Source organism: Anabrus simplex, chromosome 13 (assembly GCF_040414725.1).
Source record: "Anabrus simplex isolate iqAnaSimp1 chromosome 13, ASM4041472v1, whole genome shotgun sequence".
Classification (NCBI taxonomy): Eukaryota; Metazoa; Arthropoda; class Insecta; order Orthoptera; family Tettigoniidae; genus Anabrus; species Anabrus simplex.
Window position 1 is genome coordinate 7,991,021 of NC_090277.1, and position 72,089 is coordinate 8,063,109.

General features: G+C 39.5%; 1 protein-coding gene across 1 annotated transcript; it reads left to right on the forward strand.

Moving 5' to 3' along the window:
- The first annotated feature begins 17,026 nt into the window (after positions 1 to 17,026).
- Positions 17,027 to 49,928, forward strand: LOC136884828 (zinc finger protein ZFP2-like). The gene is made up of 3 exons (XM_068230161.1): positions 17,027 to 17,080; positions 21,956 to 22,038; positions 48,836 to 49,928. The coding sequence occupies exons 1-3, from the start codon at positions 17,027 to 17,029 to the stop codon at positions 49,926 to 49,928; spliced, it is 1,230 nt and encodes a 409-aa protein (XP_068086262.1).
- Positions 49,929 to 72,089: the final 22,161 nt, after the last annotated feature.

Genomic DNA, 72,089 nt, shown 5'->3' on the forward strand with positions numbered 1-72,089 from the left:
GAAGTAGTCAATGCACAGACACAGGGTCGTTACAATTTTATTATACAGATAGATAGATAAGGAATTTGCTCCACATATAACAAAATTTGGGCTATGTCGCCTGGAACTAGCCTGCAGAATCACTTATTAATCCTCCTGTCAAAGAATGCCCATGTGAAAAAAAGTTTTATAAATGGATTTCCATCAAGTTTTATCAATTTCCAGTCAGGCTGGTTTTGTATATGTTGTGGGAGAATAAAATCACCATTTTGGTTCCCTATAAACCCTCAGTCCAATCTGGGAATTTTAAATGGTATGGACCTTGAAACCAACCTTTGGACAGGTGGAAGCTAAATAAAAAATTTGGTTGAAATATCTTCATTAGTTTTAAAGTTATAAGAAATACGCTGTACACGCACCCACTTTTGAGGTAAGTCCAGTGGGATTTGCACCAAAAAACAGTTCGTTAACAATATCTCCTTTATTAATCCTCGTATTGAAATGATGCACATGAGAAAAAATATAGGTTTACAAATTGTTTTCCATTGAAGCAGGTTTATTTCCATTAAGTTTCGCTGAGTATATTTTGCGAGAGTGCAAAATCATGGTTTTGGTTTCGTATAAACCCCCAGTCAGTTTAGGAATTTAGAAACAATATTGGCCCTAAAACCTACCCAAGGACAGGCGAATTCTAAATATGATGTGTCATGTAAATATGTCCAGTAGTTCTCAAGTTATAGTCAAACAGACACCAAACCTAAAAGATATGCAGATGGTCATGTTTACACCTGAAACACATAACTGTAGGGAAATTTTGCCAAGATGGTCAATGTAGTGGCACACGGTCGTTACAATAGATGACAGGTGAGCACGGGCAAGTTTGTATATGCAGCCCTTCATTTAGTGATTTACTGCTCCTGAACAGTTGATGATATCAACAAACGGTTTGCACCATCAAACTCCCCGTTTACTGGTCTACGTGTTTTGTCTGAAAACACTTTCTCGTATCTGCCTTATTTATGGGTTCGATGGAGTTGTGTTGTTCGAATGCGGTGAATTTGGGTGCATTTTTAACATTTTATATTATTTTTCACATACTTGTGTGGAAGCTAGGATCATGAAATTTTGTTCACATACAGCTGTTGGTCGTGTCCATATGTGCGCCAAATTCAGTGACTCTATCTTTCTTCTGAGTGTGTCAAACTATGTAATATAGTGTAAAATGCACAAAACTTACTAACAGTCGAGAAATGCAGCCAAATCCAACATATAAGGGAGAGAGAGATTTGACAAAATGTCATAGGCCCAAAGTTGTAGATCACTCCAAATTGAACCAAGATTGTGCCATCCCTTTTGTGATAGGACTTTCCACTTAGCTGTGAAATACTCGAAACGAAGGTCTGCTCCGTCATTTAAATTGCCTGTATATTTCGACGTTCTTCAGGGATAACAAGTGAAAAATTTAAAGATCTTGGAAGTTTTCCGTCGGTTACCAGCTAAAACTTATAATTTCAAGTTTTCTACTCGTAAGGCAGATGTTGCCGGAACCTTGAATTTGGGTGAAGGGGGAAACTTAGGACTTTCAGGAAACTAAAGCTAAATATTGTGCAGATGGTCATTAGTACCTGTTAAACGGATAGGTGTGTGAAAATTTAGCAAAAATAATCAATGCCCAGACGCACGGTCGTTATGATTTTATTTCTATAGATAGATAAGGATCTGCTCCTTGTACAACACATTTTGAGCTATGACCATTCTCTTGTTGAAAAAATGCCCATGAGGAAAAAAGTTTTAGAAATGGATTTCCATCAAGTTTATTCAATTTCCAGTGAGGTTGGTCTTGTATCTATTGTAGGAGAGTAAAATCTCTACTATGGATCAGACCAAAATATCAGTCTCTTGGGGGCTAGGGGTCTCCAACCTCTAAATACTTTTTTCCAGACAATAAGTCCAATTTTGGTTGAGACTTATGCTGGAACATACATACATACATCCATTATCTCGGTCATTTTGGAAATTTTTCTTTTCACTTTTTCTCACCCCTGTGCGTAAGGAGGCTGAACTTGGACTTAAAAAAATTCTAGACCATCACTATTCATCTCAGGGACCTCCAAAAGAATGGATTTGACTCTATTTTCACTTATATCTACATCTCACCTCCTGGTAGGGGTCCTATGCTCGTCATACCTCCACGAATTTGTCACCTGATAGTAAGTCATAAGTGTACCAAGTTTGGTTGATCTCTCTCCTGTAGTCCCGAAAATTATGGATTCAATGCTAGTATACAGTAGCTCGCTTTTAGTTATAACTAGCAAATGTACCCGTGCTTCGCTACGGTATTCTATGTTGTATATGGATATCGAAGTAAATTGCATGTCTCTTGGCGTTATCCAAGAAAAAGCACAGGGAGATCCGCAGAAATTTTGCCAATGTAAGGTGCCAGTTGCAGAGTTGTCATGATAACGACAGGTCCACTTGTCTACCGCAATTCACTATGCGTAATGTAAGTCGCATTTTGATGGGTAAATTTTTTTATAGTCGGGGGCACCCTTGCAAGGGGGCAGCTATACCTAATGATAAAGATAATCAGGTAAAAAGAGTTTTGAATGAAATGCACGCCCCCTTGCCTTCTGCTAGTCAAATCGGGAAGGGAATTATTCATAACAATGGTACACAGGCGTTGGAGGAGGACCCCGTTCCTACTGCCAGTTAAAGTCGATGTGGGGAGTACTGATTACAACAGCAGACGCGCTCCTGCTGACAGTCACTATTGATTTGTAAAGTATTCTTTACAATGTCAGACACACCCTTTCTAGATCGACTTAAATGAATAAATGTAGATCGACATACGGAAGTATATGCATGTTCACCTGTATTTACAGAATAACCGCTTCTAAACGGTGCCTCATATCGAAAAACGGATTGTACGATAAGACGCTTCTGGCCTCATTTATGGATCGAAATGGCTGACCCTATGATATTTCATCGTATCTCATTTATTTAAAGGTAAGATTGTTTTCGAAACTTTGAATGGGGGGAAATTTGTGTGAGGTTTACACACAGTGAATTATTTTCAGACACTTATGCGACAGGTTCAAACATAGAATTTGGCTCACATATGGCTACTGAGTAGGCCAATATTCATGTAGAATTTGATGATCCTATCTTTCCAATAGGTGAATCAAACCATTAATTATATGTGTACAAAGTGTAAAATTTAGGAGGATCCAGAAATAGAGCCAAATTTAACGCATAAGGGATAGAATTACGACAATAAGTCATAGGACCAAAGTAGATCACTCCAAATTGAACTGAGATTGTGCCATCCGGTTTGTTATACGACTTACCGTTTAGCCGTGAAATGTCTCGAAACGATTGTCTACTCTGTTCTTAAAATTGCCTCCATATTTTGATATTCTTTGCTAATAAAAAGTCAAAAATTTAAAGATCTTGGAAGTTTTCCATCAGTTACAGGCTGAAATGTTTAATTGTTCCCATTTTCAGTTTTCTAGCTCGTCTAGCAGATTGTGCCACAGTCTTGATTGTGACTTATAATCTCATATTTTATCCCGTATTGGCTCAACACAACTAAGGTTAAGTTATAAGTAGGTTCCCACCTTCCAATACTTATCAATTCTATATAATAGTTTTATTAATTACATGATATAAACCAGCTTAATTTCTAGGACATATTTTGTTCCGATTATGGAACATCTTCAGCTGAAAGATTTGACAAAATGGCAAGACATTTAAAACACATGTGATAGTTATGATGATACAATAGCTAAGACATTTTACAAAATGGCATGAAAATTAAAACACATTTGATAGTTATGATGATAAAATAAAATGTTCATTCATGTTGGTTAAAATTTCAACAAGTCAGTGTGCAAGTGACGAAGTAAAATCCGCGATAAGGTTCTTATTTTATGTTGGAGACGTGTATATTTGTTAGTCTTGAAGATAAAATTAGAGATATACAAGATTTTTTTAACGTATAGTTATTGGGGAACTCTTGATAAAACAACTGTAGTTGAAGTTGAGTTGCTGTTGGAGTATTAAAATGAGTCTAAGACGAGAAGGGAATGAGTGAAAAGGAGGGTATTTTAAAGGAGAAAACGTTGCAAAAATGTATGTTCATGGGAATAAAAGGATAATGGAGTTGATTACCTTATAGTCGATCGTGTTGTATTTGACATCCTCCCTTAAACCGTGTCGTTAACTGACTGAGTTCTGTGTACGTGTGTGAGCACTTGCGGTGGGCGGGGAATATCGGAAGGAGAGGTAGGTGAAGTGAGGAAAGCGGGTGAAGTATTGTGTAGGGTGGAACTAACTGAGGAGTGGTGCTGTGATAGGCTAGGGGAAACGGAAGGGAAAGTAGGGGGAATGTTGTTTTTCTAGATGAGTCTAATTTGGTAGCCTCTTTAAATAATATATTGATATTTTCCAGGATTTCATTTCTGATCAATCTCAATATTGATATTTTCAAGTATATTCATTAATTTGCCTTTGTGTAATATTCATAGAATGGTCAATTGCCTTTCTGTTGATGTAAACTGTGTTTATATTCGGTCATATGAAGACTCATGGCCATGTTTTTCATCATGCTGCATTGCCATTTGTTTAGATTAACAAAGTTCAAAGTATTTCTTAATAGGGAGTTCTACAGTGTATCTGCCTGACGTGTCTGTCATCATGTGTTGCTGGAAGTCTGCTTCACACTATTTTTACGTTGGTGTTGTCCTCCTCTTTTATTGTCCAAAATAGTTCAATTTCGTTATATAGGTGGCGTGAGAATAGAAATTGATAAGCCTTAGTTTTTATCTTCCTTTCTTGCTAGTAGGTAGCTACAACTGACTACTTTTTAACATTGTGAATGCACCTTCACCGCATTCATCATTTACTGCTGCATTCTTCTCCGCATTTGATATGCGCATACTGCCACAGTTATGGGACTACAGTCAGCTGATTATCTGCGTCAAACATGGATGACATCATTGGTTTTAGATTGTACACTCTTCATGGATGCTCTCAGCAGTTCTAGTGCCATGTGTCATGTCTTCTCCTGTACCTCCCCCTCTTCAGCTGGTCTATATAATTACAGTAAAACCTCGTAAATTCAAAGTTGTTGAGACACAAATATCTGTCTTCAAATTACGTGATTTTGAATTTACCGTCAACTCATAAATCAGAAATGCCAACACTTGACGCGTCAAAAAATATTCTAAGACCCGTTACTGCATGGAATTAACCATGATTCACAGTTTAAACCTTTTAGATGCCATCGATTAAAAGCTATTCCAAAAATGTATTCAAGGTGCATTAGTAGTATTCAAATAATGCACTTGCATAACTCATTGACAAATAAACTCCCGCAATGAAAAAAAAAAAAGCATGATCCAATGACGAAGAGAAATCTATGTTGGCTTCCTTGAACAAGCCCTTTATTCACTGGATTAGTGTATTGTTCCATTTTATATGCCCTGTACTTGCACGGAAAATAAATAATCCCCTTCAAAATTTCGTGGCTTATCAAACTTTCCTATGACGTCGAGAGAAAGCCTCTTGCTTCTGTTTACATTACAACACCGTACAGTGACTATCCTTGTACAATTTCCCACCATGGCACTTCTCTCATAATTCAGAAATGCCAACCCGTGCCCGTCACGTGGTATTCTAAGAGCCATTTATCCATGAGTTTAAAGGAGAGTTCAAACCTTTCAAATGTCATAGAAAAAACTATTTCCGAAATGTATCCAACAAGGTGCTATTATTATTTATAAGTTTCATATTCCGTATTGATTGGATTCAATGTAATAGATAAGAAAAATGTTCCACCGATCAATACATTTATTATGGATGAATTATTACGCTAGTACCGGTTTCGACCTATTTTGGCCATCATCAGCTAGCACACAAATTTACAGTTATGGGTTAAATTACAAAGGAGTTACTTAAGAGCATCCGGATGTCTGATAAAGAATATAAGTAAATTGCAGTATGTTGCGTTAAAATAACTCTGATTAAAAGTGAACTCAAATTTTAATAGACGTTTTTAAAATACACCATGTTTTAATGTGTTTAATGTGCTGTATATTTTTAATGTCTTATGATGTGGCATATATATTTTAATGTGTTTATGTACTCATGTCCATGCTCAATCAATAGGTTTTAGTTTATTCTAACCATCACTACTTTTAATCAGAGCTATTTTAACGCAACATACTGCAATTTACTTATATTCTTTATCAGACATCCGGATGCTCTTAAGTAACTCCTTTGTAATTTAACCCATAACTGTAAATTTGTGTGCTAGCTGATGATGGCCAAAATAGGTCGAAACCGGTACTAGCGTAATAATTCATCCATAATAAATGTATTGATCGGTGGAACATTTTTCTTATCTATTACATTGAATCCAATCAATACGGAATATGAAACTTATAAATAATAATACGGAAGCCAACCAGGCAAAACGTAATGCATACAAATACCAAAACCTAAAAATCAAGCTAATGAACGCAACCAAAAGCATTGCCTTCTTGAAGGAATGCCTTTCAAACAACTTAACACCGAAATTTCTCCAGAAATACAATAACAAACATAGACGAACTGCTCAGACACGCAAAACACTAAACAAGACTAATGAAATTTGGTTAAAAGAAGAAATAAAATTCCAATATCGTAAGAAACAACATCTCAATAATGAACTTTATTCAACACATCTCAAAGTATCCCATGAACTCCCACATAGCTATTGGAACTACTTCCAACAAATTACCAGAAATAAAATAGAAGATTTAGCCATAAAGAAACAAAACACATTAAACAAAAAACTGGAAACACTGAAACAACAAAGCAAATCGAAACCACTAACCATAACTGAAAATAAAGATCCTTCCCAACATAAATTCCATCCACCCGTAAAAAATCTCACACTAACCGTATTTGACGATCTAGAGACGGCCATGTTGAGCAAGGGACCCAAACATAACTGGGGTAATGCATCATCCTATCAGAATATAATAAATGCCGTTACTGAAACAGAACTCGCTTTACAGAAAATTCCGTACGATATACGAGACGAAGTTAGACACGAAATCAGTAGAAAGATCCCGCAATATATCAATAATGTTCACAATAATAACCTAAACATGAATACCGCCAATAAATCGAACCTAAACAAACTCAAAAACAAAATAAAACAGAACAATCTACTAATAACAAAAGCCGACAAAGGCAACACTACGGTCATTATGGATAAGAATGAATACATAACTAAGACTAAAGAATGTTTCCAGGACAACACTTTTACAATTAAACGCCGAGATCCTACTAATAATATACAAAGAAATTTAAAAAATCTACTCAAGAACACACACTTTATTCTCACCGAAACAGAATCTGCTAAACTTATAACTATGAACCCCCAATTACCAACCGCAAAGGCCTACCCTAAAATACACAAAGAAAATGTACCCATGAGACCGATTATAAATTATAAAGCCAGTCCAACCTATAAGTTATCACAATTCATTCAGAAAATTTTTGAAAAAGCATTATTCATTTTTAGCAAACAAAACAATACAAAACTCAATAGATTTTTGCAATAGAACCAAAGAACTAAAGATTGAAAAACATCATACCCTTACTTCATTTGATATAACAAACATGTACCCTAACATTCCTATTAAACAAACAGTCAAAATAATTGAATCTAACCTAAAAAACCATAGCAACTTGAGCACCTTAGAAATAGAAGAGTTTGTGATTCTGCTTAAATTCGCCTTAAACAATAACTACTTCAAATTTCATGATACCATATATCAGCAACAAGGATTACCTATGGGATCTCCTGCTTCTGGAATATTAGCAGAAATATATATCGACTACCTAGAACACACGTCAATTAGTAAAAGAGATAATATATATTTTTGGTGTAGATTTGTCGACGATATCTTCGTAATTATAGATAATAGATTCACTGATGCAGATACTATACTAGACAAACTTAACAATTTAGACCCCCAAATTAAATTCACTAAAGAAACAGAAAATAACCGTACCTTGAATTACTTGGACTTAACAATAACCAGACATGACACTCACTTATCTTACAAGATCTATAGGAAACCCACACACACTTTAAATACCATAAAGAATGACTCCGTTCATCCCAACACACATAAAAAAGCAGCCTATTATAGTATGATACATAGAGCCTTCAATATCCCAATGACAATAGAAGATCGAAATAATGAATTAAAAGTAATCCACGACATAGCCAAATACAATGGATACAGCAAAGAAATGGTCAACAAAATCATCCACAAAATAAAATCCCAACCTAAAACTAAATTAATCAAAACAGCCAAACCGAAAAAAGATTATGTTTTATTTACTTTCAACAACACCAACATATATACTATAACTAATATCTTTAAGAAGCACAACCTGAAAATAGCATTCAAAACCACACACAACAGCACCAACACTATATACAACACCAAAACAGTCAATAATAATAATAAATACAACCAATCAGGTGTCTACCGCATCAAGTGCAACAACTGTGACACAAGCTACATTGGACGTACAGGTAGAAACTTCACCATCCGTTATAATGAACATGTAAATGCAGTAAAGCACAACCATTTCTCATCAATAGGCCAACATGTAGAAGAATCTAAGCACAACTTCACAGACATCAATGACGACATGATGATATTAAACATAAACTCTAAGGGCCCCCTGCTCAACATAACCGAAGATTTCTATATTAATTTGGATCAATACGCTAACCCCAATCATAACATTAACGACATTACAGAGAAAACCAGTATCATTTTTGAGAAAGTCATTCCTGCAATAAAAAACGACTATCTCAAATTAGTAAACACACGTCATAACAAACCGACGAATCACAAACCGAACCCCGCCCCTACCTTCACAATAGCCACTCCTCCATCCCCTCCACCAACATCCATCCACACAGCTCACATGAGCCCCAGACGTACTCGCAGCACAGCACAACAAATATCCAAACAAGTCGGTACACAACCTCCACAGCAACAACAGTAAGTACCTTTTTTCACTTCACACATACACCAAGGCATTCCTTCATACATACGCTATACTCATATTAGCTTTTCTTTACAGATTACGACCATATAACGTGCATAGACTAGAGAAGTGTCACCACCAACTACTCTGATATTAAAACCTATCTAGCTACATCAAATTTTACTGACAAGAGTTCTGATAACATACTAATACATAGTATATCAACCATAGAACATTCTCGATATTCAACTATGAACACAAGAACTACAAGAGGATTGAAGAATGAATGCAACGCAACATGAACTCAAATTTTAATAGACGTTTTTAAAATACACCATGTTTTAATGTGTTTAATGTGCTGTATATTTTTAATGTCTTATGATGTGGCATATATATTTTAATGTGTTTATGTACTCATGTCCATGCTCAATCAATAGGTTTTAGTTTATTCTAACCATCACTACTTTTAATCAGAGCTATTTTAACGCAACATACTGCAATTTACTTATATTCTTTATCAGACATCCGGATGCTCTTAAGTAACTCCTTTGTAATTTAACCCATAACTGTAAATTTGTGTGCTAGCTGATGATGGCCAAAATAGGTCGAAACCGGTACTAGCGTAATAATTCATCCATAATAAATGTATTGATCGGTGGAACATTTTTCTTATCTATTACATTGAATCCAACAAGGTGCATTTACATTTTTCAAATAATGCACTTGAATAAATCACTGGCAAACAAAACCTCACGCAAAGGCAGAAAAAGCACTTTTCTGGATTACTCCGCTGTTTCCTTTTTTAGATGCTTTGTACGTGCACGGAAAGTGCCCGTCGCCCTTAAAACTTCTCGCCTTACTGAACTTTCCCATGAAGTCTCTCGCTTTCGTGTGCATTGCAACACATTACAGTGATTCCCACCTTTGTACAATTTCTCACCTGGCACCTCTCTCCTGTAAAACGGTAAGTCAGTTTGAGCTCTGCATAAAACATGCAGTTTCATTGGCATTGACAATTTTGTTCGCTGTGTACAAATTGATTATATGAACCACGCTTTTTCGCCAATTGTGGGCATCGCCAGTGTTTGCGGATCCTGCTTCTCCGCACAATGCCTGATAGGTAGTGATGTGACGTTCTTTAAAGCGCTGAATACAAAATAATTATGATTTCACGCGATGTTAGCAAATATGGAGCACACTGTGCTTCGTTACGGTATTCTACATTGTATGTGGATATTGAAGTAAATACTGTATGTGCAGTAAACAAGATTTTTTTAAATTGCATGTCGCTTAGCGTTATCCAAGAAATAGCATGGGGAGGTCCCCATTTGTTGTTTCCAATGTAAAGTGTGAGTTGCAGAGTTCTGGTGATAACGGCAGGCTCTCTTGCCTACTGCCATTCGCATTCAAGTTGGGAAGTTTATATTATAATTGCAGGCTCCATTGCCTACTGCGCGGTCACAACCTATTTGGGGAGTTTTTGTTACGATGCCTGGCGCCCTTTCCTACTTCCAGACATTCTACAGTTGAGGAGTTACTATTATAATCGCAGGCAACTTTCCTATTACCAGTCAAAATTGAGTTGTGCAGTTATCATTATAATGACAAGCCCTTTTTCCTGCCGATGCCAGCTTACTGCCCGTCATACACAGTTGGTGAGTTTCCAGCAAAATAGTAGGCCACTATGCCTAATGCTAGTCACACTTTAGATGGCTACCTTATTTTATAATGGAGGGCACTCTGGCCTACAGCCAAACACCATCAGATACGGGAGTTCTGAACAAAATTGTATGCTCCCTTGCCTTCTGCAAGTCAACTCGAGAAGTGAATTATTCATTACAATGGTAGGCCCTCCTTACTAATGCCAGTTCCACAGGAATTGTAGAAGGACACCATGCCTACTGCCAGTCAGATTTGGTGTGGGCAGTACTGATTACAATAGCTGACGCACACTTTCTCGATTGCTACAAATCGACATCAATGAATATGTATAGATCGACATACGAAAGTATATGCATGGTTGCAATATTGCAGACCTTCATTATCAGATTAACTGCTGCTAAACGGTACGTTATATGGTCAAAGGATTGTAACATAACCGCAGTATTTTGTGGCCTAATGGCTGGTCCTATGATATTTTCTCGCATCTCATCTATTCATGGGTCAGACTGAGTTAGAAACATTGAATAGGGTGAAATTTGTGTAAGATTACCTCGTATCTTACATTGTGTTGCTTTTCGTATAATTATGTGACATAGCATTTGACTCGCATATGGATACTAGGTGGGCCAATATTCATGTAGAGTTTAATGTTTCTATCTTTCCAGTAAGTGATTGAAAGTATGAATTATGCATGTAAAAGTCCAAATTTAATTAAAATCGAGAAATAGAGACAAATCTAACATATAAGGGGTACAGATACGACAAAAAATCATAAGACCAAGGTTGAAGATCACTCCAAATTGACAGGAGAAGGTGCCATCCATTATGTGATAGGACTTCCCGTTTATCCCACGAAATACCTCAAAACGAAGGTCTGCACCATCATTAAAATTGCCTCCATGTAACGATATTATTCGGGGATAAAAAGTGAAAAATTTAAAGATCTTGGAAGTTTTCCATCCGTTACAGGCTAAAACATATAATTTTGCCAAATTTAATTTTCTTGCTCGTCTGGCAGATTATGCCGCAATCTGGATTTTGGGTGAGGGGGTTAAAAATGAGGAATTTCAGGAAACTACCCCCAAAAATATGCAGATGGTGATTATTACCCCTCAAACGGGTTGCTTTTCGTAAATTTCACCAAAATAGTCAATGTACAGACACACACAGTCATTACGGTTTTGTTTATTCGTATGTAGATAGATAAGAAATCTGCTGCACGTACAACACCTTTTGTGGTGCAATGTCCGCTGGTCTAAACCTGCAAAATTGACCGTTCATGGTATCTCACTTATTAATCCTCCTGTCGAAAATTGCACATGAGAAAACAGTTTTAGAAATGGATTTCCATTAATTTCGGATGTGCATATTCTGAGGGAGTTCAAAACCATGGTTTCGGTTTCGGATAGACCCCCTGTAAATTTTAGTATTCAGAAATAATATTGGCCCTAAAACCTACTCAAGGACAGGTGGATTCCAAATATCGGGGTTGGTAGAAATTTATTCAGTAGTTCTCAAGTTATAAGAACTCATACAATCAAACAGACGAAAAGCCACTCAGACATCAAAGCTAAGAAATATGCAGATGGTCATTATTACACCTGAAACAGATAACTGTACAGAAATTCTGCCAAAATAGTGAATGTACAGACACACGGTGGTTACGATTATATTTATATAGTTGACAGATAAGCATGGGCATATTTGTCAGTGCAAACCTTCATTTCGAGATTTACTGCTCCTAAACGGTAAAACATATCAACAGTTTACACCCTGAGACGTCCCTTTTGTTGCTCTACACGTTGGTATTAAAACCTTTTTCCATATTTCCCATATTTATGGGTTCGATTGAGTTACGATATTTGAATGGGTTGAAATTTGGGTACATTTTTAACATTTTACATTATTTTTCACATACTTATGTGGAAGATAGAAGCATGAAATTAGGTGCGCATATAGCCATTGGTCGTGTCAATGTGCGTGCCGAATTCGATAGCTTTATCGTTCCTATAAGTGTGTCACAGTATGTAACATACGTGTAAAACGCACAACATTTACGAACAATCGAATCATACAGACATATCTACCCTATAAGGGAGGGGGAGAGGGAGAGGAAGAGGGTGGGGGGGTGGGGAGAAAGATGGCAAAATATGACAGGACCAAAGTTGTAGATCACTCCAAATTGAACATAGGTTGTGCCATCCGTTTTGTGATAGGAATTACCGTTTAGCCGCTATATACCTCGAAATGAAGGTCTGCACTGTCTTTAAATTGCCTCCATATTTCGATATTCCTTGCCAGAAAAATGAAAAATTTAAAGATCTTGGAAGTTTTCCGTAGGTTACTGGCTAAAACGTATAAATTTGCTTAATTTCAATTTTTCAGCTGGTGTGGCAGATTGTGAGGCAATCTTGATTTTGGGCGAGGGGGATGAAAGTTAGGGCTTTCAGGAAACTGTAGCTAAAAAGTGTGTAGAAGGTCATTATTTCCCCTTAAACGGAAAGCTGTACGAAAATTTCGCCGAAATAGTCGGTGAACAGACACCCGGTCATTACGATTTGATTTTTATAGATAGATAAGGAATCTGTTCCATGTACAACTACATTTGGGCTATGTCCGCCGGACTTAGCCTGAGAAACCGATCTTTCATTATATCTCCTTTATTAATCCTTCTGTCGAAAAAATGCACAAGAGAAAATAAATTTTTGTAATGGATTTCCATCAATGTTGGTGTATTTTCAGTCAGGTTGGTCTTGTACTGTATATATTTTAGGAGAGTAAAATCACCATTTCAGTTCCCTATAAAACCCCAGTCCATTCCGGAAATTTGAAATGGTATTCACCTTAAACCTAACCGTGGACAGGTGGATGCTAAATATAAAATTTGGTTCAAATTTCTTCAGTAGTTTTCAAGTTGTAAGAAATACGCTTTCCAGGCACCCGCTCTTGCGTTAAGTCCGGTGGGACTTGCACTGAAACACGGTCCATTAATGATATCTCCCTTATTAATCCTTGTATCGAAATGATGCATATGAGAAAAAAGGTTAAGAATTAATTTCCGTGAAGGCAGGTAGATTTCCATTAAGTTTGGTTGTGTATATTTCGAGGGAGTGCAGAATCACGGTTCCGGTTTTGTATAACCCCCCAGTCAGGTCAGGGATTTTGAAACAATATTTAAACTAAAACCTACCCAAGGAGAGGTGGATTCTAAATATGAAGTTTGGTGGAAATATATCCAGTAGTTTTCAAGTTATAGTTGATAGTGTTGTGACTTTGTGCATGACAGAGTGTGAAACTGACCTCCAATATTCATAAACATTGTACATGTTTTTACGGCTGATGATGATCTGGACTAAGGTCGAAACCGGTCCCATTTAAATAAGAATGTAATTACTACATTTCTTTCTTTTAAGTATTGAATAGGTTGAACCTCCTTTTCAATTATTTAATTTTTAACATCAATAATTTCAATACGGAACAATGAAATTTTTATCTTTAAATTTTTATCTTTAAATAAACACAAGCAAACTATCGGATAAACAAACAAACAGACACCAAAGCTAAAATATATGCAGATGGTCATTATTACACCTGAAACGGATAACTGTATCAAAATTTCGCCAAAATAGTCAATGTACAGACACACTGTCGTTAAGATTTTATTTATATACATGAACTTTCTGTGTGTCCTTTCTCTCAAAAACTTCTTTACATTCCTGAACTGTGTATTAGTCTTACCTACGGTATGCCAAGATTTTGTAATTGAAAATGATCATTAATTCCTTCTCCTACTCTTTGTTTTCTACGATATTGCACGTCTGTTCTCTTTCATTAATCCAGTTTTAAATATTAGTGTCACTCTCACTGATCTCTGTAATATTTTCTTTGTGATTTGTTGTGATATATGTTTTGATATTTTTTGTGCTGTACTCTTTGTAACTTGTTGTATCTTGTCTTTCAATAAGTAGCCAATTCTTGTTCATCCACTAGTGTCCTTGTATCTTCCTGACTTCTTGTATATTATTTATTTCTTCTGCCTGTGTACCATCCATGGTATATCCCTTATCGGCCAGCACTTGCATATGTCTCTTCGACGGTCACCTTTTATCTATCGTTTCTAATTATACTAACCTATCTATCACAGAGTCATCTCAATTTTATGTTTTGGACAACTGGTTAGTTTTCCTGAGTTTTCCAAACCATTATTTAATGCTGCCTTAAAAGATGAGTCCCTGGGAATTGGTCTGATTGAGGAGTGTGGAAAATGGGATCAGCAAGTCTCTAGGGATGTTCCATTAGGAAAGATAACGATCAGTTATTTTAGAAAGAACAATGCAGTAATAGTTAAAACTGGTTCTTTTTCAGAAGCTCGCTAGCCAGGGTGAAGTCGGTGAAGAAATTGTCTGTAGTGACGTTTCTCCCTGTTCCCTCAGTATGCTTGACAAGTCTCAATAAAACATTCGTTCCTGGGTTCACTTCTCTCAGGTTACTGGTTTACCATTGTAAACTTCAGCGGCGCATACATAAGCGTGTCCAAATCCGAGAGTAACCATACTTTTCTCTTCATTTGGTAGATAAATACTGCCTAAGGGCATTCTCCCCTAAAGCAAACTTTCTGTTCATCCACAGTAGTATTTTCGTTTGGATTAAACACTTCAGCTGGTTGTGAAATGAACATGTCAAAGACATTCCTTGTTGCTGCTAACTTGTTATTACTTCTTAGGGCTGGTCTGTCTTACATATTACAAACCTCAAAACTGGGTTATTTGCAACTCTTGAAGAGATACTGTAGCTCGAAGGATAGGACGACCATCTGCTTCATTCCATAATTCTCAAACAGAAACTGCTGCTGTTAGAAAATTGCGTAAATCGTACATACCATACCTGAAAATGCTTCAAGCTCTATTGGAGAAATGGGCTTGTGGGTTTTCTCTTTATGTACAAAAACCGTCTCCATTTCACAATTTGGTTCCTATAAAGTGGTTTCCAGCACTTGATCAGTGACGAATAACTTCCTTGTCAACATCTGCAAATCACCTGTCCTCTGAAGAGCATCTCGTGTGTCCATGTGCAATTCTCATTGCGTTACCCAATCTGGAATACACATAATTGAAATTTACATTTTGCTGAAGTATTATAAATATAACGTTCTGACATCTTGAAGAGCTTATTGGCCTATTGATATAGGTTGTTCCTGATGTAAGGGAAGCAATAACATAGTTCATATTACAGTACCACCCCGATTTTGCGTGACCCCGATTTAGCATAAACACGCATGTAACAGAAGAAATTTCCAGTCCCGAAAATTATTCGATAAGAGCAATGCATTTGTATATTTGATTTCACATAATTCAAAATAGGGCAAAATTCGCATTTAGCGTTAAGGAAATATTAAAATTCTCAAATATTTATTTCTATTCATTTTGGTTATGGGACACTAAGTACCTGTGCATAAGACTTAACTAAAGTTGGCGTCTGACAGGTAAGGTTGGAGGGAGGAGCACTGCACGTGTTGCCACATTCCAGCATTCCTTTCTACATGCTCTTACTCGTCACTTCCGGCTCACTTGTTCCCTCCTTCTTTCTGACCGCTGTGATCTGTTGTAGACTACCTGGCCAGGCGGTGTCGTCCCATTTGCGATCACTCTCATACAAACAATCAGGTTCTTATCAGTGACAGTGACAGGTTTGGCAACTCCCAGCAAGACGAGCTGCCCTTAAGTTTTATCTCCATGGCAACCATAGTCGCCCCACCCTCGTTTCCATGGCAACCACACAGCCACTCCCTTTATCCCTCCTCGGCAGGCAGTGAACGGACCTCCCTCTAAGAAATGTAATGCGCCAACTCTTATTGTTAGCAGTATAGCTAAGGACGATTCAAAGCAGAAGACGAATTTGAAACTAGAAATGCTGCTGCGATTGGTAAAATTTCTGGGGATATACTAAAGTTTGTTGGTTGAGATATAGAACCAAATCTGTAGTGCTTAATTGACTAGTGTTTGTATGTTTATGTATTGATTAGTGTAGTGTATGTATGAAGCAGCTATACGAAATGAATGAAGAATTGGTGTAGTAGACCCTGTGTATAAAGAAATGTGATTAGCATAATGCCTATAATTACACACTTCATCTCGGCTGGTGTTATATGGAAGCTCTCGGAATTCATTCTTTCTGATTATATTATACGCATATTACAAAAATTAATAACTAGTTCGATAGAAGGTCGTTTAGTTTTAGAAAACATTATTCCACTGAAGCTCATCTTGTAGATTCCTGCAAGATATAGCTGATATTTTAGATTCAGGAGGTCAAGTGTGTCATGATGGACTTATCTAAGGCTTTTGATACGATAGATCTTGGGAGACTACTGGCAAATGTAAGTGCAATTGGTCAAGGTAAAATAGTGACTGTATGGGTGGCTATCATTTTAGAAAATACAACTCAGAGCATTAGAGTATGTGAAGCTTTATTTGATCCTATAAAAACTATGGGATTGGGTCCCATAGGGTAGTATGATGGGACGTTTATTTTCATATGTACACAATATGAATAATTAACTGGAATCAGAGATATGGATTGTGAGTGACTGCAGAAAGACCTTGACAATATTGTGAGGTTGTGTGTTTCACAAATAGAGTCTTCTCTGTTTTATTATTCTGTTGAAGGGGTGAAAGTTCCTCATGAGGTTCTCTGTAAGTACCTAGGCATTCATAATAAGGATAGATCTTCATTGTGGTAGTCAGATAAAAAGGATTGAAAATAAAATTTACATATCTCTTAATATGATTTTGAGGTTATTGAGGGGTTGTAGAGGAGAGGGCACGTAAATCTCCAGCAAGGCCACAATTAAAGTATGGGAACGTCATCAAGATTACTTGATTAGAGAACAGGAAATAATCTACAGAAACAGCTCCATTTCTTGTGGGTGATTTCTGACAAAAGAGTTGTGTTACAGAGATGTTGCAAAGTTTGGGCTGGAAAGGCTTGGAGAAATGAGACAAGCTGTTTGACTAAGCAGTATATTCTGAAATGTCATCGAGGGATGGCTTGGAATGACATTAGTTGATGAATAAATTTAAGTCATCTTTATATGTAGGAAAGGTCACAACATGAAGATAAGTTGGAATTCAAGGGGACAAATTTTGGCTAATGTTTACTTACAAGAAGACATAATTTACGAAGTGAGTTGTTTCATAAATTTCCACCATCTTTTTCTACATAAACCTCTGATAAACAATCAAAGTGCTCACCAGTGTGTGTTGATGCGTTTTATGGTTGATTGATTGAAACATTGAGTGAATTTTTGGTCTTAATGTGATGTACAGAGAAGGATGATGGATATTTCTGTAGTTATGATTTAAGTATTGTCCAATTGTTGGTAAAAAGGTACGAATAATGTAGGATTACTTGATATTACAGTGAAGTGTTTTGGGAATGAAGGTATATAGTGCCCCCTATTTCCCGGATAGGCTAAGCTGGTGAACGAGATTCCCAGAGGTGGCCCGTTCGTTAACTGGCGTCGCTGATTTTTGGGGGCGGTTAATAGGAAAAGGACTGACAAAACTGGAAAAAACAAACAATTTAAAAACATGGTTTGACATTTATTGGTAATAGCACTCTTTTAAACAAAAATTAAACATAATTTAACAACAAAATCTTGAGGTCGTTATGCCTCATAGGATAGTTTTATACAATTCTGACTCTCTGGTCCTTCCTCATCGAAGCCTGAATTACACTGAAATGTAAATAAAAATAAAAATTAGCCTCATCTGGCTTGAAGAAAACAAAATTGTTGAGGGTGAAAATCTTCTTAACTTCTTGGAACCATGAACTTAACAGAAACTGGCTATCGCGACAGCATGTTTTCAACTTAGAAAAAGAAGAAATTTTATATTAATAAAATAATAAATGATAATAGAGTCATGAAAATCTCAAAAATAACACTGAGAATTTTTACATCATAATTTTATCTTAATTATGGATAAACTCCACTGATATTGAAATAATTTCTGACCAAAACTAGAATAAATTGCATTCTCGAGAATTATTTTAAATAATATAATTTCAAATAATTATTTTGATTTAAGACTTCACAAGCATTATTATGACCTTAGAGAAGCATTCTTTTCCTGAAAATCCTTCAAAATGTGATTGAAATTAATTTATGACTTTTTACAATATCTAAAATTTTATAAACTTTGTTCGGGCGAGGTTAAAATAGTACGGGCCTATTCATTTTTAATGGCACGTCATTGTAGAACATTACTTAAATACATAATGAGATTCACTAAGCAATTATTTCAACAAGATAAATGAGCACAAACAACGCCGGAATTACCTGAGCCCACCGTGGTGAACACGCGGTCAGGTCAAAACCACATTTTAATAAATCACGAGAGAAATTATTCCTAACTAATTCATTCTCTCCACATTCACACATATGATACACAAATTTCATTTATATTATTTACAAACGAATTCTAGAATTTATTTTAGATTCTGATTATCATAATCCTATAAATAGAATAGTCAGACGACAGTTCCTGCTAAATCATTACGTCCGACAATCAGTGACACATGATTGAATATTGGTCATCATGTTTAAAGAGATAATAGCAGGATTAATACAACGTCGATCACAGATATTCAGCAAATTGTTAGTCAGAATAAAATGGACAACAATTATCACGCACATTATTAAGCTTAAACATCAATGTCACCGGACATGTGGTCAATGAGTCACGATAAATTATTATTAAAAATTCCCGACTCGTTGGCTGAATGGTCAGCGTACTGGCCTTCGGTTCAGAGGGTCCCGGGTTCGATTCCAGTCGGGTCGGGGATTTTAACCTTCATTGGTTAATTCCAATGGCCCGGGGACTGGGTGTTTGTGCTGTCCCCAACATCCCTGCAACTCACACACCGCATTTAACACTATCCTCCACCACAATAACACGCAGTTACCTACACATGGCAGATGCCGCCCACCCTCATCGGAGGGTCTGCCTCGCAAGGGTTGTACTCAGCTAGAAATAGCCACATGAAATTATTATATTATTAAAAACTTTGTTCGGGCGAGGTTAAAATAGTATGGGCCTATTCATTTTTTAATCCCATAAATATCACTTAACAAATGCTCAAAATTTGCAGAACGCATTGTAATGCAAGACACATACTTCTCCAAATAATCCACGAATTAATCCCACAGGATCGCCGTATTCCAGGCTCATAATTCATCAACAGGGCATATATCAAATATCTCACAAGACCAGCAAATATTTATCACTCATGACCATTAATCTTTATTTTAACCTGGCCTTAAAATTTATGACTATTATTATCATTAATATTATTAGTGGTGATTGTTAATTCTACATAATACTGAATTCGATGACACTATCCTGCACAAATACACAGAAATGCATAATATGAAATGCACAGTGAAATTTATCATATAAGGCACAACGAAAATTATTTCCACACAAGTTCATAAATCTGGAATTGTTTAATTAAATTATATTTTATCCGGGTGCTCCATTACTTTTAAATATTAAGTTTAAGCATTTGAAGGGAATTAGAAATAATCTCGGAAGACATTAAATGGCAACTACACTAATAGAATCCAAATAACATTCGCACTCACTCTACCAACACTACCATGACACCAGAAGAATGAAGTATGAAATTATTGCAAAATTGCACTGATCTAATAGAAATAGTAATGCAAATGAAGAGGCACATACTACTTCCACATAGATGGACAGTAACTATGTTACAAAAGTTTACTTAAATTTGCGATGAGACTCGATCCCTTCCCAGGTAGTTGAATCTGCTCACATGTCGCAGGTCGTCCTGGTCGTTTTCTCCCTCATGTTAGAATGTGCCTACATTTAGCATGGCATGATGACAGCGAAGTCCATTTCCATATGTGAATGATTAGCTCCTCTTGAGGATAGGCGAGGCATCCTGGTGTAGCTGGTTATTCTGAATAGTGAAGGTCCTCTTCTTTCTTGAAGTTCCGATGGTGGCTGAAACAGACACAGACAGCTTTAGAAAATTTATCAAGTATGATCACGTCGAATAAATAGCTCGATGATAAAACTTAACTGCGAAGCTCGCAAAAATCTGTGGCAATACAGAATCAGAGTTAAAGAGAGATTTTATTCGTTTTTCCAAGATTATATTCCCTCAGCTGTGGACGTGTGGCACTAGCGTTCCATGATGGGCTGTAATTCTTCTAGAAATTACTGGGCTCCTAGCGAGACATGACTACCATGTGTTTATCGATCGCCAGGCTGGAATAATCAATAGTCTGCATACTCCCCAAAACCGGTCAAAGCACTTTTTGACTGAGAACACAGCCATTCATGAATAAAACTTTAGACTGCTCTCCCAATGAAAGAATGTAATCAGCTGTTAAGAACACACAATAAAATGCATAGTATGGGCCAAATTTGAAGGGGACAATAGGAACATGGAATTTAACAAAGAGATAAGAAGTCAAGTGATGTATAGAAGGATGGGAACAGGGGATTGTGAAATAAAGAGGATAAGGAAAATAGCTAGTCAGTGTGGAAACAGGGATCAACAGATAGAGAAAGAGAAGTAAGGAATAGTATTGGGTGTGGATTTGGAGATAGTATTTGTCCTTTCATGTTCTTCCTTTTCTATCACTTCCTTGTCTACTGCCATCCTATGGTATGTACCTTTTCATGTTCTTGTCTCTCTTATCACTCTCTGGAAAGTGGTGCAAAAGGGCTCTGGTTAATATGCAGCATGTCATTATGCTTCTTAGGTTACAAAAAGGGTTAAAAAAAGAAAATAAATGCAATTTAAATGCAATGCTAAAATTTACATGCAATGTAAAGTTTAATCTTGTAGCACTTGCATGGAATTATTTAAAGTCATTCTACATACTGTATATGAGTTGATTATGTTTGTAAGTACACAAGATGTTATGAGTAGAATTTTGTAAATAATTTAAATTCATTAAGAATGGGCTGTGTGATTAAATTGTTAGTGTAAATTGTATAACACTCTATTTTAGGAAAATGTCTTCTCTTGTCAATTTAAAATTTAGTGCTTGATAATAATGTATTTTTGTGTACCATTTGCCACCGAGGTAGACACCTCTTTTGTAATTAAAGTGATTTTGAAATTCATTTTCTCAGCTGTTTCTTGTTTAGGTCAATATACTAATATTTTTATTCCTTTACTTCTCTATTCTACTTCTCTTATTTCTTGCTTACAGCCTTCCAAAGACAATAAGAAGGAAATATTCATAGAACAACATACTGATGATCAGCTGCTGGCGTACATCAAGGAAGAAACAAAGTATGTACACCGTGAAGCCTGTACAATATGGAATATTTTGTACCTGTATACAGTTGTATTCAGTAGTGGTTGTTTGACATCTGAAACTGACCATTTTTATTAGTTTAATTCTTTCTTTACAAGGTTACATTTAAACACTAATATTTTAAAATTCTATTGGTTAAAAATTGCATAAAATATTCACAAACTTTAACCCTTTTGCTCTCAGGCTATTTTCACCGGTCAAGCCCAAAACACTCAGGCCATTTTTCATGATTATGCATGTTAAAATGTAAAAAATTGCCGTATAAAGAAATCCCCAGTTACAAAATTGAAAAAAATTACAGTAGTACACTATTTAATATCGTTTTAGGAAAAAAATATCCCAAAATTGTTCATGGCATATTTTACTTCAAAATAAATTTTGAAATTTGAAAATATATTACCAAAAATAAAAATCTGTTTTTAAATACTAAAAAAGTAATATGTTCTTTAGTGATATTGTTGTTCAGTCATTCTGAAAATAAGAGCATTTAATTCTGTATAACATGATATAATTTTGTTTTTTGTATTCTTATTTAGTCATGAGTTATAGCACCTGACGTAAAGAACTGTACACGTACCTTCTGGAGTCAGCATTTGTGTTTTGGAAAACATTCTCCTATCATCAGTACCTGTAAAATCCGAATCACTTCTTCTTTATCTACAGCTTTTCCCACACCTGTGGGGTCGTGGGTGGGAACTGTGTCGCACATGTGGATTTGGCTGGTGGTTTATGGCCGGATGCCCTTGCTGACGCCAACCCTATATGGGGGGAAGTAATCACAATCGCGTGTTACCGTGGTAGTTTGTAGTGTAGTGTGTTGTCTGAATATGAAGAAGAAAATATTGGGACAAACACAAACACACAGGCCCTGGGTCAGAAGAATTAATCAATGGCGATTAAAATTCCCGACCTGGCCGCGAATCAAACCCGGGCCCTCTGAACCGAATACCTCAACGCTGATCATTCAGCCAATGAGTCGGACTGAAATACGAATCAATATCGGCTATAACGTCACCGTCATCGTCTAAAGCATCTAAATAATCCAAAACATTGGAATTATTTAGTCTAGAACTTGGCCCAGCCATGTAAAAAAAATTAGGCCTACTCGTGGCACGAAAATCTAATAACACGAAATGTTAAACTAAAATTCACTTGAGAACACTGATAAATGTAGAATATAAACAAAATATAATTAACAATAATCTGTTATTAAAACGGAAACAATAAAACGAAGGAAAACACGTATTTTGAAGCTTAAATGAGACTGTACTGGCAAGCAGCACACTTCAACTCGTCATGCGGTGAACATACGCGGTTTGATAACTTCATTTGTTCCAAAGAAGTGAGCTTAGTGTCTGTACCTCTCGAGAAAAGTGTAAACTAAACCCAAAAGCTACTATTAATGTCTTTTCCTGACATCTGGGGGTCCATTAAGGTACTTATACAGCCGTCCGAACACAAAGCCAATAGATCGGCACGCTGAGTGTTTTAAGCAATACCACCCGAGCCGATAGATCGGCTCGCTGAGCGTATAAGGGTTAAGATCAGATTCATTGCTCCTTCATGTAGTTTTATTGAATATATATATCTACAAAAAATCTCCGGTAGATCTAGATATTTCTGAAGTGTTTTTGTTTACAGTACTTGAAGCAACCACGGGGCCCGCAGCCCTATATTGCGTTAAGTAGAATTTTTCTATTTGTGAACGGCAAAGCAGATAATGAGTCATGGAAAGGAAACGTTCAGTTCATTAGTGCTACATCTTTGATATCATAGTTTTCTAATAAAACTTCCATATTGTTATAAGCATATAAACATATGGTATTGAATTTATGCTTGCTCCAGTGTTGTGGTCACACTTGCTGATTGTTGCCATTTCCTACTATTTAATTTAGTGCTCATTGTCAGTCAATTGCTTGTACTTTGTTGTTTGCAAACACATTTACACAATTATAAACTAATCAAATGGCAGCTATAAGATCAGTTTAAAATTTGTTCAGGTTGCTTAAAAATTTCCAGAATTCTTCAATTAGGTGAATTTATTATCTCATAGGATTAGGTAAATAATGATGTAATGTTAGAATATCATTTCTGAATTGTTCTTCTTATCTGTGACATAACAGAGTAATACAAGGGTGTATCCTGTTTTCAAACTTTTAAAGCAGTAGTGTTTTTGAATTAATTGCTAATTAATATTTTGCTCTCACACCTTTGTTGGTTACTGTGTGGAACGATCTTTGATAGTCCCTGGGAAATGATTGTATAAGCTCGGCATTATGCTCTTAGCGTGCCCTTGTATCGGGAGGTTCTGCAATGGGTATTCATAGCCTAAGGATTGACTTCAAACCTGATTATTGATGGAAATGGCAAATTATGAATGGTTTATTTGATTTTGTGGGTGGTTAGAGTCTTCTCATCTGTTATGTGACACATTGACTTGTTCCTACTGTATATTCACAACTAGTGGGAAGAAATATTCATTTAAGTCCTCAGAACTGCCTGCTCCAGCTTACACTCTCTCATTAGTCAGAGTAGGACCATGCACACAACAGAAGAACACCCAAATACATCAACTCTTCAAGGTTCAAATTCTGTTGTTTCTTTGTAATTCTTATGTAACAGGACACAATAGGCTGCAATAGAGATCAATCTTGTAATATGACCACCAATAAAAATGTTTCTTTGAATACTTTTCAAACACAAAATGCGTATTACTATTTTTGGTTGGAGTTTAATTTAGCTTTGTTCTCCCTAAACGTATATTGTGCAGAGGTGCTCTCAAGCCGGCAAAGTGACAAGCCTTTTGTGTGTATTCTTTTGTCTGGGTATAGAAGGCAGGGGACAGTCCATTGTGTATGTAACTTAGTGCGTTGTATATCAGAGGTTTTAGATGCTTCTGAAGGATTCAGTTGACCGGATCTTACTGTATCTACTGCTTCCCACTTTACCCCACATCTGGCGCTGTGTTATCCTGACTCTCAATTCAGCCATCTACAAATATTTTGTAGCAATTTAAATGAATTCTTTCAATATGTCTAAGAGATATGCCGTGTCAATTTGGTCCTGAAAGACATAAGGACAGGTTTTAAGATACATAAAATATCCTAATTGCTGACTTTTGGAAAGACACGTATTGCTGAGCTAAACAATTAGTTGTGAGGTTAACTTCCATTTGTGTAGAGACACATGGTCCTGAACTAACCACTAAGTGCTGCATTTTCCTTCCACTTGTAGAGTGTCGAGTGTCACATGGCCCAGAGCTGACTACTTTGTGCCACTCCTCCATGGTCTTCATATTCATAGATTTGATCGGGCTAAAAATAAATTCATTGATCTGATCTGCTACCTATGATGGATGTAAGCCGGAATATGAATTGTGAAATTCCATTCAGCCTAGAATACACTGACTTGTTAGTACCCACAGAATTTCACCGGATATTCCAACTGTCACTCCTGATTAACAAAGATAATCTTGATTTATTAGTTTCATTATGTTCCGTATTGATCGTTATTATATATCATAGAAAAGGAAAGAAAATATCCACCTAATCAGTACAAATTTTATTGTAAATCTTAGAATGACAGTACCGGTTTCGACTCTTTACGAAGTCATCCTCAGCTGTTCTATACCCTTACATTAGTTAGAGTTTGGTGTTATGCCTTGTTCAGTGATAATGTGTGACAGACATTGACATATTACAAAGTGGCTAGTTATAAGCTGCTAGTCTTGAGTATGTCTGATGACCTAAAACTCATGTTGAACACCTTGTTAAAATATTAATCATATAACACATAAAATGCTCACAACACTTGATCAAAACATTTTAAAATAAATATGTGTTGTTACAGTCCAAGATAACGGGTAAAAACAAGTTTTTGAATGAATTTGTCATCTTGCGTTGTTTGTTGAATCGTCCAGCATGAGCTATGCTTGAGTTCGTATGGGGTACTTTTGTACTATTATACTTTGTATGAAATTTAACCACTTATCAGCTTACAAATATTCTAATATTGTTAAATACGTGTGCATTTGAAGGTGACATGTGCAGCCAAAGTTTTTGATGGTCTTGAAAGCGTAAAATGCAGTTCACTTTAGTGTGTAAAATCAGTTGTTGGTGGTGGCTCTTTCCCTGTCTATGACTATTGATAAATATTTGCAATAAGCGAAAGATAAAATTAAAATTAGAAGTTTTAAAAATATTATTCTGAAAGTGCCTGCTTGTGTGTTTGTATCATAATAGTTACTTACTGATGCTGAATGGATGAGATATGCACAACCTGGCTGCCTGACGTGTTCTACTGGTGTTAGTATCAGTTGCTGTAAGGGGAATGTCGTATGTGTAGGGGTGGAGTTGGGCGTGCCAGTCATCTGCACTGTGGTTTGCGTCCGACGTTGTTTGTTGACTATTTTAAGATAGTAATTTTTTGCATTGGGGATAACTTTATTAAATATGATAATGGTATTTTTGGTTATTTCATTAATATTGTAATTAGGGTTAGTGTATTGATCCAGTGTTATGTATAATTCTTCTGTTATATTGAGCAAGGGGTCTTGGGGGTTTGTGCTTAGTATTTTCATATCGTTATGTATATTCGTAAAACTATGTTTGTATTCGTCCATATGTTGACCTATTGCAGAAAAATGGTTGTTCTTTACGGCATTAATGTGTTCGTTCTATCTGATAGCAAAATTCCTACCGGTACGTCCTACATAACTTGTTGAGCAATTATTGCAGCTGATTCGGAATACTCCAAAGCAATGGTATTTTTTAGTTTTGTTGATTGTCTAGGTATTATGTAAGATACTGCTGCTATTATGTGTGGTCCTGAAGGCTATTTCAAGATTTTGCTTTTTGAAAATATTAGTCAAAAGGTATATGTGTGTGTTGTTGAAGGTGAAAGTTGCATAGTCCTTCTTGGGTTTGTAAATTTTCATCAGTTTAGTTTTTGGTCGAGACTTGATCTTATGCATGATTGAATTGATTATTTCTTTCTTGTAGCTGTTTTTTTCTGGCTATTTCTTGAATCAAACGTATTTCTTCATTAAAGTCGGATTTTGATAGTCATATATTGAAGGCCTTGTAGATCATACTGTGATATGCTGCTTTTTTATGGGTACTGGGGTGGATGGAGTCTGTTTTTATCATATTTAATGTGTGAGTGGCTTTACGATAAATTTGGAAGGTCAAATGATTTTCATACCTGGTAATAGTCAGATCGAGATAATTTAATTTGCAATTATTCTCAGATTCTTTTGTAAACTGTATGTGTGGGTCTATGGTGTTTATTCTGTCCATAATGGTGTTGTCGGTAGTTTGTCTGTTGTCAATGGTAAAAGAAATGTCATCGACAAATCTACACAAAAAAAAATTCCGTCTAATTTACTGATCGACATATACTCGAGGTGGCTATGTATATTTCAGCTAGTATACCGGAAGCAGGGGAGCCCATCGGTAGGCCTTTTTGTTGATAAATTGTATCATGGAACCTGAAGAAATTATTATTAATGGCGAATTAAAGTAATGCTATGAATTCTTCAATCTCTAAGTTGTTTAATTTACTGTAATTTTTTAGATTGGATAGAATTATATCTATGTTCTTTCTAGTGGGAATGTTCAGATACATATTAGTTATATCATATGGAGCTATGGAATGGTATTGTTCTATCTGCAGTTCTTTAGTCTTATTACAGAAGTCTATTGAATTACGTACAGTTCTGTAAGCTTGAAAAAAGTAATGTTTTTAAAGAAATTTTTGAATAAATTGTGAAAGCTTCTATGTGGGGCTTGTCCTATAATTTACTACAGGTCTCATCGTTGTGTTGTCTTTATGTATTTTCAGAAGAGCTTTTGCAGTCGGTAGTTGGGGGTTCATTATCGTGTGGTTCGTCGCTTCTGTTTCTGTGAGTAAGAAGTGTGTGTTTTTGAGTAGATGACTGACACGCCCAACTCCGCCCCTACACATACGACATTTCCCTCCATTCCCCTTACAGCAACAGATACTAACACCAGTAGAACACCGTACAGTACACGTCAGGCAGCCAGGTTGTGCACATCTCATCCATTCAGCATCAGTAAGTAACTATTATGATATAAACACACAAGCAGGCACTTTCAGAGTAATATTTTTAAAACTTCTAATTTTAATTTTACCTTTCGCTTTTTGCAGATATTTATCAATAGTCATAGACAGGGAAAGAGCCACCACCAACAACTGATTTTACACACTAATGTGAACTGCATTTTACGCTTTCAAGACCATCAAAAACTTTGGCTGCACATGTCACCTTCAAATGCACACGTATTTAACAATATTAGAATATTTGTAAGCTGATAAGTGATTAAATTTCATACAAAGTATAATAGTACAAAAGTACCCCATACGAACTCAAGCATAGCTCATGCTGGACGATTCAACAAACAACGCAAGATGACAAATTCATTCAAGAACGTGTTTTTACCCGTTATCTTGGACTGTAACAATACATATTTATTTTAAAATGTTTTGATCAAGTGTTGTGAGCATTTTAATGTGTTATATGATTAATATTTTAACAAGGTGTTCAACACGAGTTTTAGGTCATCAGACATACTCAAGACTAGCAGCTTATAACTAGCCACTTTGTAATATGTCAATGTCTGTCACACATTATCACTTAACAAGGCATAACACCAAACTCTAACTAATGTAAGGGTATAGTACAGCTGAGGATGACTTCGTAAAGAGTCAAAACCGGTACTGTCATTCTAAGAGTTACAATAAAATTTGTATTGGTTAGATGGATCTTTCCTTTCCTTTTCCATGATATATAACAAAGATAATTCAGAAATTGTTCTTTTGTTGAGTTACATATATTTCTATATAATACATTTAATGCAGTCAATTAAACACGTAATCCAGAAGCATCCTGTCATTCAAACATTATTTTATGAAAATAATTCATGCATAGATTTCGGACGTAGGCTTTAGGGAAGATAATTCGAACGTACTGGGTTGAATGCTAGGATGTGTAAAACATTAATTTTACCTCATTTTTACAGTAGAATGTTCATCAATCTGCTTCTTTAGTGTTTGTTCTGCTTGGTGGCAGTGTCCAGTGTTGTGGTACGTTGTCTCCAGTTATATTGGTCTCTGGCCATGTCTGTAAGCAGTTTCACAGCCTTCATGTCGGTTTGCTCTGTATCTGCCCTTTGCTGTATTGTTCGTCCTTTGCGCCTCTTTCTTCTGACTTCCTGTGCATACGCTGACTTTCACAATATATCGCCCGCTACACGCAAGATTTTCCCAAACCAGCACACACGGCTTTCCTGAATTTTTTCTGGATACGTCGCACCGCCTAAATATTTCCTAATAACATAATTTGAAATGTGATCCAGTCTAGTTATGCCAGCCTTCCACCTAAGCATCTTCGTATCCATGATGCTTAGTTGGTGTTTTACCTTACCTGTAGCTGGCCAGCATTCGTTGCGGTAGAAAACGACAGGATGAATAATATTTCGGTATCATAGATTTGGGATAGTACTTCATTGGACGATCGCAATGGCGCTCCTTGTCATTCTCCACTTCAACCAGGTTTTGTATATCCTTAAGATGACTTCTTCAGTTAGTCGGCCTTCACCAGAGATTGTGGAACCAAGATACCTAAATGTATCTACTCATGCTATATCTTCAACCTCAACATGCATGGTCTCAACTTCTCAACGATGTGATGTCATGCATTCTGTCTTCTTTTCGTTGAAGTGAGGGGATTATTGCGCTAGTCGATTGTTCCATTTTTCTGTTTGGCGCTGGAGATCAAGCTTATTCTCTACAGCCAGAATGACATCATTTGCATAGAGAAGTGTCCATGGTATTGGTTTGTGGAGAGCTGATATAATGGTGTCCATCACCAGAATGAACAGCAGTGGTGATAAGGCAGGGCCTTGGTGGACTCCTACAGTTATATGGAAGTCATCAGGCGCTCCTGCCGCAGGTTGAACAGGACTCCTTGGTTCTACGTAGAGCTATTTTACCCCCTCAGCAAGTTGCTCTGGCCAGATAAGGTCACGTGGTAGGCGTTCTCAAGGTCCAGAAAGTCTGAGATGAAGCCTCTTATTCTTTTCAGTGTCTCTTAACTAACAGCCATGCAGCGAGGATTGCTCCTGTTGTGCCTCAATTTTACACAAATCCAGCTTTGTTGTATGTTTGGCTAAATCGCTCGTCCTGTTTTCGAGGATTTGTTCGAAAATTAACATATTATACCTCAAAATTCTAATCGGGCTCTAATTATAAAAATCGGCAGGTCTTCCCTTATTTTTTTATTTTTTTAATGGATACCCTTGGCAATCTGTTGGTTTTTGACCTTCTTTGAGATCTGCTTGAAAAGCTTGTTTTAGCCACAACTCCTACATTCCACAAAACAAAACTTTGCCGGAAATCATCGGGACCGATGGCTTTTCCTGGTTTTATTTCCTTCAGCAGAGCCTGGACTTCAGTACCGTCAATTTCCTTCATCGGACCTTCAACAATGGAGGTAAAATGAAATGGCATATGGGTTTTAGTGCCGGGAGTGTCCAAGGATAAGTTCAGCTCACCAGATGCAGGTCTTTTTTATTTGACTCCCGTAGGTGACCTGCGCGTCATGATGAGAATGAAATGTTGATGAAGAGAACACGTACACCCAACCCTCGTGCCAGCAAAATTAACCAATTATGGTTAAAATTCCAGACCCTGCCAGGAATCGAACCCAGGACCCCTGTGACGAAAGTCCAGCACGCCAACCATTTAGCCATGGAACGGGACAACTGTGCAGGGCAAAGGGACCGGTATATGCGGAAATTCCAAGATTGAAATTGTCAAAGCAGTTCCGCCAGCACTTTCGCGCTTCCCACCAGTCGAGTAGCAAATCGTGTTTCCTCATTGATGCCATAAATACGTTGGCTTTCTTCCATGTAGCAATGCCCCGATTTGACAAGCTGTTAAATATCCTGCTCCTGTTTGCGGCATTTCAAGTTTCATATATAGTAGAGCTGCATAGCTGTTTGGTTTTGTTATGGCACTGACCCCTTTCACTTTACTACTGGCTGCTTTCTAGGCATTCGAATGAGTAGATATAATGGACAGTTCTGCCGCCTCCGCCGGGCTCCCAGGGGCCTCCTCCCGGGAGGCCTTCCCAGGGGCCCGCTCCTCCTCCCGCGGGAAATTTGAATTGGTAAACAAAGCCATGTGCTTTTTGACAGCTATCATCGACAACAACGCATCGCTAACCTCAGTGCTGCCATCTTAACGAGCCTAAACCTCATTGCTGCCAACTTAACCTCACTAGGGCGAGATTTGAATCGGTAAATAAATCCACGTGCTTTTCTGCCAGCCACATGCTTTTCTACAGCTGTCATCAACAACAACGCACTGCTAACGCCAGTGCTGCTATCTTGACGGGCCTAAACCTCAGTGGTCCCAAGTTAACCTCACTAGCGCGAGATTTGAATCAGTAAACAAAGCTACGTGCTTTTTTGACAGCTGTCATCCGCCATCTTTAATCAACAGAACACCGAGCTGCCCACTTTATGGCTACTATCTTAAGCACGTGGTAGCGGGCAATTTGAAAAGTTCCGTTAGCTGTCATCCGCCAATTTTAATCAAGAGAGCACAGTGCTGCACTCTTTAGCTACCTATCTTTGAAATGTGGTGGCGGCAAATTCGAAGTGCTTTCTTGACATCTGTCATCCGCCATCTTGCATCACAAACCTCACTGCTGCACTCTTTAGCTACTAGCTGAATCAGTAAACAAAGCCACGTGATTTTTTATCAGCCATCTTGCTTCGCTAACCTCAGTGCTGCACTCTTTGGCTACTTACCTTTGAAATGTGGTGGCGGACAATTTGAAAAAATTCTACAGCAGCCATCTTTAATCAATAGAGCACCGTGCTGCCCTTTTTACCTACATACCTTTGAAATGGGGTAGCGGATAATTTGAAAAATTCTACGTGCTCTTGTTTGGAAGCAAATCCACGTGCTTTTTTGACAGCTGTCATCCGCCTTCTTTAATCAAGAGAGCACTGTGCTTGTATCTTTATCGTATTAGTAGGCGATTTCTACATCACAACTGTCATCCGCCATCTTGCATCGGTAACCTCAGTGCTGCCTTCTTTAGCTACTTACCTTTGAAATGTGGTGGCGGACAATTTGAAAAAATTTGTACAGCAGTCATCTTTAATCAAGAGAGCACCGTGCTGCTATCTTCTGGGCAATTTAAAAAATTCTTTTTGACAAGCTGCTATCTTTAATCTAAAGAGCACTGTGCTGGCCTCTTTACCTTCATACCTTTGAAATGTGGTGGCGGAAAATTAGAAACATTCTATTTGACAAGCTGCCATCTTTAATCAAGAGAGCACCGTGCTGCTATCTTGCGAGCAATTTCGTCAGCTGTCATCTTTAATCAGCAGAGCATTGTGCTGCCATCTTTATGACACTAAACTTCATTCTTTGACATGTGGTAGTAAGTAATGTGCTTTTTCGACAGCAGCTATCTTTAATGATGAGAGCACCGTGCTACTATCTTTATCGTAGTGGCGGACAATTTAAAAGAACATGTCAAGGAATACCTTTGTTCTAAGATCATATTACAAAAGAAGTGATTAAGAATATAATCGAACACGGTACTCGATACAACATGTGATTAGAACAATGATTGATGTGTTTACAACATATCTGGCGTATACCTTTGTTCTAAGAGGAAAAAATACTAGAATTCTGAACAGCTTGTACAAGATAGCAACTCTAACTTCCTTTACCTTTACTTACTCTGCCAAGGCATAGCTTTATCGAACATACAACGCGATTTTATGCATAAGGCAGTGCACATGTCGCATAGCTGCAGTGATGCATGTTTAGACTTAAACACACACTGCTGTTAAAGATATTACAACTAGAATCGCATACTATAGTTCAATGGTGTAGAACACTGCATTGCAAGACTGAAATCAAACACTGTTTAGAAAGAAAAAATCCTTCTCAACATACTTACTAAGCAGCTCTCTCTTCCTTGTCAAGGCACATCTCTATCGAACATGCATTGCAAAAGCAGGAGTGTGCATGATTATACATGAACACATACTACCATTCAAAAACATATTCATACTATAGTTCGATGTTGTAGAACACTGCATTGCAAGACCAGAATCAAACACTGCTTAGAAAAAAATCTCTTCTCAACATACTTACTGAGCTAGACGATAACATACGTACGAATCTGCTCAACACCTTCTTTCTTGCTTTTCTTCTATGAGTAATAAACAAAAACTCTATCTTGCAAATAAGGAGCGGGAGGAAGGTAATACCTAATCCAAAAGTAAAAGAATATGCCAATTCTACATTATTTATTTACATCTTGTATGTACAAGTTTTATCTCGAATCATTTTACCCTAGTGATGTTTGCGTACTTCTCGACGCAATTCTTGTATGTACAAGTTTAAACTTGCCATACTACGCTCTCAGCGTACCTCTCCCTACAATATGTACAGTGAATTGTGATGTAAGACAGCGTAACGTAAGTACACACCTCTAGCATAATGTTTCCACACACACATATCTGCTTTATGTGAAATAGTACCTATCAATTCTACCATGCCCCCAGACTAGAGTGTTGGTGGAATTTGGGATGACAAACCGTTCGCAGTCATCATTATTAAGGGCTACCTTACTAATTAAATGAGTGTACAACTGATGCTTCTTGCTTTTAATAACAGACATTTGCTTATGTAAACTAAGTGGATTACTCGTCATACAATTTTTATAATTTTCTAAACTTAACTGATTCTGAACTACATTCTTTTTAATCCCTTTCAATCTCTTTATTTGTAGTTGATTTAAGAGCATTATGCAATATGACTTGGATTAGGTACCTACTAATGAATCGATAATATTTTCACCACATTCGTCTTTCTTTTTACCTAGAACCTTTTTGTTCAGTAGCGGTCGATGATATTGATTTTTTTCGGGATAGTTACTAGTATCAAAACTACCCAAATCTCGCTTTATATCATTGTAATAGTCATCAGTTTTGATTTGGTAAATAAACAAATTGGTATCTGTGTAGAGCAATTGCGCATTATGAGCGTACCTCTTCATCATATAATCGTAATGGATTCATACATGAGTGTTTTAGCTAATTCGAATACTACAAAGCCGACGTAGGTAGGTTTGTCGTACTTAACCTTAACACGATTCATCTGTATAATAACTAAATTTTCATGTATGATAGTACAGCTATGGAAATTTGGTTTAATTATTAAATGGTTAGCACCATACCTTTTCTTAATATTTTCCCAGTTTGTAATCAGTTTTACATTAACACGTTTGTCAACATTTTCCATAGTCTTACCAAACACACTGTTATTCATGAGCTTGTAGAAATCTTTCTCAAACTCGTTAACTGTATTTGTTCTTAAATTATTGTTGGGATCGATATATGGCTTTAGCCATGGTGACTGATTCTTTTCTAGTACGCGATGAATTTTGGTTAACTTCAAACCATGCTGCAAACACTGTTTTAAATTTCAATAATGAATGACATACTTAGATTAGTCACACAAATTAGCAATTAGCGTTTTTGTTGTTAATGTGATGTACGGGGACTTCATATTTTCAGGGCAGAACGGTAAGTCATTATGAGAAGTGTGTAACTCTTTAGGATACTGTAAGTCAACTTCGAGGAAATAGCCTTTATTAGCTTCATCGTCTAGGGTGTGCAGTTGTAAATCATCAATTTCGCACTGCGTTAGCCAGATGAAACTACTTACTGGTAGATGCTGACTCATCACCCATCCATACTGATTGTTAGCATCGAGATAAACAATATACTGAGATTCCTGACTAGAGTCAAAACTCTGCATGTACTTATTATTTGCCTTAGAATACCGCCCACTACGCTGACTTAGTCCACCTCGAATAGACGATTTTTATAAATTGCAACATATCAATATCGGTTAGCAGTTCCAAAGTCACCCGCGTGTATTTTAACATGGCATCCCAACTTAACCCAGGTGCTGTAAGATACTGACATGGATCAAGGCTGTAGGTTTTCTTGCAAACACAGTGATAATTTTCGAAAACATCAGCTAACAGAAGTACATCCGTCTTTAAATACAAGTCAGAGTATTCACCTAGCATTTGAACGTGGAACTGCTCCCAGATATGTTGCGCATGTAAATAGTCATCATCACTAATATCTGCTGAATTCAGCGGGCAGTAAAATGATTGTTTTGATGGTAAGGCACGTTCTTTGAGGCGTTCTAAGCAGTCAAGTTATTCACAACAAAAGACACCCTTACGCCGAAGTAAATTAAACTGCGCTTCTTCAGGAAAAACACGTCGAATTTCTGTAAATTGTTCTGGCTGCAAATTACTAGAAAGTTTATCAAGGGTACTCGCCATAAAGCGAAACGAGTCAAGAAATCTCAGTTTTATAGTATGCTTCTGATCTACTTTTACGCACTTTGTAAATGCAATGTACCGCTCTTTGTTCTGAGGGATTATATCTACTTTTTCATTTGATGCTCCAAATTGTGAAACGATGAAATGCGAGTCGTAACCAGATACGTTATGAAATATTACGGGAATAAATTTTGGAACTCTATACTTAAGATTACAGCTATTATGAGCAGGACATCTGTACAAGCCAGTTAAATGGTCATGATCGAAAACTTTAGGGTCATTTTCGGAAAATTCCCCATCACAAATACTACATTTTGTAGCACGTTCATGTTCTTGTAACTGAATTTTGGTGAGTGGTTTCATAGGAATATTAGTATTTAGAATACTGCTAAGACATACTGCATCACTTTCAAGTCTTTCTAAAAATACTTTAGCAGCTTCAGGTCCTCAATACAGCTCTAACTTGTTAAGGGTACTATCATAACTACACTTGATATAATACGCGAAACTATACGGGACATGCATGTGTGTAGTATTAGTGAAAGAGTTGTCAGGATTAGGCGTGCATGTGCTGCATGGATTGAGGATAGCTTCAAAGTCTGCGTAAATGACGAAAGGCACCCACATCTGCTTGTCATAATTTGTAAATTTCAAAATATTATTGCCTGTAGCGGGTATCTCTGTACATACATGATTGCAGTCAGTCTTGGAATGGTTTGTTAACTGATCTTCAGTTCTAAAATACTGCAAGCATCCATCATATAGCCACTTTTTACCATCATGTTTTGACAACTGACTACCAACAAGTCTACTCAAATTTTTAATCCAACACAAGTGTTTATTCTCACTGTTTTCGATATAGAGTAAGTTAACATGACTACTCTTCTTATTACATCAGAGGACCTTATACAGACTTTTTGTCTACACCATACACATTAATGCTAATATTATGTAGTTGTTCAAATCTCTTAATGTCCCTTATGCATAGGAAATTCTATACTATCTAAATTTAGTTGTGTTGAATAGTGGGGATACGATGATGTTCTATTCGCTACATTCGATTCTGCAGGATTTAAAGCCGACACCACAGCGCATGCAAAACAGCCTCGTCATAGTTTTGGATGTTTACAACAGCTTCTTTTCGTTGTATCCATGTCGGCAGCTCAATGTACGATGAACCTCACAAGAGATTGTACGTATTGATATTAACTTCTAGATACAAAAATCCAACTAAAGCCCACCCTGATTCCTTTTCCTGAAATTCCTCGCTCTTAGTTGAAATAATGTTCGAGACATCCCTAAATACATCACCAAAATTAGTCGACTCACTTACTACAAAATTCTTTGTATTAAATGGTTTAATTTCCATTATTTCGGATACATCTGTGCTCTTAATATGCAAAGCAAAAAGTTCCAAATTAACTTTTAATAAATTATGATTAGACAAAGTTTTGTCAAGAAGCTGTTGCACATCCAGTTGAACGCAATTTACAAAGTTTTCAGTACTTTGAAACTTCTGTCTAGCACGAATTCTGCAACTAAAAATCCTAGTTTTAAATGCAGTATTAATTTCCTCGATGTTTTTATTACTAGCACTTCTACAGGCAAGATTTTTATGCGCATTACTCCATAAGTGACCCTGCAAATGTGAAGATGGTACATTAGTGTTACAGTGTTTGCAGTGTATAGTTTGAAGTTCTTGATTTTTCCTTGGTTTTTTACTACTACTACTACTACTACTACTACTACTACTACTAATACTACTACTACTACTACTTTCTACAGCTACATCAGTATTTACACGCTGTTTTCCTACTACCTGAGGGTTATAGTTTTAAGTAGATACCTGATGTACTTCTACTAAGTGAGCATGGTATTGCTCTACATTAGCGAAATACACCCCACAAACTTCACATAAAGCAGATGTTTTGCTAGGGTGTTCTGTTTTTAAATGCCGTTTGAGGGTATCCTGTCTTGCGAATGTTACAGCACACTGCTCGCAGGGGAACAAAACGGATACCTGTTTATGTTTCATTTTTAAATGACGTGTCAGGTTATCCCGTCTGGCGAACGTTATGTCACACTGCGAGTAGGGGAACATGCTGTCTTCAAGTTCTGAAAAGGGAACAACCATTTATCAATAGAGATTCGACAAAAGTTGTAGTGTTCAGAAAAAACAAGTTTTAACCTATAGAGGTTAGATGTTATCATAAATTTAAAAAGCAGGCAGAGAGAGATGAATGTTCTATACCTAACATTGTAGCACTCTTGTTGTTGAAAATATAGTAACTCAATGTCCTACCCTCATGTCGCAAAGAAAAAACGAAAATTCAATTAATAGCGGTCAAACAGCATGAGGATTGAAGAGAACAACTATTTATCAGTACAGATTAGACTAAAGTTGCAATTGTTGGAAGAAACGAAGTTTCAACCTATAGAGGTCAGACATTGTTGTGAGTTCGAAGTTCCAAGATTAACCTCTCCATATCTATACCTTCTAGTCCTCCTATCCTAGAATGCTAAAAACAATGTAAACATATAAGATCGATAAAAAAGTTCGAAACATACCTTAAAATGTACGCGCTGCAGAATGCAAACTGTTACTCGGATGAAAATGTGCACGTTCAAGCCTGTAGCTCGATGAAATATCGACGATAATATTCTTGATGTACCTAAGAAAAGAACAAAAATATATGAATGTAGCGTAGGGATATGAAAGAGTAAGTCAGCTAGCCTAGCTATCTTTACAAACATGCAACTCAAAGATGTTTATTGCCTAGCGTTGAAGCACTTGTGATAATGGGATATGAAAGGGGCATGCAACTTGAAGATGTTTATTATCTAGCATAGAAGCAGTTGTGATAATAGGATAGGAAAGGGTATGTTAGTTTGTTAACAAATACTGTCTAAAAGTAGTGTTAGCACATTTTCATGTTTACTTGCCTCATACATAGGTGAGAAAGTAGAGGATGCTCACACAATTAACACACATGGAAAACTGCGTGCACAGACTACACCGAGTCAATATGCAGCTTGTTACTAAGCGGATGTGTTATTTGCAAACGTCTGCACTACAGTTGTAACGTCCGCACTACAGTTGTAACGAAATGTTTATGCAACAAGAGTTCTTCCAAGTGCCTTTGGAAGATATGCTGAGTTCTGCAGGTTGACGTATTTAAGCACTATCGGACTAAGTCAGGATCGAACCTGCTGTTTTCGAAGATGCCGAGGTGCCGGAATTTAGGAGTTCTGCAGGCTGATGTATTATACTAGCGGATCGAACCTGGGAGGGCCAGCGCGCAATCCTCGACCTCGGAATTTAAGCGGGGCACTAAGCTAAGCAAAAAGAGAAAGAGCCATCATCTACGGTATCCCCTACCTGTAGGTAAACAGGGGCGCTGAGCTGAGTTGCGATCCTCAGGGGCACTGAGCTAAGCTAACATCTACGGTATCCCCTGCCTGTAAGTAGACGGAGCGCTGATCTGAGTAAAAAGAGAAGGAGCCATCTTCTGCGGTATCCCTCGCCTGTAGGTAAACATAGGGCGCTAGGCTGAGAAGCGATCCTCAGGAGCATTGAGCTAAGACCAGATCTACAGTATCCCCTGCCTGTACTTCGCAGCGTGCTAAGCTAAGCAAAAAGAGAAGGAGCCATCATCTACGGTATCCCTTGCCTGTAGGTAGACATAGGGCGCTAGGCTGAGAAGCGACCCTCGGGAGCACTAAGCTAAGCCTACATCTATGGTATCCCCTGCCTGTTAGCGACCTTTGAGCCAGGGTAGGAACAACACGAGACACTGATCTGCCGAAATATAGAAGTTCTGCAGGCAGACGTATTTGTACCGCGTATTAAACCAGAAGGCCTGCACCTCTGAGCTCAGTCTAACAAGCTGCTGCTGATAATTCTGATGCGGACTGTACGTGTGCTGTGAACTTCGTACTCAGCGAAAGTAGCTGAAGCATCACATTCTAGCAGTGTGTATGTGCTCGCCGGCCTGATGTAGCTCGTGTGTGTAGGCTTGCTTCAAGCTTACTGTAAAACTCATCCCCGATATTTGTTCTTGTTCAGGAACTCTAAAGTCTGCTTATTCGAAACCCAGTGCTAGTACATACCTACTCGCAAGGCATAACACCTGAACTACACTAGGAAGCTCCCCCACTCCTAGTCCTGTTTTACAGCCAAATGCCCTTCCTAACGCAATATTTTAAATCGCAAGATTTGTTATACCGTCGGAAGCTCTTGTTGATGCAAAGATTTTAAATAGCAATAATCTGTTTTACAGCCGGATACTCTTTTAGGATTTTAAATTACAGTATCTAGTGTCTCACATCATAAACCATTCTCTTACGGCTGAATGCCCTTTCTGACGCCGATGGACCGGGTTTTAGCCGCTTGCCCTTCCTGACGTAAGAGGACCGGGATATATTTTTTCGCTAAGTCACTTCCTGCACAAGAGCATGTTAAGTGCAAGTCATGCTAAGCAGCATTAGCTTTAACTCGAATCCTAAAACACATCTGTTGGATAGGGACCGTCAAAGCGTCTAACAAATTACTAGCGTAAAGTTGCAAACATGCGGATTAAGCTAGCACATCGTTGATGATCGCTGTAAAATTACCTACCACCACATTGCAAAGGTATTAAAGATAACGGATAACAGCTGTTAAAAAAGCACGTTACCTATCACCACATGTCAAAGAATAAAGTTTAATGTTATAAAGATAACAGCACGGTGCTCTCTTGATTAAAGCTGGCTGCTATAGAATTTTTTCAAATTGTCCTCCACCATATTTCAAAGGTAAGCAGCTAAAGAGGTTAGCGATGCAAGGTGGCGGATGTCAGATGTGACACAGAAATTGCCCACTACTACGATAAAGATAGCATGGCTCTCGCTTAATTAAAGATGGCGGATGACAGCTGTCAAAAGAGCACGTGGATTTGCTTCCAAACAAGAACACGTAGAATTTTTCAGATTATCCGTCACCACATTTCAATGGTATGTAGGTAAAGAGTGCAGCACCGTGGTCTCTCGATTAAAGACGGCTGCTGTAGAATTTTTTCAAATTGTCTGCCACCACATTTCAAAGGTAAGTAGCTAAAGGGTGCAGCACTGTTCTCTCTTGATTAAAGATGGCGGATGACAGCTGTCGCGTGGAAATTACGGCCACCACATTTCAAAAGTAAGAAGCTAAAGTGTGCAGCACTGAGTTTTGTGATGCAAGATGGCGGTTGATAGCTAATGAAACTTTTCAAATTGCCTGCTACTACGTGCTTAAGGTAGTAGCCATAAAGGGGGCAGCACGGTGTTCTGTTGATTAAAGATGACGGATGACAGCTGACGAAATTGCTCGGACGATAGCAGCACGGTGCTCCGTTGATTAAAGACGGCGGATGACAGCTGTCGAAAAGCACGTAGCTGCTTCAAATCTCGCTCCAGTACGGTTAAGTTGGCACCACTGAGGTTTAGGCCCATCAAGATATCAGCACTGACGTTAGCGAAGCGTTGTAGATGACAGCTGTCAAAAAGCACGTGGATTTGTTTACCGAATCAAATATCGCGTTAGTGAGGATAAGTTGGCAGCACTGAGGTTTAGGCCCGTTAAGATAGCAGCACTGAGGTTAGGGATGCGTTGTTGTCGATGATAGCTGACAAAAAGCACCTGGCTTTGTTTACCAATTGAAATTTCCCGCGGGAGGAGGAGCCTCCCCGTGGGAAGGTCGCCTGCGAGTGGGCGGAGTAGGAGGCTCCTGGGAGCCCGACGGAGGCGGAGGCGGCCGAACTGTCCATTATATCTACTCCAATGATCAAAACATCACCTGTTCTTTCAACGTTACTGCATCCTGAATATCGTCATTCAGAAGCCACGTGTCATTGTGGTCTTGGTCGCCGGCGACAATAAGATAGTCCAGGGTCTTGTCATGCCATGCCACGAAGGCATCTTCGGTTTCTGTGCCCAGGCCAGTTTGTGGAGAGTTGCACTGAAAAATTGTATTCTCCTTCTATCACCAATGTAGACAAGTTATGTAGTAGGGCTAGGTGCGTTCTAAATACGCTGAGTCAGCATTTTTTGCTGCGTCAGCCCCCGAGGTCATTGACCTCGGTCGCGTGACCGTGACGTCTTGACCACGTGCTCTTGTTTGTAAACAAAGCTACGTGCTCCATTGTTCTACAAAAAAGCGAAATACTATATTTTAGAATTTAGAAAAAAATTTAAACATATGAGATCGATAAAATGATCGAAACATACCTTGAGATGTGCACGTGCAATGGAGGAGAAGACTCGAATGAATGACGGTGACGGCGATAATTCTTGATGTACCTAGAAAACAAGAAATATTAATGTATGTCTGTAGCTTGAAAGATAGCCTAGCCGTACTAAGAAAGGTAGTTATTTTATGAATCAGCTATTACTAAAGTGAAGCTGCTTCTGAAAAATGCAATTACTTGCGTCGCACATAGATCTTACAGTGACGACAGGATAGGAAACGGCTCGAAATATAGTCGGATCGTCAACAGCTAGCGTAGAAGTTGCTTTCGATAAATGCAAGCACTAACCGACCGAATAAGCAGCAGTTTTACACTAAGCTCACCTTAGGATGTGCACGTGCAATGTAGATGAAGACGGCAAAACTGCAGAATGCTTCAGCAGATCTCACTGGAATAATGTTGACAGTAGACGATGATTTTTAAAAAAAGACATAAGAAACCGTAAAAAATCCAAAATAATAATAATAATCAAAGAATTAAACTTACTTTTTTTAGCAGATATCAATCACGATGGTGATCTTCGTTGAAAGTGAGGGAATACAGTAAATTGCCTATTCGTTTATATGCACATACGATTTTATGTAATCAGTACTTAACACACTGCCGTTCGTTTCACACAGAGTACATCCGGTGAACTGGGACTTGTTGCTAGAGAGCAAGGCAGAAAGTGCGTACGTTTGCATTACAGTTGTAACAAATGTTTACGCACTGACTTCCTTCAGGTAAGTGTCCTCAAGGAAGCGGTCGGTGCTATGTCTAGTTAAAAACTACTAAAGCACAGGACTTTAGGGTCAGCCGTAGACTAAGGCCCTTCGTCTAGCTCTTGCTTCCCGTGTCGGTATCACCCAGCCTAGTATAAGAGAGGATCTGGGGTCTCTTAACCACGCCTACACCTCACTGTTAACTTGGGAGCGACCCTCGGGGCCTTGAGCTGAGCGCTTAGTTTTATAGAATCAAACGAGGCTTCTAAGAGAGCATGTATAACAACGCCTACCGTGTTCCCTGCCCAATAACTTGGGATGGACACTTGGGGTCTTGAACTGGGCGCTTAGAGGCGGTTGACGGTATCCCCCTGCCTAGAGTCCCCAGGTCTCTTCTGAACTTAAGATTTGGGGCTCTTAAGAACACTTTAGAAAGAGGGTAAAACCCGATGCCGGCACATAGCCTACTCCAGCATCAATGGACCTGCACAAGGCTTGACATCCCCATCCAACAGATGAATCACCATCAACAGCGTTGTATGCCCTCAAGCACTACGAAGAGGTTTGGAATTTAAAGCACACTTTTAGAAATTGTATACTTCCACCTCGCCTACCGTGCCAGCTAACATTCTGATGGTGAAAATTTAGCGGGACTCGAACCGGCTAACCTTGGTGTCGAACCGGCTAACCTTGGTGTCAGACTTCAGCGCCTTAACGATCATAGTCACCAAAGATGCTGTTTTACCGTTGGATAATTTTCCTATCAACAACAAGCTCTGTTATATTAGCCTAGGAGAAGCGTACAGTAGTCTTTCACACAGCTAGAAGTTTGTACCTGCATGCATTACACTTAAGTGCGGCTAGTATTCGGGAGATAGCTGGTTCGAACTACTCTGTCGTCAGCCCTGAAAATAGTTTCCTATTTTACATCGGGCAATTGCTGGAGCTGTACTTTAACAGCCGATTCCTTCCCGCTCCTAGACCTTTCCAGCTCCAGGGACTGTACCTTAATTAAGGCGACGACCGCTTCCATCCCGCTCCTAGCCCGATCGTCGCCGTAAGACCTATCTGTGTCGGCGCAACATAAAACAAAATCAAAGATACTGTTTTACCGACAAGAGGTAATTACTAGAAACATACGGATCTGGTTTACGGCCGGATGCCCTTCCTAAAGTCAATCACGTAGCAGGACATTAAGTCACTGGGATTGTGAATTGCAGTATCCAGTGTCTTACTTGAGTATGTGTGAACAAAGTAATGTGTATTTTGCTCACTTGATATGTTACTTCTGTTCACGTTTTGGCAAGCAGTAGCAGAAACTCACAGTACTAGTAGCGGACTACATGCAAATGATAATGATTTATCCTTTTTCCTCCACTCCTTTTTACATATAAGTATAAGGCTGTAGATGTTTAGTTTTTTACTTGCATCTCCCGTCGTTTAGGGTGCATGCTTTGACTCCTGAGTTCGTTTCCTTACCAGGTCAGAAATTTTGCAGACCAAAAATGCATCCGTACACTTGCCGCACAAGAAGCAAGCATGTCTACTTGTCCCAGACACCTCGAGTTCGAGGATACGAGTAGTCTAGAATAACAGTCGCTGTAGAGGTTTAGTTTTCTGCTTGCCTCCCCCGTCGTATACGGTGCGTACTTTGACTGTGAGTTCGAATCCCTACTAGGTCAGAAATTTTTCCGTCGGATGGAGACCGTCAGGAAGGGTATCCGGTCGTTCTCTGAGATAATAGTATGTTGAGAAGGACACCTTGCTGTAAGATGGCGGAGTGTCTACAAGTTGCAGCTTGCTTGCTTGTCCCATTAAATTCCGCGCTATAAAGTTTACTAAGATAGCAGTAGGCCATGTGAACATCGTGTCTTCCTTAACGATGGTCGCTGACCGCTGTCATAAAGCACATGGCTAACGTAGATGTTTAGTGGCGTAAATATTGCAGCACGGTACAGTCTTGTTTAAAGATGGCAGCTGTAAAAAAGCACTTGGCTTTGTTTACAAACAAGAGCACGTACAGTTTCAAATTGCCCGCCACCATGTGCCTAAGGTGACACCCATGAGGATTTAGCCCCGTCATTATAGCAGCATGATGCTCTCTTGTTTAAAGATAGCTGCTGACAGCCGTCAAAAATCCATATATGATTTCAAATTGCCCGCCACCACGTAGCTTAGGAGGCAACTATGAGGTTTAGTGTGGTAAAGATGGCAGCACTGAGGTTAGCGATGCTCTGTTGTTTAAATATGGCAGTCGTCTGCTGTCAAAAAGCACGTGTCTTTGTTTACAACAGCTGAGAGCTGTCAAAATTCATGTGGAATTTCAAATTGACCGCCACTATGGCAACTATGAGGTTTAGTGCAGTAAAGATGGCAGCACTAAGGTTAGCAATGCTCTGTTGTTTAAAGATGGCCGCTGACAGCTGTCAAAAACACGTGGAATTTCAGATTGCCAGCCACTACGTGCCTAAGGTGGCAACTATGAGGTTTAGTGCCGTAAAGTTGGCAGCACTAAGGTTAGCAAAGCTCTGTTGTTTAAAGATGGCCGCTGACAGCTGTCAAGAAACCACGTGGCTTTGTTTACAAACAAAAGCAGGTGGTGGTGACGTCACGGTCAGGTGACTGGGGTCAATGACCTCAGTTGCTGACGCAGCAAAAATGCTGACTCAGCGTATTTAGAGCGCACCTAGCCCTACTACTAAGTTACATCAAGTGATTGTCATACTTTTGCACCTCGGGGACTCAACGGTCAAAATTTTGCTGATATAACAATGCCAACGCAATTAGTTTTTCATAGGTTTCCGCAGTATTTCAGTTAGTATCCGCACCCCAATACGGCTGATTTTCTCCACTCGCATTTTTTCCTGCACCTTACAGATACCTATGTGCTTTCTCTCCTGTGCTATGCCTATTTCGCTACTTCGTCCAGACGTATTTCAGTGATGCGATAGAGAATGGGGGTACTTGTTTGCTTAGCCGTCTAACCTCGTGCGACGGTAACGCTTGCATACTGTTGATGCTGACTGGACCCTGCCAACGCACTTCCCTTCAAGAGGATGCCGTAACGTTGGTTCCGATTCCTTGACACATATTTCCATAAGTATGTGACGGTGTTCTTTTACGGCCGGCCTGGGCTCGTGACAACAGGTAGTTACAACGCTCCGGACACGGAGAAGAGACGAATTTGGTAACCGCTCCTCTGGAGAAGGAACGATACGCTCTTTTCTGCATTAACTTCCAGAAAGGTAGACCAACTGTTCCATACCGGACGTCTCCATCTCCGCCAAGTTGCCGTGTTTGGTCCGCAAGAGTTATTATATTCCGCTCAAGTCTGCTGGCACGGCGGTGGGGACCCCGTATCCATCACCTGGGACACGCCACGTACTACGGCAGTGTAACTGGTTCTTGGAAAATATTCATCAATACAAAACGAAATAACATTTTACTGGAAAACTAATTGAGAACCTGCTAAGTCACTTCTAACAGAAATCACTTAATACCATAAAGAAGAATTGCAACAGTCTAATGCAACTTTGCTTAGCATGATATGCCATGAAACGTATGGTATACAAGCAAGTGTCCTATTTTCTGCCGTCTGTTTTGTGGTGGTAATATCAAAATCTTGTGTGGTGATGAAGTGGTCTTGCCTGTCGTATCTCGAATCAATATCTCAGTTTTTTATCCACTCATTTAGTGCCAAGAGTGTAGTAACAACACGGCGTCGAGCAACCCACTACTTTAATTGTGAGGAAGTCATGCATTCCACCGGGCCATGTGAATTCAGTGCATACAGCATCGATAGGAAATTACCACATCATATTATGATGTATTATTCCCTACTTGATCGAGTTTTCCGATGCTCCTATTGCAAGCGAATCTCACCTTGAACCATGAAATTTGTATTTCACGGTCGTCTTTCCTAGTATCTAGAATCACCTTGCGGTGGGAAGACAGGCACAGACTTCGATTATATCCAACAATGTTATCATATCCCTAAACATTATCACATGCTCCTTGAAGTTTTGTAATAAACGTTATCTCATTTCTTCCTTCATATAGCAGCGAAATCCGCTACAGTGCGTTTGAATCTCCTGTTATGTTGAATTTTCGTTCAAGCCTTGATTTTCATGCTCCTTTTAGCTGTAGTGTTAAAGGAACACTTGTACGAATATTCAAGAACGTGATAGCTTGCATTTCGGTTCAGATATTTCAGGTTTTCAAAACATAGTAATAAAACATTACAAACTGAGCCACACCCACCCCATCTATCACTACATTAGGGAAATATTCATGGGGAACAATATTTGAGGCCCGGGTCGTGTCGACTGGACAAGGCACATACATAACCCTGAGCTGTAAACCCCCCTTGTAATCAGGTAACAAGGGCAAGACTACATCTATTTGAAATAAAAGAAGAAATGGTTTAAAGCAGGGTTTTTATTAAATAAATATGAGAGAAAAAATTTAAACCAAGAGAAACAAATCACACAAAATAAATAAGGAAATTAATCGTAATACTCATGGACATACCTTGTTCTTTTTCACATAGTTGAAACATGGCGTGAACTCAAGCTGATACTCTTCAAAAAAATATTGATACGTAATTTAAAATGCTCACTGCCCCGCGACACATCGCTATTACATTACCAGCAGCTTCCTTTCATCATAAACTATTCAACCAGGTCGCCCGTTTTACCAGGATTCACATATCCAAGGCACTGCACCACATATTACCTCAGGCAACTAACAATGTGAAACGTTAGCACAACAATAAGCCGCGCCGAAGAACAAAAAGCAGATAAGAATAACGGCAGATGAGACTGAGCACAGCCTCCATGGACCAATCAAAGCCAAGACAGATCAAAGAATACAATAGGTACGCCCATGCGCAAATATGAAACCAACATGGCGGGTACTCAAGCTGAGCATCAGCCATGAATAACAAATAAAATATATAGCTGTGCGCTGAGAACAAACAAGGCGCAGAATTAGAAAGATAAATACAACAGGTCGATCGACATATCATCCTTTTCTCCCCCACACATCCAAAGTCACATGCGTACCACATTAACGCACACACAATGAGGGTATCGGGAAAATAAAACACGAAAGGCCGTTCAGATTTCGTAGTCAAATACAAACCATAAATTACGACTCCTCGGTCATTATCAGCGGGTCTCACGTACTCAAATGTTTGCGTGCGGCGTGCAATTACACATAAGGTCAGAACTGAACATTACTTTATTCACATCACTGGCATGTTGCGCCTTGTACAACCTGGATTGGTATCTCCTGCGGTCGAGACAAGGGGCACATCATGAGGATCACGCAGTATTAAAGCACGCAGTGCACCAAATCATAACCAGAGAGACCCTTTTTCAATTATCACAACAAGACCACAAACACATTCATTCAAAGCACATCGTACGACGGAGCGGAAAGATGTATGCCATCGACCGTAACATACGGGAATAACTGGTCACCAAGTCCAAATATAAACCGAACTATCACATACCTGTGATTATCAATGGTAAAATCGGATAGCAGTTAGCGTGAAAGGTCCAGGCTTGAACACATTGAATGGATATTTAAAGCATAAAAATGCCACACCAAACATAGCGGCAGCCATTGCTAGTATCCGCCAGACGTAGAACAGAAGAACTCCACAGAGTACAAATTATCGCTCCAGCGAAACGAACGACCTCACAGATAAAAACATAGCGTGTGCTGCTCCTTACTGGACGTCATTAGACTGACACATGTAAAGATTGAAAGACAAAGCTGAAGGAAGCCATTTGCATAATTAAATGATAAATCGTGAAACATGCGATAAGCATGATTCAAACCAAGCCATATTATTTGTCGCCATCATTATGTCTATGACATCAGTATTTGGAGGTGAAATGAATGCGTCTATGTTACGGAAAGTGCCGTCATCTGTATGCTCTCTTTCAGCTTTTTGAAGGTATAATCAGGATTAGTGGCGTCTGTGTTGCATACGGTCTCTGTTAAACACAGCAATTAAGACGTAGACTGATATATTACATGGTAGTATGGATCAACTTCCTTGTATGAACCTACCGTCCTATATATAGGTCGGCTGTATTTGTTTCCACATCAAAGCTACGTAATTACAAATAACCAAACTGTGACGTAATAGAATTCCACACTGAAATGATAACAAATTACAAATACAATACGTATGTTTGCGCGACTGTATTGAATATTTATAAACGAGTTCCCATTGTTCAGCATATCTCGCTGAGTACGTTGATGTGTAATGAGCTTTGTGCATGGGATATCTGTTAGTGGAATGTTCAGTATCATTTCCAGTCTGTGAGAGTTGTAGTGGAGTTGAACTATTGGTTACATCGTTTTAATTTGTTACCGTAGATCGAGACCAGGCGTGAGCTACGTGGATCATCGACCTCCAGATGGGGGAGCACTTTTTTTCAGATGTGATGTCTGTGCCAAATACTTCATCCAGAAAGGCAGTCTAGCACGCCACATGCGTACTCACACGGGCGAGAAGCCTAATTGCTGCATTGTGTGTGGAAAATCCTTCAACAATAAAAATCATCTTACAGTTCATATGCGGATTCACACAGGCGTTAAGCCATACTGGTGTAATGAGTGTGGAAAATACTTCAGTTGTAAAAGCCTTCTGAAAGATCATATGCGGAATCACACAGGCGTTAAGCCATACTGCTGTAATGTCTGTCGCAAATCCTTCAGCCAAAAAGGCAGTCTTGCAGTTCACATGCGTACTCACACTGGGGAGAAGCCATACAGCTGCCATGTCTGTGGGAAATCCTTCAGCTATACCGGCAGTCTTACATTTCATTTGCTGATTCACACAGGCGAGAAGGCGTTATGGTGCAAAGTCTGTGGCAAATCCTTCGGGCAAAAAGGCCATCTTACAGATCACATGCGTACTCACACTGGAGAGAAGCCATACAGGTGCGATGTCTGTGGGAAATCCTTCGGGCGAAAAGGCAGTCTTACAGTTCACATGCGTACTCACACTGGGGATAAGCCATATAGCTGCCATGTTTGTGGGAAATCCTTCAGCCGTACAGGCAGGCTTAGTGATCATAGGCGGATTCACACAGGCGAGAAGTCTCAATGCTGCAACGTCTGTGGCAAATCCTTCGCGCAAAAAGGCAGTCTTACAGATCACTTGCGTACTCACACTGGGGATAAGCCGTACAGCTGCCATGTTTGTGGGAAATCCTTCAGCCGTAAATTCAATCTTAAAGTTCATAGGCGGATTCACACAGGCGAGAAGTTGCTATGGTGCAACGTCTGTGGCAAATCCTTCGGGCTAAAAGGCAATCTTACACTTCACATGCGTATTCACACAGGAGAGAAGCCATACAGCTGCCATGTCTGTGGGAAATCCTTCGGCCGAACAGGCAGTCTTAAAGTTCATAGGCGGATTCACACAGGCGAGAACCTTCAGCTGGAGAGGACACCTAGGAAATAACTTGCGCACTCACAAAGGCGAGAAGCTAGCACAAAATCCCACTTAGTACGTCACGTACGGACTCAAGCGTGCGACAAGCCGCACTGTGCATTGTCTGTGTCAAATCCTTCAACGAGAAAGGCATCCTAGCAGGCCACATGTTGACCTACACGGGTAATAACCCTACCCGATGTATTATCTGTAGTAAGCAATTTTGCGGGAGAATTCTACTCTCGAAACACATGCAGAAGAGATGCCATAATGCTGAAATATCTGTGGCAAGTCTAAAGCTAGAAAGTTAGTCTAACAGAGCACTACCGAACGCACATGCGTGTGATGGTAAACGAGGGCTCAGTAATGTGACAAAATGTTCAAAACATCGTGTATCTTAACCATGCACGTATGAACCACACTGGAGGGATGCCGCACTGCTGCGTGTTTGGTGCCAAATCGTTTGTCCGCAGCACCACGCTGTCGGTGCGCACGACCGTCACTTCATGCCAGGCTGAAGCCGCACGCGATGTAATAATTTTCCTTTTCTTTTATATATCACTAACTACTATACGAGGGTTTTGAGTCCCACAATACCTCAAGAGATGTAGCCAGGTACATGCGATCGCACACAGCGTAGAAGTATTTCTTTTTTCAGCCAGACAGCAACATCTCGTCACACCTCATGATGTACACCGGAGATTGGTCCCTATGAGGTATTTTCTCTGCGGAAGAATCTTCAGACAGAAAAAAATGCGTGGTCCGTGTTGTGAAAAGTGCAAAGGACATTTCTTGAGTTTTCTCCTGATCAATCCCAGATCATGTACATCCACTTCTTCTCAGCCCAGGACGACCCCTTTTCTGCTTCCAGACATTAGTAGAAGTATGGTCAGTAACACTCATTGAGGAGCCGTCTAGATGCGAGGGTAAAATGTAAGCCGGATGTACACAGGAATCATACGACAAAGATGAATGAAAGTGGTACAAGACTAGAAACGCAGTAGAAAGATATTCAAACGTTAGAATAAACAATTCAAGGGAATAAATAAGTGCCGAATTAAGTCATAATAAATTGTTGCTGAAGACTTAACACACCTGTGCTCCCCCTTAGTACATTTCACTAGTGTGTTCCGTCAATTATTAGTAGACCAGTACCTCAAAACTGTACCTTCGTCTTCGGCTCTTGTACGAGAATGTTGTGTCTGTCGACTTGTTCTGAATGCAAATTTGAAGTTCAATTTCAGTGCCCGTAGGTTCTCATGAAGGTCACGTCAGTGGAAGTGAACTGAATTTTCACGAGATCGTTGTGCCTGGCAACGTATAACTTGGCAGCGGTGCCTTACTCGGAAGATAAAACAAGTCCTGTTGCAAAGGGGTTATCACGTACCAGCAGTCCACAACCATCATTGGAAGACTTTGTGGGTAGCGACCACGTTTCCGTTAGCTGAGACTGCAACCTACTCACAGTGTCCGGTTTGTGAACCCTAGGGTGTTTTGCTGACACCTTCATTCTTGGAAGTGGCGGACCTCTACCCCCACCACCAGTCCCATACGTCAGAGAGAAAGGATCCTCTGTGGGACAAAATCCCGACATCTCGGCGAACATAGTGAAGGTTGGGTAGGAAAGCTGCCACAAGCTAACTACCCTTTTAGTGGTCTTGTACGACAGGCACAGTTCACCACCACCCTTGTTTATACAAGTGCAAGTAATTGCACATCTTTAGGCTATATTTCGACAAACCATTATTTCTTTTGTTCAGTCACAAGCTTTGAAGGGATTTAGATCACACAAAATTTTGTGTGGATTTATTACCAGATTTCATACCTCTGTGCGAATGGGCGATAGAATAACACCAATGGTATTCCCTGCCTGTTGTAAAAAGCGATTAAAAGGGGCCCAGATGCTCTAAACTTGGGAGCATGGGTTGGCAGACACAGGGTCCTGATCTGAGTCCTGGCATTGCTTCCACACACTTGTGCCAGGCTCCTCACTTTCATTTATCTTATCTGACCTCCCTTGGTCAATTCTTGTTCTCCTACAAGCCTGACATATTAGAGCACTCGAGGCCTATGAATTCTTTCATTTTCATGCCCTTCATGGCCCTTGCCTTTCATTGGCTGATGTCTTCGTTTTTGTTATGTTGGATACCTTCCACATTTCCCCTCTGATTAGTGTTATATATAGGATGGTTGCCTAGTTGTACTTCCACTTAAATCAACAATCACCACAACTTCATACCAGATGTAAAGATTGGTTTCCAGAAATTTGATAACTATTAGTTCTAAGAAACAGTGGGCCTATTATTATTACAATAATCCATGGCATTGGACGAACCGACCCTAGTGAGCTCAGGAGTAAAGGATAGAGGGATAGAAGAAGAAAAATCCCAAAACCATCCATGATATCATTCTGTAAATACCTCACTATTTTTCAGGTATGAAAGAGGTTAGTGTCATCTTCCATCCTGGATCTAATTATCCTATAGAATTAGTATAGGTCCAGAAGAGATTCCTGGGACACTCCTAGCTTTATAGGTTTTATAGATGTACATATTGTGCCCTATGTTTTAAAAACCATCTTACAGGTGTTCCACATATACCAATTTTGATCAGTTATGCCATTAGCAACTCCTGGTTCAATGTATCAAGCTTTCCGTGAGTAAGCCTACGGCTAGATAATCTTTATTTAAGGCATCTTGCAGCTGAATCAAAATATCAACCATTGCATTCATAATATTTTTATTACGTAGGAAACCGCATTGGTAGTCATAAAATAATGCTTAGAAATTAAGATTTAGCCACTCAATTATCACTGGTTACCAGATAATAACATGCAGGTCAAATCAAAAAGACCTGCATCTGGCTAGCCAAACTTGTCCTCGGATACTACCAGCACTAAAACAATACACCATTACTATTATTAGATAAAGACAAATGTTGAATGAAAAACCCTCATTTTACCTGCTAGATTTTGCAATTGCAGCACATACATAAATAATATATAATGGCAATGTTTGCTCCAAAGCTGAGTTTTGTGCGAGTGGCCATACTGGGGATATCTCCAGTAACAATGTTAAAAAAAGGAGAAATGTTCCACCTTTTCAATACAATAACACTGTTGCACAAATCAATGTAGCAACATATTTAATTTAATTTATTAAGGGACTGGTTTCAACATCTGTCCATGTCCTCATCAGCCTACACAAAAAATGGCAAGAAGTTAACACAATGGTAGCACTTATGACACTTTTCTTGAATTACAAATAGAAGTTCATGTAGAGGTTCTTGAGCACTCTTGCTACTCTTGCTGATCTTGAGGTTAAAAAGATGTAGTATAGTTTACAATTGTTGTTATTCAAGGAATAAAATTTTGGTTGCTAGGTAACAAATGATATAATTTTGTTTTAGTACTTCAAAACGAGGATAGTGGTATATATAAAGACTCTTAGAATATGAGACTATTAGTACTGATATGGATTTTTTGATATCTAAGGAAAGGAAAGAAAATAAAACTAAGAAATAGAAAAGTGAAAATGGTAAGGTAAGTATTATTATGAGGTTCACATTTAATTTAGCCTTGTCATGAAATACAAGAGGAAGTAAGCACTGAAAACTGAATATAGGTAGGGGATTGGAGGGGGTAAATGAGTAATGGGAGTAGTTTAAGGTGGGTCACGGGGGTGTTGTGGTAAGAGCAAGTAGCGTGAGAAGGTGTTGTGTATTACGTGGAAGATTGAACGCCTACTGGTCAACTTGAAGCTTTTGAAAACTAAAATAAGGAAGTCAAAAAGAATGTTAGGTTTCTCAGACAAATTGTTACGGTGTTTGGTTAGGATTAAAATATTGATCAAGGTGTATTAAACAATTTTCAGTGATGTCAAGAAGAGGGCCTTTGTTTAGCGTACTGATATTTTCAATGTCTTGGTCTAATGTAGTGAAGATGTCTCCTCCTCCTGTGGGAAATTTGAATTTTGGCGGGAGATTTGAATTTGTAAACAAAGCCACGTGCTTCTTGACGGCTGTCATCGACAACAACGCATCGCTAACCTCACTGCTGCCATCTTGACAGGCCTAAACCACACTGCTGCAACTAAACTTCACTAGCGCGAGATTTGTATTGGTAAACAAAGCCATGTGCTTTTTTGACAGCCACGCGCTTTTTGACAGCTATCTTTAAACAACGCATCGCCAACCTCAGTGCTGCTTTGTTGACGGGCCTAAACCCCAGTGCTGCCAACTAAACCTTACTAGCACCAGATTTGAATCGATAAACATAGCCACGTGCTTTTTTGACAGCTGACAGTAGCCATCTTTAATGAACAGAGCATCGTGCTGCCCTCTTTATCTCTCTTGTTTGGAAACAAATACACGCGCTTTTTTGACATGCAGCCATCTTTAATCAACAGAGCATCGTGCTGCCCTCTTTAGCTACTTACGTTTGAAGTGTGATGGCGGGCAAGTTGAAAAATTCTATTTGACAGCAGCCATATTTAGTCAACAGAGCATCGTGCTGCCCTCTTTAGCTACTTACCTTTGAACTGTGGTGGCGGTAATTTCCACGTGACAGCTCTCATCTGCCATCTTGCATCGCTTACCTTTCCGCTGTACAGCTGTTATCCTCCATTTTGCATCGCAAACCTCAGTACTGCTCTCTTTACCTATTACCTTTGAAATGTGGTGGCGGATAATTTGAAAAATTCCGTCAGCTGTTACCCGCCATCTTGCATCGCTTACCTAAGTGCTGCTATCTTTACGGTACTAAAACTTATCGTGGTGGTGGTGGGAAATTTAAAATCTCAGTGCTTTTTTGACAGCTATCATCCGCCATCATTAATCACGAGAGCACCGTGCTGCTATCTTTACGGCACTGCGGGTAATTTGAAAAAAATCCGTCCGCTGTCATCCGCCATCTTTAATCAACAAAGCATCGTGCTGCTATCTTTAGCTACATTTAACATGTGGTGGCGGCAATTCTATCCAGATGCCATCTTTAATTCACTGAGTACTGTGATGCTATCTTTAGCCACTACTTTTGAATTGTGGTGGCGGATAATTTGAAAAAAGTATTCCGTTAGCTATTATTAACTTTAATGCATTTGCGAACCTAACCTCTCATCTACTATCTTGAAGGAGACCATCCTTAGTTTACAACAAGATGCCCCTCCCGACGCTAATTACTACTTAGAGGTTACTACCCAAGATGGCGGTGGCTGTTATGGGTACCTCCTCCTCCTCCCCTACCTCCTCCGCCTCCTCTATCTCCCGAAAAGTAACAGAAGTAGCGAGAATGATTGCGGGTACAAGATGTTGGAGATGTTTCACTACTTCTACAATCATCTGTCCATTCTTATCGTGTAAAATTCAAATACCATCCTGGAACAAAATAATGTAGCCCTGAGTATATTCGTTTGTGAACGGAGAAATAAATCACGTTAAGGGAGGGAATCGTCATTTCCTGTTCATGTGTGTGTTAAAATGTTCAATATGTGCTCGCAAGAATTTGGAAGGGTTGATGTTTTAAAATATCCGGTTATTAGTTATCCGGAAAGATAGAATAACCCTATGATAAGTGTAAGCACCACGATAGCATACATCAAATATGGAGTTTTCCGGATATGATGAGGTAGAATTATTCTGATTAAAGAATTGGCTGAAAACTTCCTGATGTATATCTGTGGCAGTGGTCGGTAGTTAACTTCCAAAGAATCAAGGATTAGCTGAAGGCGATCAACCACAGCACACTTTGTATCCACGTACCAGGCTTCCACACTGTTAGTAAGATATTTAGGTATTATGCACAGTTATCATATATCCTCTGAATTCGAACAATCCCCGTTCGGTTCAGTGACTGGTCGCCATAGACTGAAGAGTGTACACCTTTCACCCTTGTGGTGCCACTACATAATCTAATATACACAGTTGCTACATTGTACTCTGTGTGTTCTCTTACTTTGCGATTTCCTTTCAGATATCTGTGTTCAAGACTGTATTTATGTTCACCTAACCATGTGCTACCTTCATTGGGTATAAATTAAACTCAAATGTTTTTTCTGAAAACTTTTCATTTCATTTTACAGTTCTGTGTTTTCCATTACTGTTCAAAAGTCTGCCAGGTTCTTTTCAAGTATTTGTATTTCTTCTTGATTAGAATCGAAATTTAATTCTTTTCTTTCTTTCTTTCTTTCTATCTTTCTTTCTTTCTCTCTTTCTTTCTTTCTCTCTTTATTTATTTATTTATGTATTTATTTCTCCTATCTAACCCGTTTACCCTACAGGGTCGGATCTTCCTGTTCCGGGGTTATCTGAGAGGTGAAAGAAGGTGCGGGCTGAATGGGTCTATCTACGAAAGTCAAAGATTCTTTTAAAACTTAGGAATGAAGGTTATATTTCTTTTCAGAAAATCGAATTGCTAACAAACAAAATTCTTCACTTTGCGAAAGAACACGGAATCTGGTACAATGACAATTTTGACTCCAGAATAGAGAACCCGAGAATAGATAATTTACAGGTTCATTGAGATTCAAGCTCCAAATTTACAATTTTACAACGTCACTAATACAGCGATTAGTTATATAAGGCGGGATATATCCCAATAAATAATTTTTATCCAGAGCACTTTGCTCCAACCGTTACAATTTACGGCCTTCCAAAGGCACCACTCATCATTACAAAAATCTCAGAAAAGAGCTTACGTGCTCTCCAAATTTTACCAAGGAGGCTGGCTCCCAATTTCTTACAGATAACTCAAGGGAAATTTACACAAACCTTACAACTTTAGGCCTCTCTAGGCCCAACCAACTATTGACAATTTAGTTAACACAGGCGTATCTAGTACCCATGCTACCGGGCCTTCGTGAAAAAGAAGAACAGGTTAAATTACTGGCCCAAACTCAAAAATGTATGGATGCGACACTTGCGCTCCTGGAAAACCAAGATTTAAAACCCTATTTGGGCTTATTACCGACGTAATAATTTATACCCTCTCCGTAAATACTTTAGTACTGGCTGCATGGCTATTGAAATCTGTGTCTTTAAATTGGTTTGCCGCTACGTTATTCATCAAGTGATTCATGGTCTCACATACCATGGTTTTCAATACTCATAAACATGAATTTCCGCCGGCTTTAAAGGTAATTAATGTGCCCATCTGTGGTGTATAGCCAGACGGTGCCTTTTTCCAGTATTCTCCTGCATTCTAGTTTCGTCGGTATGAACTACCTCGCCACTCGCTCCCCTCCACTGGGCATGTATGCGCACGTGATCATTGCGGTTGTGGACTGTCTTGCAGGCTTCTGGGTAGTCGCCATTATCGTTCTGAGAGTGAGGCGAGATGGAAGGGCGGCGTGCTTCTCTGCTTGGCGGGATGGATAGTGTAATTATCATGGACCCAGGGTGAATTTGTTTGATAAGGCTTACGCCCTCGTGAACTTCGAAAGTTTTTTTAAATTGTTATTATAATTTCATCTTCATCGCCTGGAAATTTTGACTGCCTTCTAAGGATTTCCTCTAGCATACGTAAGTAAGGATATGAAGCTGAAGCTACTTCTCGACTACGGCAAGATGGTATACTGTAAGTGTTTTTCCAACTCTCCGTGTGGTGAACTGAATGTTTCGAAAGGTGAAGTGCGTACCCAGACATAATGTAAACCACCTTTGTTTACTGTAAATTAATATTAATTATTTTTCTTGGAAATTGTATATTTAACACTTAATGCTTGGTTGTGGCCTGCTAGGCCTAATAGGTAGGGATTAACACAATGTTTTGGCAAGGTTACTAACCAAGCGAGTTGCCACAAGGGTGTGGGGTTTACGTTCGTATTCCATTTCAATTTTAACTTCATTTCCTTCTTAATTATATTTGAAAATTTATGTGCTTAGTGTTTTCGTGGTAATTCGGCGTTCTGTTTTCATTTGTCTCTTAATATGTATTTGCGTATTGTTGATTGGTGGCCTGTGATTGGCTCTTTCCCTTGACTGACCGAGTGGCCATGGGAATGCTAATGTTGATTGGCGGTGATGCTGATTGTTGATGTAATTTAGTACTGTGGCTGGTTTAACCTGCTTTTCTTTTAATTCAATTTGGCATTTTTCCTCTCCCTGATGGCACTTTTTCCTACCCGCGTCGCGGACCTGGTTATTATTATTTTGGGGTAAACTTTTCTTGAAACTTCATGGCGATATTCCACCCTTCTGGTAGAAGCTCCTTGGAATATACTCCAAATAACATTTCAGAATTTAAAAAAGCAATTAAGTGAAAATTGTTTCTCGATCTGATAACGTATATGATGGTGGTATGAACCTTGCCATGAAATCTATTGGTATTTAAAGAATATATAAAGGTTAAATAGGTGTTTCAGAATTTCGTGTAGTCTTTGTTAATTAATTAATTAAATTATTTTCTAATGAAACGGTCGACCGTAGTTTTTTAAATCTTTGAGCACTAAGATTTTTTGGTTTATTTCCAGTGAGGATTATTTTATTAAAATTGTAAGCTTCTTAAAGTCTATTATTAAATCTCCCTTTGTGGTTGTTGTTTTTGAAAGTGGGTAAGTATTATAAAATCATGACCAGGTCTCCATTTTATCCCCCCCTCTTGTGTCATCGGTTTACTTAATGGTGAGTACTTGTTAATTTTCCTTATTTTTTTTTTTGCTAGGGGCTTTACGTCGCACCGACACAGATAGGTCTTATGGCGACGATGGGATAGGAAAGGGCTAGGAGTTGTAAGGAAGCGGCCGTGGCCTTAATTAAGGTACAGCCCCAGCATTTGCCTGGTGTGAAAATGGGAAACCACGGAAAACCATCTTCAGGGCTGCCGATAGTGGGATTCGAACCTACTATCTCCCGGATGCAAGCTCACAGCCGCGCGCCTCTACGCGCACGGCCAACTCGAATTTTCCTTATTTGATATTTGTTTGGTCTCACACGTTTCCACAACTCTGATCTGTACTTATATTTTTCATGTATGGTCAGAGCATTTGTGCTGTCACTTGGGGTAATTATGTAATTAATTGCGCTAAGTACAGCTTGTGGCCCGATCATGCCGAGGCTAATCCCACATCACTGAGGTGACTAGAAAGAAAGGTTAATTAAAGCTTTACAGGAAGAGAAACAGTTACAAAATCGTAGTCGCCTAAAGTTAAATTGAAGGGGAACTCGAGAGGGTAACGCACTCTCTATCCCAGTTTTACAGTTCAAGCCTTTATTAAATGTTACATTAGCAAGAAAAAGGTTACATTTTAGGAACCTGAAGGTTACATAGTAAAAAATTAGAACCTTCTCCTCGGGGCAATTTGCGGAGATAGCTGCAGAGATAGAAAATTGGTGGCCATTACCTGGGCTGATGTTCTGCTTGCCGAAGAATGAGGCACCCCGCCTCCTCTCTTAATACACACACGCAGATATTCGAAGATGAATAAGATAAGGTAACATGAAAAGCCGCAGCTTATATCCCCGAGACGAGGGTTCGCAGAGGCTCTGGATTAAATCCGGACACTCTCTCTCATTTTTATTGGCTAAACAAGAAGCTACAAGAAGCTTACGATTGGCTGAAAAATAATTACAGAAAATTTTTAATGGCCAGACTCATAAGCTGGCGGGATGGGAAGGAACTGTTGCAAACCTGGAAGTACCAAAATAAATGAAAGTTAATTAAGTTGAGAAAACCTATAAACACAAAACATCCTTAAATGACTAATTCCTCCACCTTGAACCAGATTGCATGACCTCAGTTTTTATAGAGACATCTATGGAGAAAAGTTCAAACTTCTTGATGTACACTAAAACAAAACAAATAAATCCAATCAGTTCAGGAAACTTTAAAATAACCTATTACTCAGTTTTTCAGTAGTAACATTTTCTTGGCACTAGCAGTTTCACGTTTTGTTCGGTAGATAGTGTTCTTTAAGGCGCTTCTTTTAAATGTGCGGTGTAGAGGGCGTACCTCCCGGTACAGACTTCCTCATAAGGTTGTTCCCAGCTGTAAAACAGCAGAACTTTGAAAGGAAGGAATGTTGGAATTTCACAGATCAGAAATTACTTCCTGAAGGTCCATTTTTAGAAAAATAACTTGTAAAACTAGTTTGAAGCCTTCTTGCAGTCGTAGAAGTTTGACAGACACAGTTCAAATCTGACCGCAAGTGCGGCCGCCGCTGCCGATACCCAGGTGATGTCCCCCGGATCACCCAAGAACCCTCAGATACACCTCTCCCACTACTATGAAAGGGGTAGTCGTGAGTAGTATAATACAGGGATTCTGTGGCCTCCTCCTCCTCGGGCTCCCGAGGGGCCTTCCCAGGGGCCCACTCCTCCTCCCAAGGGGCCTTCCCAGGGGCCCGTGCCTCCTCCTCCTCCCGGGAGACTTCCCAGGGGCCTGCTCCTCCTCCCGCGGGAAATTTGAATTCGTAAACAAAGCCACGTGCTTTTTGACAGCTATCATCGACAACAACGTATCGCAAACCTCAGTACTACCATCTTGACGGGCCTAAACCTTAGTGGTACCAACTCAACCTAACTAGCGCGAGATTTGATCGGTAAACAAATCCACGTGTTTTTGACAGCTGACATCCGCCATCTTTAATCAACAGAGCACCGTGCTGCCCTCTTCATCGCAGTAGCTGCAAATTCGTCACCTGTCATCCGCAGTGCTGCCATCTTAACGGGCCTAAACTTTAGTGCTACCAACTTAAACTCACTAGCGCGAGGTTTGAATCGGTAAACAAACCCACGTGCTTTTTTACAATTGTCATCCGCCATCTTTAATCTATAGAGCACAGTGCTGCCCTCTTTAGCTACTCACCTTTGAAATGTGGTGGCGGATAATTTGAAAAATGCTTTCTGACAGCAGCCATCTTAAATCCAGAGAGCACCGTGCTGCCCTCTTTAGCTAGATACCTATGAAATGTGGTGGCAGGCAATTCCACGTGACAGCAGCCATCCTTAATCAAGAGAGCACCGTGCTGCCCTCTTTGTGGTGGTGGCAAATTGCACGTGCTCTTGTTTGGAAACAAACTCACGCGCTTTTTGTCATCCGCCATCTTTAATCAACAGAGCACAGTGCTGCCCTCTTTAGCTAGATATCGTTGAAATATGTTGGCGGATAATTTAAAAAGAAAAATTCTACAGCAGCCATTTCTCGACGCTGATTGCACAAGATGGCGGCTATACATGACTCCTTGAAAGTGCTTATGCAATATGGCCGCTATACATAGGTTCTTACGAGAGGCCCTTGGGATGCTTGCGCATGATGACGGTTATACAAGGCTCCTTATGAGACACCCTAGGGATGCTTGCGCAAGATGGCGTTTGCTCTTATGAGGCGGCTTAAATTTCCTTGCACAAGATGGCTTTAGACGCCTAAGGACACTTGCGCAAGATGGCGGACGAAAGATTGCGGCTATACACGACTCCTTATGAGACGAATTAAGGGTGCTTGCGCAAGATGGCTGCCGCTCTTATGAAGAAAGCTAGCTTAGAGGCTAACGTGTCGTGCTAGTTCGATTCATTAAATTTAGGGCTTAAATGCAAAATGTTAAATATCTCGAAAACGGTGCACCGTAGAGCAAAACGGACAAATTTTTTCTGCCAAATACCCAGGTTCGCAGTATGAGGAACAAGAAAACAGTCTAATGATGGGATCATCGGTTCGTTTCCTACTTAGGCCCTTTGGCATTTGCTCTGTTTTACTTTGTATTGAAGCGAGTCTTCGTAACATGATCAGGTCTAGCTATGGTAGAGAGTATAAGGTACCGTGCTGGTTCGATTCATTAAATTCGGGGCTTAAATTCAAAATGTTAAATATCTCGAAAACGGTGCATCGTAGAGCAAAACGGACAAAATTTTTCCGCCTCATACGTGGGTTCGCAGTATCAGGAACAAGAAAAACATAGTCTAATGATGAGGTCAACGGTTCGATTCCTACTTAAGCCCTTTGGCATTGGCGGCTATCTAATTCTACAAGATGGTGGCTGCTCTTATGAGGCACAAGATTGCTTGAGACGTCCTAGGGATGCTTACGCAAGATGGCGGTCACAAAATGGTGACTATACATAGCTCCTTATGAGACAGCCTAGGGGTGCTCGCACACGATGGCGGCTACTCTTATGAAGAAAGCTAGCTTAGAGGCAACTGCGCAAGATAGCGGCTGCTGTTATGCATGCGGTGGAGGGCAATTTGAAGTTCTATGTGCTTAATCAACAGAGCATCCTGCTGCCCTCTTTAGCTGAAATGTGGTGACGGATAATTTGAAAAATTATTTTGACAGCTGTCATCTTTAAACAATGGCGACCATACATAGGCTGTTAAGGCCTTATCATTCTCCTCCTCCTTCTCTACCTCCTCCTCCTCATCCTCCGCCTCTTATGTCAAGGCATAGCTTTATATCGAACAAGTTTAAACCTGCATCGCGAAGGCAAACGTGTGCAGCGATAACATTATTGTGCATGTTTAGACTTGCGGAACATAAGAAGAGTAGAATCAAACGCTGTACTCGATGCAACATGTGATCAAAACATTGATTGATGTGTTCAGAACACGAAATAAGTTATCAAGACTAGAATCAAACACTGTACTCAATACAACATGTGTTTAGAACATGTTAGGGGATACCCTTGTTCTAAGAAGATCAGATTGAAACATAAAAAGACTAGAATCGAACACTGTAATCGATGTTGTTAACTTCAAAATGTGATCAGAACATTGATTTCTGTGTTCAGAACACAAAATAAGTGATAAAGTCTAGAATCAAACACTGTACTCAATACAACATGTGTTTAGAACATGTTAGGGGGTACCCTTGTTCTAAGAAGATAAGAATGAAACATAGCAAGACTAGAATCGAACACTGTAATCGATGTTGTTAACTTCAACATATGATCAGAACATTGTTTGATGTGTTCAGAGCAAAAGTACAATTTTAATAATGATTTGCTTAGTGTAAAATCAAAAACTATGGAAACAAACTGTGCATATATCGCGTAGCTAACTCGCTCAGTAAACGATATTGCAAAACTACAACTTCAATGATTTGCTTAGTGTGAAAATCAAAAACACACTGTACACATACTGCGCAGCTAACTCGCTCGGTAAACGATATAGCAAAAGTACAACTTCAAATGATTTACCTTCCATCATTCGTCTTGTGTGAAAATCAGTCCAACAAGTTATCGCATAAACATGTAACATGAAGTATCAGTCAATCTGTTGGCATGGGTTACAAGCATGTAGCTTATGCGGGAAGTAAAATTAAACAGAACGCGTTTGCTATAAGAAGAACTCTGCTTACATTTAAGTCCGTAGCTGTTGAACAAGTTATTACATAAATATGTAACATGAAATATCGGTTCGGAAACATATTATTTCAATCTGTTGACATGGGTTACAAGCATGTAAGTAGTATAATACAGGGATTCGGCGACCACCACCGCCACCCGAGGGGCCCTCCCAGGGGCCTCGTCCACCACCGCCACCCGGGAGGCCTTCCCAGGCGCCCATGCCTCCTCCTCCTCCCGGGACCCTTCCCTGGGGCCTGCTCCTCCTCCCGCGGGAAATTTGAATTGGTAAACAAAGCCACGTGCTCTTTGACAGCTATCATCGACAACAACGCATCGCTACCCTCACTGCTGCCATCTTGACGGGCCTAAACCTCAGTGGTACCAACTGAACCTAACTAGCTCGAGATTTGAATTGGTAAACAAATCCACGTGCTTTTTGACAGCCACGTGCTTTTTCGCAGAAAACAACACATCGCTAACCTCAGTACTACTATTACAGCTATGACGGGCCTAAACCTTAGCGGTACCAACTTAACCTCACTAGCGCGAGATTTGAATCGGTAAACAAATCCACGTGCTTTTTGACAGCTGTCATCCGCCATCTTTAAACCACAGAGCACCGTACTGCCCTCTTTATCGCAGTAGCTGAAAATTCGTCACCTGTCATCCGCAGTGCTGTCATCTTAACGGGCCTAAACCTTAGTGCTACCAACTTAACCTCACTAGTGCGAGATTTGAATCGGTAAGCAAATCCACGTGCTTTTTTGACAGCTGTCATCCGCCATTTTTAATCCATAGAGAACAGTGCTGCCCTCTTTAGTTGAAATGTGGTGGCGGATAATTTGAAAAATGCTTTTTGACAGCAGCCATCTTTAATCCAAAGAGCACTGTGCTGCCCTCTTTAGCTAGATACCTTTGAAATGTGGTGGCAGGCAATTCCACGTGACAGCAGCCATCTTTAATCAATAGAGCACCGTGCTGCCCTCTTTGTGGCAGTGGCAAATTCTACGTGCTCTTGTTTGGAAACAAACTCACGTGCTTTTTTCTGACAGCTGTCATCCGCTATCTTGCATCACAAACCTCAGTGCTGCACTCTTTAGCTAGATACCTTTGATATGTGGTGGCGGTAATTTGAAAAATTCTATGTGTTCTTGTTTGGAAACAAAGCCACGTGCTTTTCTGCCAGCTGTCATCCGCCATCTTTAGTCAATAGAGCACTGTGCTGCTATCATGCGGGCAATTTCGTCAGCTGTCATCCGCTATCTTTAATCCACAGAGCACCGTGCTGCCCTCTTTAGCTAGATATCTTTGAAATGTGGTGGCAGCAAATTGAAAAATTCCACGTGCTCTTGTTTAGTAAACAAACTCACGCGCTTTTTGTCGGCTGTCATCCGCCATCTTACATCGCAAACCTCATTGCCACACTCCTTAGGTACATACCTTTGAAATATGGTGGCGGATAATTTAAAAAGAAAAATTCTACAGCAGCCATCTCTCGACGCTAATTGCACAAGATGGTGGCTATATATGACTCCTTATGAGACGCCTTAAGGGTGCATGCGCAAGATGGCTGCTGCTCTTATGAAGAAAGCTAGCTGAGAGGCTAACGTGTCGTGCTAGTTCGATTCATTAAATTTGGGGCTTAAATGCAAAATGTTAAATATCTCGAAAACGGTGCATCGTAGAGCAAAACGGGCAACATTTTTCTGCCCAATACATCGGCTCGCAGTATGAGGAACATGACAGCATAAGAAAAAGATAGTCTAATGATGAGATCAACGGTTCGGTTCCTACTTAGGCCCTTTGGCATTCGCTCTGTTTTCGCTTGTATTGAAGCAAGTCTTCGCAACTGATCAGGTCTAGCTATGGTAGAGGGTATAACGTGCCGTACAGGTTCGATTCATTAAATTTGGGGTTTAAATGCAAAATGTTAGATATCTCGAATACGGTGCACCGTAGAGCAAAACGGACAAAATGTTGCCACCTAATACCTAGGTTTGCAGTATCAGGAACATGATAGCATAAGAAAAACATAGTATAATGATGAGATCGGCGGTTCGATTCCTACTTAGGCCCTTTGGCATTGGCAGCTATGTAATTCTACAAGATGGCGGCTATACATAGCTTCTTATGAGATAGCTTAAGAGCGCTTGCACAAGATGGCTGCTGCTCTTATGAGACTCCCTAGGGGTGCTTGCGCAAGGTAGCAGCGACAAGACGGTGACTATACACAGCTCCTTATGATACGGCCTAGAGGTGCTCACACAAGATGGTGGCTGCTCTGATGAAGAAAGCTAGCTTTGCATCGTGCAGGTATCTTTACAGCACTAAACCTCATACCTTTGAAATGTGGTGGCGGGTAATTTGAAAAATTCTACGTGCTTTTTTCTTAACAGAAGCTATCTTTAAACAATAGCGGTTATACATAAGCTGTTAAGGCCTCCTCTTATGTCAAGGCATAGCTCTATCGAACAAGTTTAAACCTGCATCGGGATAGCTAGAGTAAGCACGTGCTGCAGTGATGACGTCATTATGCATGTTTAGACTTGCAAATCACTAAAGAAACATAACAAGACTAGAATCGAACACTGCACTCTATGCCGTTAACTTTACTATGTGATCGGAACATTGATTGAAGTGTTTAGAACACTAAATAAGTGATCAAGACTGAAATAGAACACTGTACTCGATACAACATGTGTTTAGAACATGTCAGGGGATACCTTTGTTCTAAGAAGATTAGATTACCGCACATTCCTTGTAGGGCTCTTAGGCTAAATGGCTAATGGGCAAAAGGGCTAATGGGCTAAAGGGCTAGGGTGCCTCTCCTCTCTCTATCCGGGCTTGAGACCGGCTCTACAACTAGAGGCGGAGTTAACACCCTAAGGAAGGGAGAATGTTAGGAAATAATCTATACGAATATAGCTACTCGATCGAGTATATACTACAGATGGATGACTTAGGTGAGGGTAAGCGGTTACTTAATAATACCTACACGACGTAATTCATGCTCTATTTCAAAAATATCTTCTTTGTACTGTGTGTAACCAGCATCATGATAGGCTCTTAGCAGTTGTAAACGTTTTACGAGTACGTTGGGTTCTTTACAGTATCTTCTATCTACATAGGGCAACAGAAGCTTCTTGTGAACTTTGAGTCTATATGCAGAGAGTTGATGTGTAGGGACTTGTTTTGATGTAATACGTGCTTCAGCAGTAGCGTTTCTAGGTACAAACTTAATTTGTTTCGATAGCGATGGAGCGTTGAAATTTCCTTCTTTACCTTGCATCTCTTCTTGAGATGTTTGCACTGCGACAGAACGTGTAGTAGGCTTAGGAAATGAAGTAAAATTATCAAGCTGTAATGGCAATGAAACATTAAGATTTTCTTCTTCTTCTACTTTCCCTTTACTACTGTTTTGATCAACATCATTATCCTTATTATCATAATCATGATCTTGCCACTCTTTATCTTGAAGTTTGTGCTTAGTAACACAACTTGCAGCAGGCCTAGACAACAAGGGAGAATTAAAAATTTCTCGCAGAGGTGTTTGTTTTTTGTTCTCGATGAAGCTACATTACATGCGGCTTCATGACGTTGAGCGTTGTATGCGTTCTTGAACTCTCTTCTACAATGTTTGCATTGAAAAATTGTCCTACGTGATATCTCATGACGTCTCTTGTGATAGCTTCGGGAAAATGCTCTTCCACACTCTTCGCAAATATACCTAGTAATAGGTTTTTCTATGACGGACTTTTATCTTCTGCTAACAGATTCTTCTTTAAATCTACTTGACATTTGTTACTATCTACTTCGATGATGCGAACAGCTTAGCGATTAACAGTAAACTAACACAAAAGCGTATAACCAAGGTAGCAACAGTAAGGTGTAAGCCCATGAAGATGGCAAAAGTGAGGTTAGCGACGTTCTGTTGTTGGATTTTAAATTCCGCGCTGTAACATGCATAAGGTGGCAGCCTTGAGGTTTACCGCCGTAAAGATGGCAGCAGTGAGGTTAGCGACGTTCTATTGTCCTTCAATGTGAGGTTAGGGTCCGTCAAGAAGACAGTTGTCAAAAAAAGCACGTGGCTTGGTTTACTAAACGAGAGCACGTGGCTGTGACGTCACGGTTACGCGGTATGCTACGTCAGCATGCGAAGTTGAAAAATCCTAGCCTACGCAGTTAACACTCTGCTATGTTCGCAAGATTCTTTTACACATAGTTATTCTTTATGCTTTATGTTCGTGCACATACGTTATGTTAAGATAACAGCACATGCACGCTCGCGTAGAAGTTGTTTAGTACGTTAGTTGATGTATGCATTATCAAAAGGTGATATATCCACGCTTTTAAACCTTGCTATTCTTACTGCTACTATGTCCGCAAGATTTTTAAACATCGCTATTCTTTGTGCTTTAAGTTCGTGCGCATAGGTCATGCTAAAGTGGCAGCACAAACACATGTGAACGTTGTACATTCTAGCGGAATGTGTTTAGTATAATAGTTGATGCATGCAAAATCGATAGGCGATGTGTACACGCTTTGAAACTTAACTATTCTTCGTGCTTTAACTTCGTGCACATAGGTTATGTTAAGATTGCAGCACACACACACAATTGATGATCGCACGCTGTAGTGGAAGAAGTTTAGCACAATAGTTATTTCATGCAAAATTGACAGGTGATGTGTTCACGCTTTGAAACATAATTATTCTTTGTGCTTTAAGTTCACGCACATAGGTAGCAGAACACAATTGCGAACGTTGTACACCCTAGCGGAAGAAGTTTAGTACGATAGTTAATGCATGCAAAATTGACAGGTGATGAGTTCACGCTTTGAAACATAACTATTCTTTGTGCTTTATGTTCACGCACATAGGTAGCAGAACACAATTGCGAACGTTGTACACTCTAGCGGAAGAAGTTTAGTACGATAGTTAATGCATGCAAAATCGATACGTGATGTGTACGCGCTTTAGACATAGCTCTTCTTTATGCTTTAAGTTTATACACATAGATTAGCAGTACACATATGCAATCGTTGTACACTCTGGCGGTAAAAAATAGTCGATGCATGCAAAATCAGTAGGTGATATGTACACGCTGTTAAACGTTATTCTTTATGCTTTAAGTTCACGCGAATAGGTTATGCTAAGATAGCAGTACAATCTAGCGGAAGAAGTTTAGTAAGAGATTCGATGCATGCAAAATCGATAGGTAATGTGTACACGCTTTGAAACATGGCTATTCTTTGTACTTTAAGGTCATGCGTATAGGTTATGCTAAGATAGCAGCACAATCTAGCGGAAGAAGTTTAGTACGAGATTCGATGCATGCAAAATCGATAGGTAATGTGTACACGCTTTGAAACATGGCTATTCTTTGTACTTTAAGGTCATGCGTCTAGGTTATGCTAAGATAGCGGCACAATCTAGCGGACGAAGTTTAGTACGAGATTCGATGCATGTAAAATCGATAGGTGATGTGTACACGCTTTGAAACATGGCTATTTATACTGCTGCTCTGTTCCCAAGATTTTTAAACATAGCTAATCCTAATGCTGCTCTTAACGACGTAGAGCTAAGGATTGATTACGTGACCGTGACGTCACAGCACCGTGCTCTCGTTAATTTTGCTCTACGATGCACCGTTTTCGAGATATTTAACATTTTGCATTTAAGCCCCAAATTTAATGAATCGAACCAGCACGGTACGTTATACTCTCTACCATAGCTAGACCTAATCATGTTACGAAGACTCGCTTCAATACAAGCTAAAACAGAGCAAATCCCAAAGGACCTAAGTAGGAACCGAACCGCTGATCCCATCATTAGACTATGTTTTTCTTGTTCCTCATACTACGAACCTACGTACTAGGCGGAAAATGTTGTCTGTTTTGCTCTATGATGCACCGTTTTCGAGATATTTATCATTTTGCATTTATGCCCTAAATTTAATGAATCGAACTAGCACGACACGTTAGCCCCTAAGCTAGCTTTCTTCATAAGAGCAGCAGCCATCTTGCGCAAGCACCCTTAAGGCGTCTCGTAAGGAGTCGTGTATATTAACAACCTTGTGTCCGCCGTCTTGTGCAGGCATCCTTAGGGCGTCTCTAACCATCTTGTGCATGGACCCCTAAGCCGCCTCATAAGAGCAACCGCCATCTTGCGCAAGCATCCCTAGGGATTCTCATAAGGAGCCTTGTATAACCGCCATCTTGCGCAAGCATCCGTAGGGCGTCTCATAAGAATCTATGTATAGCGGCCATCTTGCATAAGCAACTTTAAGGAGTCATGTATAGCAGCCATCTTGTGCAATTAGCGTCGAAAGATGGCTGCTGTAGAATTTTTGTTTTTAAATTATCCGCCACCATATTTCAAAGGTATGTACCTAAAGAGCGCAGCACTGAGGTTTGCGATGTAAGATGGCGGATGACAGCTGATAAAAAGCGCGTGAGTTTGTTTATTAAACAAGAGCACATGGAATTTTTCAATTTGCCTCCACCACATTTCAAAGGTATCTAGCTAAAGAGGGCAGCACGGTGCTCTCCTGATTAAAGATGGCGGATGACAACTAGCAGAACTTTTCAAATTGCCCGCTACTACAGAGGGCAGCACGGTGTTCTGTAGATTAAGGATGGTGGATGACAGCTGACGAAATTGCCCGCATGATAGCAGCACGGTGCTCTCTTGATTAAAGATGGCTGCTGTCACGTGGAATTGCCCGCCACCACAGGTATCTATCTGAAGAGGGCAGCACGGTGCTCTCTGGATTAAAGATGGCTGCTGTACAAAAGCATTTTTCAAATTATCCGCCACCACATTTCAGCTAAAGAGGGCAGCACTGTGTTCTATAGATTAAAGATGACGGATGGCAGCTGTCAAATAAGCATGTGGCATTGTTTCCAAACAAGAGCACGTGGAATTTTTCAAATTGCCGCCACCACATTTCAACTAGAGAGTGCAGCACGGTGCTCCCTTGATTAAACATGGCGGATGGCAGCTGTCAAATAAGCCTGTAGCATTGTTTCCAAACAAGAGCACGTGGAATTTTTCAAATTGCCGACACCACATTTCAACTAGAGAGTGCAGCACGATGCTCTCTTGATTAAAGATGGCGGATGGTAGCTGTCAAAAAAGCACGTGGCTTTTTTTCCAAACAAGAGCATGTGAAATTTTTCAAATTGCCGCCACCACATAGAGTGCAGCCCTGTGCTCTCTTGATTAAAGATGGCTGCTGTCACGTGGAATTGTCTGTCACCAGAGTGCAGCACGGTGCTCTGTCGATTAAAGATGGCTGCTATCAAAAAGCATTTTTCAAATTATCCGCCACCACATCTCAAAGGTAAGTAGCTAAACAGGGCAGCACTGTGCTCTGTTGATAAATGATGGCGGATGTCAGCTGTCAAAAAGCACGTGGATTTGTTTACCGATTCAAATCTCGCGCTAGTTAGGTTAAGTTGGTACCACTAAGGTTTAGTCCCGTCAAGGTAGTAACGCTGAAGTTAGCGATGCGTTGTTGTCGATGATAGCTGTCAGAAAGCACGTGGTTGTCAAAAAGCACGTGGCTTTGTTTACCGATTCCAATCTCGCGCTAGCGCGGTTAAGTTGGTACTACTGAGGTTTAGGCCCGTCAAGATGGCAGTACTGAGGTTAGTGATACGTTGTTGTCTGTCAAAAAGCACGTGGCTGTCAAAAAGCACGTGGCTTTGTTTACCAATTAAAATTTCCCGCGGGAGGCGGAGGAGGCCTCTGGGAAAGCCCCTCGGGAGGCGGAGGCGGAGGAGGCCTCTGTGAGGGCCCCCTTGAGGCGGAGGCGGAGGGGGCATCTGGGAGGGCCTCCCGTGAGGCGGAGGCGGAGGGGCCCCTGGGAGCCTGGAGGAGGAGGTGGCCGCCGAATCCGCCTATTATACTACTCACCAACAGGGGAAACGAAAGGAAATGAGCGTAAATGAGCTCTAAACACCCAACACGGGTTACATCAAAAACCACGGAGCAATATCACAAGGGGCTGTCCACCATTTTAGATCATGATCATCATAATTCCAAAAAACAATGATCATCACCAAGGATACTATAACTGTTATACATGGCGAGAACCAATCCCGTAGGGGGACCAACAATGGTAGGGAAAATGGAGGCAAAAACAAGAGGACATAACCCAAACACACGCCACAACCCAAATAAGAAATTTAAAAAAAAATAAGAAATTTAAGGAACAAGAAACAAACTTAGTACGAAAGGAAACCCACCATGATTATCCTTACTGGAACTCCCATGTATTAACCCAGTTTTTTTAACAAAGATTATTTCGAACCAGAAGAACAGCAAAAGCTGGTAATAATAACAATAATATTTTCCTACTTTCCTTCTTTCCTTTACCATTTTGCCCAAAATACTTTTTAAATTCCATAATGTGATCGTTTTAAAGACTACGTGTTTAAATAAGCCAAGCTAATACATTTTTAACCCGATAATAGTATTACAATATGTTCATTAAATTTTCACAAGAATGTTTGTCATAATTTTACGCCACACACCACCTTTTTGATGATTTAAAGGGTTTCTTCGAAGAAGTCACTGAGGTATTTCACCGCGGATAAAAATAGCAATGTAAACTTACAGTTTGGTTGCTCCAGCAGTAGAAAAGTTTCAGACATGGCCTAGCCATGCTAGCTTACCAGACGAAGATCTCAAATTGCAGGAAAACAACAAACGAGGAGAAAAGGAACTCCTGAAGGTGTGGAGCACAACCCTCCACCTCTTATACTGTTATCCGTAGTCCATGCCGCTACATAACACGGCGACAAATACACAAGCGTCTTCTCTCCATGGTGGGACCTCGGCGAGTGCGAGACTTCGCTTCCCTTCCTGCCTGGCCGACACAAAGCGTTGATTGGCCAGAGCAAGACGAAAGGGGAG

Excerpts from the sequence above, each read along its gene's own strand:
- LOC136884828 (XM_068230161.1), top strand. The coding sequence starts at position 17,027 with ATGGACTTATCTAAGGCTTTTGATACGATAGATCTTGGGAGACTACTG. Across the intron at positions 17,081-21,955 it reads TTGGGAGACTACTGGCAAAT|CCTTCCAAAGACAATAAGAA; the intron begins GTAAGTGCAATT and ends TCTTGCTTACAG. Across the intron at positions 22,039-48,835 it reads TACATCAAGGAAGAAACAAA|ATCGAGACCAGGCGTGAGCT; the intron begins GTATGTACACCG and ends TTGTTACCGTAG.